This window comes from Ptychodera flava, chromosome 11, assembly GCF_041260155.1.
Source record: "Ptychodera flava strain L36383 chromosome 11, AS_Pfla_20210202, whole genome shotgun sequence".
Taxonomy (NCBI): Eukaryota; Metazoa; Hemichordata; class Enteropneusta; family Ptychoderidae; genus Ptychodera; species Ptychodera flava.
Window position 1 is genome coordinate 7,768,355 of NC_091938.1, and position 60,948 is coordinate 7,829,302.

The following is a 60,948-nucleotide window of genomic DNA, read 5'->3' on the forward strand; positions in this document are numbered from 1 at the left end:
TGATGAGAATATGAAAATTTAGAAAATCAAGCATGGTGACCCCATCTTTTTTTTCTTTAATATGTGATTATTCTCATATGCCAGAATTCAAAAAGCCCTGATAGATTTCAAGTTTCCTGGTCTTCCATATCATGTGTTGCTCTCTGGTCTGATCTTATGTATAAGTATATTTCACTGTCATCAGCGTCATTTGACCCAAACTCTTCTTCAACTACATCAGAGTCAGAGCTATCTCTGTCACTGCCAGTATGCAGTGACAGTGACACAGCAGTCAGGGCAGTAGCAAGACAGTAGCTGTATTCAGTTTGATTATTTTGAGAATACTTTTGTTCAGTTTATACAACTGTGTTCTTGTTCTACTCCCTACAGCATGTTGAGCTGTCTAGTATTCAGCTTACCAACACAGCCTGTGTATGTGTACTGTGCATTGTATCATTGACAAATGACTTTCAGTCTGGACTGTAGTTCAATTACCATCCAATACATATTTATATATACAGGCTTTATCGACAAACTGAATATTGTGTCATGATCTTCCAAATTGACGCAAAGAAAATTAACATTTCACGTCGCGCTCTCGATACATTAGCGTCCATGGACGCGATAAATCCCGCGCAATTCCTCTCGATTTGGACTCTAACAATGCTGGCGCCACGAAATACCAGCATGGTATCGACAACATGGTCTTGTTCGTTTACATATTCAAAAATTCACCCAGTAACTTATTTTTCTCGTGGAGGTATCTGCGTACTACCGCCATGTTCTATTGTATTTCAACCAATCGTAATATTAAGCTGTTATTGCCGTTTTAATGTCTTCATAGCGTGGGTTTGAAACAAAAATATTGCAATATGCCATCCGAGGGGAAGTAATAGGTTGTACTTTTGTATCTTTTCTAATGTCGGTAAATCAAAGTATTGTCTTATTATATTCTTTATGGCGTCGGTATCAGACATAGCCAAGATATAATATAAATGGACACACTAACTCACAGGAAAAACTAACTAGGACTGACTCAGGCACGGGCAGATTCACAGACTCATGTATCAGCGGCTGGGCCGTGAGGCCTAGCCATGGTTCCGTATTAAATAAATAACTTCCAGTTCTACATCAACACTCGTGGTCAATTCCCGCTCCTTTCTACCTTATATATGACAATAGTGTGGAGACAGCAAGAAACTGTATTTGATATATTGCATAGAAATATTGAAAACATTATCAACAGTTGCAGCTTCTGCCCCGATACTAGGCCCACTTGTTTGTTTGTTGCGTAAAATCTTTAGATTTTTTTGAGATAAAAGTCATGAAATGTGACAAAATGGTTCTAGATTTTGTTTACTCATGACTAACATTAAAACAATAGGATGATATTAATATGTATTTCATTTTTCATTGAATTACCTGACAAAGCTTGAATTGGAAAATGTAAAGGTAAAAGGGAACTAAAAAATTTTCAGGTTCCCCTTATAAGTGCTGCAAAACTTTTAAGCCTTCCCCTCGATTTGTAAACAGTGATCAGAAATACGAAGTTTTGTGACCAGTTTTCTACAGCGTAAGTTCTTGATATCCAGGAAGTAATTCTCTAAACCAAACTTAGTTTTAAATTCTCTGTACGTTCTGAGCTTATTAGTAGTGGACAAATAGGTGGACAGAGTATTTGAAACAGTCGTATAGAAGAATACATATTATTAGGACAGGTGCCTCATTCCTCTGCCAGCTATTTTCTCGCATTGCGTTCTATCGTGTGCATAATTATAACGGGATCGTGCATGGGAATATATGCCGAAGGCATTTGTCTGGTTACCTGCCCCATTTCTACCGCCGGCTGTGCTATTTCGTTAGGATAGCCATGTAGGTAGTAGGAGCTCCTACTACCTCCATGGGATAGCGCAGCGAGCGGTAGAAATGGGCATAGGACAGGGAACCGCCTGGCCTTGGGTTAGTCTCGGTTACCCAGACTCCTCTGCGCTACCGGCGAAACGCCGGTAGCGCAGAGGAGTCTGGGTAACCGAGACTAGCCTTGGGTATATCATGTACATGATGCATGTTATGTATATGTACGATGTTCGCAGTGCAGTGCGGACGCAGATACCCGAGACGCGCAAAATCGATTTTCCTTCGTGGGTGGTATGGAACGCGAAAATTTCAAAAAAAAATCACTAAATCTAGCGCTACACATTGTCACAGAGAAACATATAGACAGAGTGGCAACACTTGCATGCCTTTTGTTCCATGGTCGTCTCGGTAGACTATTGGCTTTTCATATTAAAATGAGCTTCAAAGGTGTTAAACTTTTGGAGGCTTTGTTTGTGGTTGATAATTACACGAGATTATGCGAAAAATACGACGAGATGGCATCGTACTGCCAGTCGCGTAGCAACCATAGTTACTTTGTGAGCTCTCAGGCCAGAAACACTGCTTCAAGCCAATCAAAACATAACACGCCAGCAGTTTCATAAACATGTCCTTCCTTGAAGCACGTGTAAAAGACGGTATGACTGACCGTAAACCATTGAGTAAAACCAGACAGTATCGATAAAAGACTTTCAAATTTGGTTCAAACACACTCATTATATATTCATAAAATATGAGAGGAATTTTTAAAACGGTAAAACTCGTTTTCCTGAAGCTCAAAACACTCCCGTTTTCGCCAGCACGTCAATTCTGCTCAGCACCACACGACAACAACAACACAAACTTTGCCGAACATACTTTTGCTTAACAATTGGCGAAAATCCGAAAATTACCGAAGGATTCATGGTCGGCACTCTTCGGAAAAGCGAGGCGAGAGCAACCTGAGGCGAGGCGAACATGGATGGGTTACGTAACCGCTTCACGCCTTAAACAATACCCGTTGCCACTCTATCTATCTTTCTCTATGACATTGTAAAGAAATATCGCCTGTAGTTCATCGAGAATTCAACTTATGTTAATTATAACGAGACGAATTGAAAGATAAGTAGTTAGATTTACCAAATCGTACATTATTTAGTGTCTTATTAGTTTATATCACTGAAAAATCGCGAAGTCAAAATGTTGTCTCGTGCGTTTTGACAGAAAATACAACTCATTCACTCCTAAATTTTCCGGTCATGCTCATTACATGTTTCGTCTCCAAGTTCGATTTTATCACTGTCCTTTTGCACAGACATCCAACTTAAACGCTATGCCCTCAGTTTTGCGATAAGGCCGTGAGACGGAAATGTCAACTTAAAATAGCACTGACAGGTACAGGTAGTCCTTGCAAATCCCTAAAATAACAGCTAAAGCGCATGCGTGAAGGTTGCCCTCTAGCGACGATACTCATTGTATCGTTTCTCAAATATAATTTTTACTATTACCCAAACGGGATTCGAACCCCTACACACTCACAGCAACATCGCCCAGCTGCTAGGCCTCAAACAAAACCAGTCGGCTATCGTTTACCGTTCTCATCCTGAACGTTTGCGCCGGAGAAAGTATCTCCCCTATAAAAGTGCAGAAAATTAAGCATAAAAAATGAGGCGATTTACTGAAGCCTTGTATCTCTAAAGTGGCCAATATAAATTTACTAAAAAAACATAAATGAACTATTACTGATTGTCACTGATTTTTCTGAAATGCACACTTGCATATTGAGCCAGAAAAGGAAAAAAATTACATGTATCACAGCTTCAAGGCTATACCTGAGTTCAGTTATTTTAACAATTATTGTTCTAAAAGTACAGGTTTAATTAATGATGAGGTTATGCGATTTACCTAAACTAAAATACGTATTTTTTATAAATCTTTTACAATTTGATGCAATAAGTATCTTATAACAATACAACAACAATAGGCCCTATAAACTTTATTTTAACTCTATAGGCATGATAAGTATACGCCTCTTTTCACAAGGGTCAAACACAAAGAAAACTTATACACAGAAGACAGAGTACAGGATAACAACAACATTACAACACAGACAGGTTTCATGTAAAAGTGTCGAAAAAGCTTTGTCGATAAAATTTGTAACAAGCCTGCTTAAAACCTCTAACACTTGTACAACTTCTTAATGCTGAAGGCAAATTGTTGTACAGGTAATTACTCAAAAAGACTGCTTAAATAATACGGTTCTAGCAAATGTAACTTGTAGAGCTTTATTACTAATAAATCTTATAATCTTTGTGGATCTTTGTACTTCGTTGTTATATCCCGGATGTATGGAGGAGACTGGCCACAACATACCCTTGTAAACAGACACTTTTAGGTTGTACTTATAGCGATGGGATAGCAGATACCATTGTAGAAGTGTAAACATTTCAATGGATGAGGTACCAATGTCACAATTCAAAATCAGTCACATTGCCCGCTTTAAAAGACAGTTCAAGTGATCCATATCCTTTTGACTACAACAACCCAAAATACCGAGACCATAATCAAAATATGGTAAAATGAAACTGTTATAAAATTGACGCCTTGCTGAAACACGGGCACTCTGTTGTTCTGAATTGATAGTCTGAATAAACTAAGCTGCTTGTATGTAAATACGAACTTTGATGATAACTGTGTAAGAAATTTATAACAGAATGCCGTTCAGATTGAAATGCCTATTAAGCTACAAAACCAGATCAAGGTCGGACGTGTCTACGGGAACGTCATAAGCGACCACATCGACCGTATTCTTTCGATGCTAAACGTCGCGGCGGAACGACGCATGCATATATACGCGTACTATAGGTACGCGCGCGACCTGCACTGTGTCGTTTCACATAATGATATATATACACAAGGGTGTGCAAATCATTTCTGGACGATATTATTTACTGATGAAATGAGTCGAATTCCGTCGCAAAAAACGACGTATGAAATTTGAAATGGCATCGTATCACACATCAAGTTATGAAAATGACAGATATGTAGTAGATATTCGAAATATGACCGAGAATAAATGCATCGCTAATCCTGACTATGTGCGTTACAAATTGCCGTTATCCGGTAGCGACTTTGGATGTTCGAACGTCGCAAAAATACGCTAATATAGCAAATACCGTTCTGTGGTTTCGTCATGCGCAGAAGAAAGGACATATTATTTATTTTTCTTCGTAGTAAAAACCTTCCAATATCATATTCCAAAGAAGAACATTTAATTTTTTTTTCCAGTTTTAGTGAAAGCCTTTCAATAGAACCCGAAAGATTATTTCAAATGTGCATTTCTTTTCACTCAGTCTGTTTCACTTATGGAGTTCGCGCGCACCCGGAGACTGTCATGTGGGAAAAATTCTGACAGGTCACGTATGTGCACTTCCGCATGCTACGCCCTTTGTAGGCCTATGCTCTCTGTATTTACGTATCGTTTATAATCAAATCGGCGAGTAGGGTTCTAGTCTGGTGCCGAAACCCCGATTTTTGGTGGACCCAAAAATTTCGGCCCACAATGGTTCTCGGTGGTTTCTGTATCTTCAAAGCCTACTGAATCAGGATCTGCATGATGCCACCCTGGCACCCTTGGGCATTTTAATATATTCAAGATGGCCGCCAAGATGGCCGCCAAATATGTAAATGGTAATATCTCAGCTCTGTGAAATGTTATCAAAATGATTTTAGTGTCGTATGCCTGGTAAACAGGGCCAAGAAATTCATTTATTTCATTGCCGAACATGTACAACCCTTAATTTGCATAAAAATCCAAGATGGCTGCCAAAATGACCTCAAAACAGGTAAAATGCCATATCTCAGCTCCATGAGAAGCTGTTGGAGTCATTGTGGTCACCTTTGCCAGGCAAATGGGGGTAAGGAACTCATATCTTCCATTGCCTAATATTTACAACCTTTAATTTGCATAAAAATCAAAGATGGCTGCCAAGACGACCTCAAAAAAGTTAAAATGTCATATCTGAGCTGAATGACTAGCTGTTGGAGTCATTTTGCTCTCCTTTGCAAGGTATATTGGATCAAGCAATTCATATGTTTCATTAGCAGGCATATGCACACCTTAATTTGCATAAAATTTGCATAAAAATCCAAATATCTGTTTAAGTGTGTAACAAGTCATATCTCAATACACTATGCCACTGATTTTGGTGTCTTTCGGCATGTTTTACTGGACAAAGAATAGGTGTATTTTGTTATATTTGCTGTAAAATCAACCATGATAATCTAAAATTGATATTTACAATCCAAGATGGCTGCAAAGCTGGTTTCCACAACAAATATCAATTTATATCTTAGCTGAAATTGCTTCCTAGAGACTAATACATTAAGGGTTCAAGGCAAAAGGGTTAGTTTCTTTTGATATATAAAATGTAAAAATACGTATTTCATTGAAGCAAAAATGACCACCCAATATCAACTATGGCCACACACATGGATGCCACAAAAACATTGAGTCGTATCTTAACCAACCAAGCAATCTTGAGACCTATTTTGTTGTGTTTGGTCAGGTTTTATTGGTCGCAGGTGTTTCATTACTTGTTTCTGAGCTGGAAAAATCTTACTTCTAATAGAAGGATTTTATCCCACATTGCCGCTATAATGGTTTCATAAAACATTACAACAACATTTATCCAGCATCTTTGAAACAAGGTTGTATGTGTTTGGATCCGTTTGAGAGGTCATTGAATTCACATTTCCATTCATATAAATTGTCAAATCATGCATTTAAATTCATTATATTGAACTGTACCTTTCCATACAACGTGAAGGGTCATATTATCATTTGTCAATCAACCACAAAAAATGAGCTTCAGTTATTCGAGGGGAATTTACTGAGCATGCTTTTGCACTTGCAGAAAGTGACTTGTTTGGTCATCTTTGAGCAATCCTGAGTCATCTGTCTTGTTTATCTTTGCACAAATTTAGTCATTCAGGTCAATTTCAGTAGGATCTTTAATTTTGCTGGCCTTCAAATATATGACCAAAAGTGGGTGTAGCAGAGTCCTTCTATGAATACTTTCATCATTGCGGGTATGGTTTTCTGATTTAACAACGAAAATACTTGTCTTTTGCCATTTTGACGACCAGGTTTCATGTCATCCGTCGGACGTTGTACCCTAAGCTTTGCAACCGTCATTCTGCAAACAAGTGTTTAGTTTATACTAAAGTGTCATTCATAGGCAGCAGGAATACCAACTCTTGCATTGGCATTACAAACACCAATGTTAGATTTAGTGAGGTGTGAGTTGCATCTTTGCCAATCAAGCATTCTTTAAGACCTATTTTGATGAGTATGGTCATGTTTTATTAGTCGCAGAATTTGAATCTCTTGTTATCTGACCTGAAAAAAAAACTTTCAAGAACATCGGGACACTCTTACATATATGTAAGAGTGTCGAGCTAGTAATCCTTTCACTCTATCTGAGGATTGCAAGATGCATGAAACTTAAGTAATAGATTTCATTACTTTGTACTTGAAGTAATGTGTTTATATATATATATATATATATATATATATATATATATATATATATATATATATATATATATATATATATATATATATATATATATATATATATATATATATATATAAGGAACGGTATTGTCAACAAAGATGGAAGGTCTCAATGGATTTCTGTGAGTTCGAGTTCGGTTGGCTGAAAGATGAATGAGTCAAATCACTTTGCATTAAACTTTTAGTCAAGGCTAACCAGCTCGCCAGAAGTGCATACATTCATTCCTAATGGATATGCTAAGCGACCCTCCATATTCCACAAGAAGTTACAGGCGCTCTTTAACTCAACTGGCTGTGACATCTGTATTTTCTGCGAGTATAGTATAGCAAGCAAATGTCAATATTAATGGCCCTGTTAATAACAAAAGCGATGAAGGATGATTTTGTGCTAGAATCTTACCGAATCTTACAGTTTTGGTCGAAAACTCGAAAATGAGTATTTTGGTACATTGTTACAGATAAGTATTATAAACGTGCCACCAAATGCCACCAAAATCAACGTCATCAAATACTCAGTCAGCTGAAGTATTACATATTATATGATATGGCAGCTATTCCAGAGGTCATATTTTCATTTAATTGATGAATGGTAGGTAAACAGTTCATGTAATTGGAAAAGTGAGTTCCACGATACTAGCATGCCGGCAAATATTAAGAATCAATCTCAAAGATGATCAATGATAATATAAGTTAAGGCAACATGCCTGTTTTGCAACTCTTTTTAGGGCATCGATGATGTTTTGACTTCACTTTTGATATATGTTTTGCATTGAACAGTATTATATACAATTGACACTTCAAATGTATCCAAAGACGCAAAAATCGGCCTCGCAAAAAAGCAAGCTACTTAGTAAATAGAGACATGATGTAATATTTTTGACACCATTATAAGCATTAAAAGATAACTCCCTCAGTTTGCAATGTTCTTGAAAGTTTTTTTTTCAGGTCAACTAACAAGAGATTCAAATTCTGCGACTAATAAAAACATGACCATACTCATCAAAAGAGGTCTTTAAGAATGCTTGATTGGCAAAGATGCAACTCACACCTCACTAAATCTAACGTTGGTGTTTATAATGCAATTAAACTGCTCAAAGTGCTCTGAATTGGTGCCAAATGCAAGAGTTTGGTATTCCTGCTGCCCATGAATGACACTTTAGCATGAACTAGACACTTGTTTGCAGCATGACGGTTGCAAAGCTTAGGGTACAACGTCTGACGGATGACATGAAACCTGGTCGTCAAGATGGCAAAAGACAAGTATTTCATTGTCAAATCAGAAAACCATACCCGCAATGATAAAAGTATCCATAGAAGGACTTTGCCTTGTGGTCATATATTTGAAGGCCAGCAATATTAAAGATCCTACTGAAATTGACCTGAGTGACTAAATTTGTGCAAAGATAAACAAGACAGATGACTCAGGATTGCTCAAAGATGACCAAACAAGTCACTTTCTGCAAGGGCAAAAGAACGCTCAGTAAAATTGCCTCGAATAACTGAAGCTCATTTATTGTAGTTGATTGACAAATGATAATATGACCCTTCACGTTGTATGGAAAGGTACAGTTCAATATAATTGAATTTAAATGCATGGTTTGACAATTTATATGAATGGAAATGTGAATTCAATGACCTCTCAAACGGATCCAAACACATACAACCTTGTGTCAAAGATGCTGGATAAATGTTGTTGTAATGTTTTATGAAACCATTATAGCGGCAATGTGGGATAAAATCCTTCTATTAGAAGTAAGATTTTTCCAGCTCAGAAACAAGTGATGAAAAACCTGCGACCAATAAAACCAGAACAAACAAAACAAAATAGGTCTCAGGATTGCTTGGTTGGTTAAGATACGACTCAATGTTTTTGTGGCATCCATTTGTATGGCCATAGTTGATACTGGGTGGTCATTTTTGGTTTCAATGAAATATGTTACATTTTATATAACGAAAGAAACTTATCCTTCTGCCTTGAACCCTTAATGTATTAGTCTCTAGGAAGCAATTTCAGCTAAGATATAAATTGATATTTGTAGTGGAAACCAATTTTGCAGCCATCTTGGATTGTAAATATCAATTTTAGATTATCATGGTTGATTTTACAGCAAATATAACAAAATACACCTATTCTTTGTCCCGTAAAACATGCTGAAAGACACCAAAATCAGTGGCATAGCGTATTGAGATATGACTTGTTACACACTTAAACAGATATTTGGATTTTATGCAATAAAATTTTATGCAAATTAAGGGTTGCACATGCCAGCTAATGAAAGATATGAATTGCTTGACCCAATATACCTTGCAAAGGAGAGCAAAATGACTCCAACAGCTAGTCATTCAGCTCAGATATGACATTTTAACTTTTTTGAGGTCGTCTTGGCAGCCATCTTGGATTTTTATGCAAATTAAGGGTTGTAAATATTAGGCAATGGAAGATATGAGTTCCTTACCCCCATTTGCCTGGCAAAGGAGACCACAATGACTCCAACAGCTTCTCATGGAGCTGAGATATGGCATTTTACCTGTTTTTGAGGTCATTTTGGCAGCCATCTTGGATTTTTATGCAAATTAAGGGTTGTACATGTTCGGCAATGAAATAAATGAATTTCTTGGCCCTGTTTACCAGGCATACGACACTAAAATCATTTGATAACATTTCACAGAGCTGAGATATCACCATTTACATATTTGGCGGCCATCTTGGCGGCCATCTTGAATATATTAAAATGCCCAAGGGTGCCAGGGTGGCATCATGCAGGTCCTGATTCAGTAGGCTTCGAAGATACAGAAACCACCGAGAACAATTGTGGGGCCGAAATTTTTGGGTTTTGTGCTTCGGCACCAGACTATTCTGGTTTTTGCGAAGTCTCGCGATCTTGGCGATCGAATACGTAGAAAGAGTGTCGATGAGAGTTCACTTTTTCAAGAGAGGGCCGTAGTAGCACTAGTCTAGTCGACCCTATTCGTCTGTGCTTCCGACCCAGCTGGGAGGCACGGAGGCCGTAAGCGACAAATCGGGTATACGCTATGGTAGCGCCACAGGTTATCGGGGGTAAACGTTACTTGGATAGTCGTTCGAGGCGGGCGGTCGCAGGTCGCCGTTATCTTTTTTCCAAGTAAACGGCGACCTGCGGCCGCCCGCCTCGAACGACTATCCAAGCAACGTTACGATAACCTGCGGGTAGCGCCGGTTTGCCAGATCATTATTGACAAAACAGTGATGCAAAAATCTTTTATGAAGTGTTGTCCGAGCCCTCTTTTACCGCAAAGTGATACCGTAGAAATGCCTGTGTTTCATACTTTTACATATTATTCCGATCTGATTAAACTTTAATACTTTACTTTATTGCTCAACAACACACTCAAGGAGTGCGGTAAGGCAAAAATTACAAAACTCAGCAAACACTGGATGAAGCTGCTGCTAGGGGAGAAACTAACGTACAAGAAATAAATTTGGCAAGAGGTAGTTTGTTTTCGTGAGTAAAGATATACATGAACTTTTCTCTATCATTCAAATCAAGAAAGCCAGGATTATACAAACTAGTGGATGTAAATAGACTATTTCGATAAGCTCTGTATTTTGGACATTCTATTACAAAGTGAAATTCATCCTCAACTAAAGACTTACAATGCTTGCAGAATCTTTCATTTGCAGGAACTTTTGGAATTGACCTTCTATATACCCAGTTCTATTTGTAGGTTGTGATCCGAAATTCTTAGTTTTGTCAGCCACCTCCTATAGGTACAAGATCTTATATCTAGCAAGTAACTTTCAAATTCAATTTTTGTCTTAATAGCCTGTAAGTTCGGAGCTTATTCCTCTGCATTCCACACTTCCTCGTATCATTATGAATGTTTCTCAGCCATGTTTGTTCATACATTTCACATAAACTATCATATACATTATTAACTGTGGAATTGATATTGCAAACACAAGACCATATATCACTCCCACTGTAAGAGTTCAAATGCTTTGTATATAATTAGACCAATCTGAATTCAACCTTGATGTATAAGCAGATCTCATTAAGATGTCATCTGATAAAACCAATCGATGCCAGTATTTGAGCATGTGTTTTATCACCATAAAGTGAATTGGATATCTACCCAGCTCTCCAACAACACCATCAGACGGTGCATGTTTAGAGACTCCTAGGATAAATCTATAATAAGATATACCAACATCATTGAGAAAGTTACATTTGTCATTAATTTCATGTCCCCATATTTCACAGCCATATGTCATAATAGAACAATTAAACTATCAAAGAGTGGTAATGCAACTTTTACAGAAAGTGAACCATTCTGAAGGCCCTTACGAAGGCTGAAAAGAGCTTTCATTGCCTTCAATTTAAGATTATGAAAATTACCTTTGAATCTACCATTTGGGGTAATGACAAAACCAAGGTAACAGTACGTTTTCACTAAGTCAAGAGTCACTCCATTGTAAGTGAGTGTAACTCCTTTTAAAAGATGATTACTTTTGTTAAACACAATAAGTTTCGTTTTCTTTATGTTAATAGATAATTTCCATTCACGACAAAAACTATGAAGTTTATCTAAGCAGCTTTGTAAGCCTGTTTCAGATTCTGAAATCAATAAAAGATCATCAGCATACATAGACAACTGATAAGGAGTTTACTAAGTTTGATAGGACAGTCCTGACTGGAACCAAATGTACTGGGAAGATCATTTATAAAAATATTAAACAAAGTTGGACTTAAGTTACGCCCTTGCCTAACTCCTAAATTGGAGTCAAATTCTTCAGTAAAGCATTGTTACTTTTCACACAATACTTAATGTTGTGGTACATGGACTTAATTAAGCTATAAAAATTACCATTAATGCCATATTTCTGTAATTTCCAAAGTAAATTTGTACGCCAAACCCTGTCAAATGCTTTCTGAAAATCTACAAAACAACAATAAAGGTACCTACGACTGGGACTACAGCTTGACTGAGAAAATTTCGCATAGACATGTTGATCGATAGCAGAACGCAAAACAACAAGATTATTTGCAGTTCTCCTCTTTGCTCTGAAATCAGACTGAAATGGCGAAAGAATACCATTGCTATTAAGAAAGTTTAGAAGCCTATCATTCAACACAGAGGTAAACAATTTTGCAAGGCAACTATTTCTAGAAATACCTCTGTAATTTGACGGATCACATGTATCACCTGATCTGAACACAGGGACCAAATATGCTTTTTTCCAAGCATTTGGAAATGTTCCTGATCTGAGGATGACATTGAATAATGAACACAATGGAGTAAGTATGGAAGAACCACCATATTTTAGCATTTCATTCAAAATACCATCGACACCTGGGGATTTCCCTGATTTTAATTTACGCAAAGCCTTAAATATTTCTAATTCTCTAAATGTGGAATTAAGAATAACGTTCACATCATATTCATTGGCAGCTTCCATTTTTGTTAATTCAGATATGATACGTTTAGAAACATTATCAGTTTCTTCACAAGAAAATCACCTAACTGCTTAAAATGATAAAACCATTCAGCAGGAGAGATAGACGAGTCAATTTTCTTACAGACATGACTCCCTGAAATATCCTTCCACAATTTCCAGTAATCATTATGGTCTTCGGAATAAACCCTTTCTAATTTCCTTAATTGACTCTCTCTGAAAGTTGACCGTTTATATTTTAACAATTTTTTGTATTCTCTTTTTAGAGTGAAACATTTTCCTCTAATATGTGGATCATTTGGGTAGCGATTCAACAATTTACAGCAATCTTAAGATCTTTACGAAGTGAAAAACAAGACTTATCAAACCAAGGCTGAAAACCACGTTTTGATTTCTTCTTTTTCAATTTCGGCGTAACCTTACGTAAACAGCGATCTGAGACTTTGTGAATAATACCTTCAAATACTTTTACAATATTATCACAAGAATGGGAACTATGACACTCAATATTAAAATTTCTAAAGTCTTCTTGAATAGATGAACTTTGCAGAGTATTTAAGAAATCTTGTTTAGCATTATCATTCCAAAAATATTTACTTGAACATGGTTTACACTCTACATCAACTGACTGCTTCACAATATTATTTATATTTATAGAAAATAGCGTCAATGATGACACTGTGCTCCTCAGTGCATTTAGCGGTAGGGATGCAAGGAGAGAGGTTTGGGGAATGTTGCTGAGAAAGATGCAAAGAAAGGGTTGAAATGTGAAACTGTAATAAAACCTATTGTTTTTTTAGCAGTGAGCGTCCAGCTTGGTAAACATGCCATCTTGTACATGAAGGCAAAAACATAATTTTCACATGTTCACAAAACTTGGAATTTGCATAGATGTACATAGATCATCCAAATTGATTTATCTGCAAGATTTTGTATGTTCCTTGCTACAAAATTCTGACCCAATTGAATTATAACAGGAAAACATGCACGCATGATCGGACAGTGTGGACTGTGTATTGGATGCACTACATCTGCCGTGATGATGGATTGCCAGACGACCACACTGCATCAAAGAACTGTAGTTTAAAACGAAAATATAGTTCTAAACAAGTCATTGACAATGACATAGTAATAGGAGTATTAGTCTTGATGGGGCAGGGAAATGTGGTCATTAAGAAGTATCACTGGAGTGTATATGTTGAGATCTATGGGCACATAGGTCTATGTCGTTGTTCCCAATTTGAAACACATGAGGCATGTCTAAGTTATGGTTCTAAATTGGGAAAAAGATCAGACCTGTAGCTGTATTGGCCAGCCAAGAAATACATATGCGCATAATAAATGAGGTACAAGATGTGACATCTTAAGGTCTAATATCCTATCAAAATTGAAGGGTATAGAACTTGTGGTTACTGAGATATGCATATATATGTATAATCAAGGTCAAAGGTCATTGAGGTCACGTGACATTTTGGGAAAAAAAATGTATAGCTAATAAATTCCTATATGCCAAAAATCAGACCTCTACCTCTGCAACAGTTGTTGCATCTCATTCCTTCTGTTACAAGTCTATCACAAATGACTGATAAAAAATGATACTCACTTTGTGGCTCATGCACTTTCTCTACTATTAACATATACGGTGGTTTCAATCGGTTTGATCTCACAGCATACGGTACCCAGTCACCTACCGGAGAAGACTGTACAGTTGTATGCAGCATTAGATGTACGAACAGCAATAGTTATTTGAGGGAAGCGCTTGCGCAAAAGCCTGGCTTATGACCTTTGATCTCATATTCCGTGACTAAACGTGAGCATTCCCACATGACACATTCCATTTCCCAGGTGACAGGCTCCCTGTCGCGCGCACTACCCCTATCGTCTGTTTTGGTCGAACGGAACGTGAACAAGCCTTGCAGATCAAGGTCAAGGGTTAGGTTACATTTCACATTTTTTTCTTTGTTTTCATTCTATATTTTACTTTCTATCATCAGTGAGTTACATTTTAAAAATAAAAAAAGTTGTTTACCTTTTGCGGACGTTTTAGAGGGTAATAGTATATGTCCCCCCTGTCCCCCCTTTTTTGTAATGCACATCGTCAGGTTCTATGTTCATGTTCCTTGTATATATAGTCCACTTGGACAAGTACTTTTCAAACTACTTGTCCCAGGCCAAATTTCACTTGTCCGGGACAGGCAGACAGGTATTATTTCGAGCCCTGCATTTGTAAACTTTGCTGTACATTGTTGCCCAAAAAGTCCAGGGACAGTGGGTTTGTACAGTCGGCTTGGATACCAGAAATACACATATTAATTTTTGGCCCTAGGTCAGGACAAGTTAATTTTTAAAGAGCATGACTTTCCCTGACAAATCCAGGACACAAATCGACCTTTCCTAGAATTAGAGGAAAATCAGATTTATGCAGTTTTGTGGAAACTTAAAGGGGCACATTTTTGACAGGGCATGCTTATTAATGTAAAGAATAGTGTTTTGTGTGAACACATTTAATATCGTGTGACAAAAGGGAAAAAGATCAGCTGTGCATGATGTATCTCCTTCAAGAGGAATTCAAACATTTCTAGGTTTTTTTCTACTTTGTATTTATGGAATTAAGTCATTGTAAATCACATTCACTACACTGGCTGATGCAAATTTAAAAAAAATAATGCACAACAAACAATGGACAATCAGACTTAATCAGATCAGATAAGCTCAGCAAAGCTTCAATAAATAGGTAAACATACAGCAAAGGTAAATGTACTTCACAAACAGATGCATCAGTTAGTCGACATGTACAGCAAACATTAAATTACAAGACACACACAATGCAGTGTATATAAATTCCCTTAAATCAACATAAATTTCAAATTTTTCTTAAATTGTAGCTAATTGTTATAAATTTCTTGTGAACTTCAAAAATCTGGATAACGATGAAAAGCTGCATTACCTGAACATAATGTTTTGATCTGTTCTGATGTTCAGCAGTCATATTCCGTACTTTGATTTCATAGTCCAGATTGTCAATATTGAAGCGATAACCTGGTTCAAGCATACAATTTCTCATCACTTCTTTCTCTGAACTTATGGCATATGTATGATCGTCTTGACTCTGTTCCTGCTGCACAGTATATGCATGATCCCTCATCACCAAGCTGAGCCCTGTGTCATTTCTTTTCACCTTTAAAATAAAATTAAAAGAAAACCTTGTCAGCATTGATCACTCTAAGCAAACATGATGCAAAATTTTAGCTTTAGAAACAAGACAATGTTTCCTGATACAATTAAAGGATTAATGCATGAATTTTAAATACTATATTTGAAAGAGAGCACACTACAAATCTTGACCTCATTATGCCTTGGGGTTTCATAAAACCGACATTATAGGATGTGCTGTCCCATGATTCACTCAGAGTGTGTGTACCACTGACACAGTTAACATCTGTTGTGAAATTATTAAATACCTGATTATTTTTTTTATGATTCCTTCCACAATAATACTTTCTCATCCACCTTTGAGTCAGCCTTACTGAGTTTGTTCAGTACTGTGCGATATGTCATGCTGACTCCCAACTGGTGCAGAATTTCATAGCCTTCTTTTTGTAGCTGACTCTGATACAAACTTAGGCTAATTGACTCCTGAAGTCCACTTATGTTTCTGTTTCTTGCTCTCAGCAATATTGATACTGCCATCATCATATGATTCTCAGCCAAAGTAGTGTTTTTGTCGCAAACAGAAGTTAGAACCGTCCATAATATGGGTAGTTTGGATTTTATTTCCTTATGGCAGCCTTCTTGTTGAAAGGACTGTCATTTCATCTTAAATGTTTCAATGTTTTTGTCTCTTTTCTAGCTTCTGCTCTCACAGCAGCAGCAAGTCCTTTCAGTGAACCTTGATGCAATAAATCAGCTGACATGAGCTGTCTGATTGATTTTTGAATGGACCCATTGGACAATGAGTTGATGACTGGTCGTAGTTTTGGTGCAGCAGAACATGATCGGAAATGAATCATTGTGGATTTAGCTGAACTGGTTGAGGTGTTTCCAAAGTGCAGCTTAACATTTGTTCTTGGGGTTGACAGTTCATTTCCCACCATCTGCAACTGATTAAATTGAAGGCAAACTTAACTTACATGCATGCTTGCATACATTCAGTAATGAAAGTAGGTGGAGTCTATAAACCTCATAGGCCATGACAGAAGCTATGTTTAGGTCTGAAACATAATTAATGTCCACATTAGTTCAAAAGTACTTCTTTTCAGAGTAGTGTTGCATGAGGATAAAAGACATGAAGTAGAACTAATACTGAATTCAATGTTCACATTCATGGTCTGCTCTTGGTGAAACTATCCAGTGAATGTATACAATTGTCAAACTTGGTTCTTTGTGAATGTCAGGTGAGACATAGATTACCTCCATGGGCCAGCTAAGTACAACAGTTACCTGATTTATTATGTATTTCTGGTTAGATTTGTTTACACATAATTACCTCCTGTGACAGGATTCTTAAACTCCTCATTTTTCTTGGTGTTCCATGGGGAGTCTCAGGCATGGGAATGTGACAAGGTGTTCTTTTCAACTTCATCCATGAAAAATAAAAATTAACAAAAGATTAGACCCTAGGAAGTAGGACAAAGAATTATAATTAATGCACAGAACAAGTAATACTGGCACAATAGTAAAACGGTAATTTAAAAAAAGAAATGGTATGGACAACTGTCATGTTACACATCAGATTATCACACTGAAGTAATTATTATCATGACAAGTACTATAAATGAGAGTTTTGATTTTAAATGTCGGAAAATATTTTTAAAATGTAACGAAAAAAAGGAAGTTTTAATATCCAAGCAGAAATGCTTTAATCCACCAATCAAATCAATTGATCAGTTTTTACCTCGCGTGCGCATGCGCGCAGCGAGGTTATGGTTTAGGCGTTTCTGTGTGTGTGTCTGTCTGTTAGCACGATATCTCAAAAACGGCTTGGCAGATTCCGATCACATTTCGCACACAATTTGTTCTTCAAATTTGCAAGAACTGATTAGTTTTTGGTGGTTGTGCTTTGCGAATTTATCAAGTTATGAGTAAAAGAAAATTTGTGGCCTGTATAAGTCTATGGCAGGCTAAATAAGTATGTTTGAGGGCGCTATACTAAAACATTTTACACAAAGTGATTTCTGAATTCAGTCACTCGGCCGCGCTGCTGATCGCTAATCTTGAGTTTTGACTGTTGATGTCGTCGTGTCGACGTTTGACTTTAAGAATCGTGTGGGTTACTCTGGACATAGCGAACCAAAAGCTAGATTATCGAAGGTAAGCGTCATAATATTTGATCAATGCATTTTTCTCTGAGAATGAGATGTAGCTACATCTCATTCTCAGAGAAAAATGCATTGATCAAATATTATGACGCTTACCGTAGAGTGACACTTTTCAATCTTGTGTGTGTGTCAGCGAATTTATATTCCGGCATGGTTCCCCTGAGATCAGCATAATATTATGGCGACGTATTGACAGTCTGTGTCTTTTAAGTTGCTTTTCAAGATTGTATTAGCTACAGAACCAACAATAACAAATTTTTCATGAGATTTCCTGTTGCCATTGATGTTAAATCAGCAGCAGTAGGCTAGCTCCTGCGTACAATAGGTCTGCGTTTCCCGGCGGTACGGTGGTAGGCCGACGGCTTGTACCACACTGTCCACAGGACACCACGTGGTAGAGGCCGTGTGCACAACCTGTACGCAGAGCTTCGAATACACTAGACAGAGTTCGTGTTTCCGTAAATTAGGCATTGAACTTGACAATATAGGCAATAACCAGAATCATCGACCATCGCCTGACAAGTGCACCATAGTCAGCTGTACATGAGTTGCGTGGCGTGGTGAGCAGGTTCCCATGGGTATTTATTTTTTGAAACGCGTGCTTCAAAGGTCACGAACTCATTTTGCTGCTACACGGCGCGGCACAGATGATTGTATCGTTTTTGGGCGCATTGAGATACTGTGAAGTAGGTCAACTCGTTCTACATGGCAATTTTATGTGAAATATGCAGAATTTATACGCAAACGCGACCTCTGCCAGTCAAGAGCCTGCTCAGTCATTTGCACTTGCATCGACAGATATTGTTGGATCATAATTTTTCAAATGGTTTCTTTTCTTTTTTTTCATTGCGTAATACAGTGGGGATAATGTCAAATTTAGATAGATTGGATTAATTTCGGGAATAAAAACAATGTAATGTAATGATTTGTAAAAGTTTTAATTCTGTAAATTTTCCAATCTTTATAAGCTGATTTTGCCTTTTATTTATTTTTTTTGGCATACATTTGGTATACCAATGTGTGCTTATAGTATGACACGGCGTCCGTCATCTGTATGTATGTATGTCTCTATGTATGTTTTATTTACGCCATCATTATTTTATCTTTGTCATAGGCACAGTTCACAGCAACCTTACAACCATCTAAAGACTGTGCAAGTGATTTTATCGTCCAACTATTCTAATTTTGAGAAATTCGGGAACAAATTTTGTCATCTATTGACACATTTTCCTTCTTCATAAAAGCCAATACCCCAAGAAGTACTTTACAAAATGTGCACGCGAGGCCATTCAGTTCATATCTGGTTCATATTAAATCATTTACTGTTTTGCTGTTGATTTGGAATTCGACATACATTTCAACCAACATGACAGTGGTTAGATTGGTTGTCAGCAAAACTCTATAACATATAATAAGGGGTTAACTTCTCTGTGATAAACAACTTACCTTTGACAGTGGTGTCAAAATACGTTTTCTTTTAGACTGTGGTGTTATTTTTGTCGACTCGGGGCTATCGCCGTCCTGCAAAAATAGTAGAAAACACCTGTTTAGGTTTCCTTTGTAAGATATATGATGATAACACGATACGACACTGTACCTGTAAGTTCAAAATATTTCTGTTCAGTTTTTTTAATTGCTCCGAGAAGATATATGCATCATGGATCAGGCAATGCCTGGGAACGTTTTTACAGAGACTAGACTGCGATCACATTGCATGTAACAACATCGGCAAATTACTAGCAAAGGGCCGGTCATTTAAACAAGACTGGAAATACCTGCAGTAAAGTAGCTCGAGGTTTTGCCTGAGTATTTGGGTCGGACGGTTTTGCCGTCCGACTCAAATACCACTATCAGGTAACACCTCGAGTGGCCGACTACTGTACTGCAGCTAGACTGAAAAGTGATCATGTGGATGTTGAGCTAGCTGGTTAAAAGAAGTTATAAGCACTAAATATGAGTACAGTTTACACTCACCGCCTGTAGTCTGCTTTGAGGACCTCTTTTTGCCTTTGGGGTTTTCAGTGGTTGGCTTCCTTCCATGAGGCGATGACGAACTGCAGCGGCATGGCCAAATCGTGGTGGTGGATGTACTTTTCAATATGTCGTTTGCACTGACGACAAATAAATGCACCGTGGTTTTTTTCATCATTCGTTAATTTTACCCCGTAAAAGGTCTCAACTTTTTCAACGTGGGGAGTTCGTTCCCCTTGGGGTTTAATCAAGAAGTATCTGTCCTTCCAGCGGTAACAACTACACGCGATGCATGTAGTTGTATCAACTAACACACCTTTCGTTGACATAAGCCGTGTGTTTGCTGCCATTTTGGAAGTGTTAGGGTCACGATTGAGATCAGAGTGGGTTCTAGCCCATCAGAGGCTGACGATTTTCCGTCAGTCGCCATTTGAAAAATAGCGTCAAAGTCCCTGAAGCTACTATAGACATGGATACAAAATTAAGTATTTCCTGACTGTATGAAATTATCTCACTAAGGTCATCCTAGGGACCTGTAAACCAAATATTAAAGCTGTCTGACCAGCGGTTTTGAAAAAACAAGCGACTCAACAGTTGACAGAGCTCTGCTGTGTTATGTAGAGAATAACCTTTTGTGACACATGTATTGATGAAGAAGGTGGATATCTTTGATAGCTCATTTCAGGATGGCCTGACCAAAAATGGAAAAAAAATTCCGTAAAAATACAGATTTGCATATTTCATCACAATTTTAACAAATCTAAGTTGGGTTATCCCTAGGGACCTGTATACCAAATAACAAAGCTGTCTGACCAGTGGTTATGAAGAAGATTTTTTTTAACAAAACACCTTTTTGGGGGCTAATTTGCATATTTTCAACAATATCAAAAATCAATAAAAAGAGTTTCTCAAAATCATATATTTTATCCACACAACAAATATCAAATCAGTAAGTACTGCAGTTCTCAAGATATTTGAGTGGACAGACGCCTCACAAACGGACATACATACATACATACATACATACATACATACATACATACATATATACTGACAGTGCACGCCGGACAGATACCCATCCCAATAGCTTCTATAGACTATATTAGTCTATAGTAGCTAATAAACGAGAGTTAATTACATTCTAATTAAAGTAAACAAGACTTGCTCAAATCAAGATTTTCATCATAAAAAAATAGCATATCTGTCAGGTTATAGTCTTAAGCTGGTTATCTTTTTATCAGTATATTAATCCTATTAACCAAGCACATTTTAACTTTCAAATTAACATTGTAAGGAAGTTCTGTTGAATAAGTTGAGACTGTTCGTACTCAGAGAAAGTACACTGAAGAGACACATGTTTGAAACTTAAGAAGTTCAAGGTCATCAAAAGCATCATGTAACACTTTCATTGCACTGTTTACACAGATTGCATAATTGCTATAAATAGCACATGAGGAATCTTACAGCCCAGCTTTACCATAAAAACCCTATCACTTTGACCACTCTTTTAATTGACCACTCTCATTTTTTCCTCAAAAAGTAATTTTATTTCATCCTTACCAAGTCAACCATAAACGGAAATGAGAACTTTCTCTATCTCTATTTATTTGACCACCCTATCATGACAAACTATTTTGAGCAATTTCTTTTAGATAACATACAGGGCACAATAAATGATGGTTCAGAATATGTCAAAGTTGGGATTCAGGAAAGTTGCCTTTACATGTTTTAATCCTCCAAGACGGTAAGCATTTCACTATGAACTGTCAAAAAAACGTCGAACTTTCTAATAATTCTACATTAAAATTATTTTGGCTTTGATGATTTCCTAATTAATTCAATTATTTAAAATCATATCAATTATTTTTTTCTGGGTGAATTGATAGGGTTTATACAGTACAAGAATTACATACAATGTAAGTCAATTTTGATCAAAAATGACAAAAAAAATTCCTTAAAAATACAGATTTGCATATTTCATCACAATTTTAACAAATCTAAGTGGGTTGTCCCTAGGGACCTGTATACCAATAACAAAGCTGGCTGACCAGCGGTTATGAAGAAGAAGATTTTTTACCAAAAACGCCTTTTAGGGCATTAATTTGCCTATTTTCAACAATATCAAAATATTAAAAAAAAAGTTTCTCAAAATCATATTTTTCATCTACACAACAAATATCAAATCAGTAGGTACTGCGGTTCTCAAGATATTTGAGTGGACGGACGCCTCACACACGGACATACATACATACATACATACATACATACATACATACATACATACATACATACATACATACATACATACATACATACATACATACATACATACATACATACATACATACATACATACATACATACATACATACATACATACATACATACATACAGACTGACGACGGACGCCGGACGGATACCCATCCCAATAGCTTCTATAGACTATAGTCTATAGTAGCTAAAAAACGATAGTGCAATGGGTATTTCCCCAGACTCTCTTCTCCGGGCGGAAGCGACAGCGCCCCCGGCAGAGAGTCTGGGTCACCGAGACTAGCAAGTTCATCGAAAATCAAATCATAGTTCAACAACAGGTGAGTGACCTGACATGAGACACAGGCACTCGACCCGTTATCTCCCAAGAGATGAATAAAACATAACTTGATACAACCCTCCCGAGTCTCTGTCATTCAGTCATAGCACACACTAGACCGACCTGACCCTACCCTCGGTACGTCCCATGTATGAATAAAGAAGGTATGAAACCTAACACACATCTCAGACCGACAGATTTTTTTCGGCGAGGAAATTTTTAACTGAAAATGATCGAATTCCATGAAAAAATTAACATGAAGTAATAGAGTAATAAATTTATTGCTAGAAACTTACCGGCAATTTCAAAACTACTCAACGGAAGAGTTAAAAATCTAGCTACTTTGCTACGACAGGCAGCTCTGATATCGTCCAAAACACGAATTTAACAATTTACCTTTGACCTCTGAGCTCCCATACCGGGCGGCGCCTCTGGTTGGACTATTTCAGTCACGTGATCGCCGCAACGTCATCAGCCGTCAGGGGGTGTTACACATGCAAAATCATTTTTTCAATAGTTTTGCTGGTTTTTCACTTTCGAACGGTGTTGCGTATTTGCATCCGAAATATTACAACGAAGCTAGCTACAACAGACAGCATGGTTCGGTCTGCGGTGGAGCTGCCTGCCGTGAAAAAGATTGCTCAACCGAGGTTCATTTCTCAGAGTGTATACACGAGAGATTTGGGAGCTATGTAAACGAAATCATGTGTGTGTTTTACAAAAAATATACGCCCCTCCTCTTGTCCGCTATGTTCAATCTAATTTATTTATCTGGAAGATACGGCCATCAATATGCGTTCGCAAAGAGTTCAAACTCCGACCTTTCGTTGTTCCCATCGATGGGTAAAATGAAATTAATCGTAAAGTTAAGCAAACACAAAGAGAGCACAGTTGATACAACATCAAAATATAGTACATCCGCCGAAAGTGAGCAAGTCATCTTGCGCACGGAGTGTAAGAAATCATGAAAAGTAGGGAAGTACGCCCGCTCGTTCGTAAGCTGGTTGGTGCTGGTAAGCCATCGTGTGCTTCGCCAAAACGCACACTATTCGAAGGTTCGACAAGTCAATCAACGTGTCAGAGCTGTGCTCCTAATCCTACATTTTATCACCGAATTTAATAGGGGTAGAACGTCTCGGGACCAGTTGTAAATAAAGAGCTGATCATCTTTTAGCCTACCACTAGTGGAACTCATTTTGAAGATTATGGAGTATGAAGTTTTCACCGGAGGATTTATTTTCTGAAATTCGAATATTTAATTTCCCCCATAAATTAATACAGGAATGAGGGCCATTTGAATTCAGTGTTGGTACATGTTGGGTAATTATATTTGTTTCTCTCCTACCAAATTATTATCATTACTATTGATCTTTAATTATTAATCTCGATAACTCCATAAATTTTGAAAACCTCTTTTCATGGAGGTCGGGACACATAAAATGTATCAAGGACATTTACATGCTGTACATTACAATAAACAAGTCATCTTTATGACATAGTATAGTCCTAAGAAAGTATTACTGTGTTGATTGTGAGACAAGGTGTTGATCTAGTTGTGAAAAGGAGATAGATTTTGTGAATTATACTAACTTCTGTGGGAGTTAGGCAAGAAAGAATCTGCTGAACGTAAAGTCAACAGAGGGCATCTTTGGAGCATCTGAGTACGTCTGTAACCAAATTGATTTTGGATCAAGTGATCTGTACAGGCCACATTGGTGTTGATCGAAAATGCCATTATCCAACACTTTGGAAGGAGCTGGTGAAGCGATCGAGAGTTGACATGTCTGACTCCAGGTCATTGCAGCCACTGATCACGGTACGAAAGTAGTCGAAATGAAAGTTGTGAAAGTTTGTGAAAAATAACTACTTGTGATCGATCAACAATCTTTCACTGTCGTCCATCCTCACTGGAACAGTAGTGTGGATTGTTCGATTAATTTGAGCATAGACCCTCGAGAAAAACTCAAGGGTCTATGATTTGAGCCGTGATTTCATATAATTCTTTGTCAGCATAAAATAGGATTCGCACGTGATTTTACTATTATCAACGAAAGATACAGATAAATGAAATGACTGCCAGGCGACCACATACAATCTAATCGAAAAAACAAAAGTATGCTAACATGAGCCTCGACTCAGTATATTTGGCTTAAGCCAGAAATGAAAGAATACGGCGGCAATATTCGTTTAGGCCTATCAACAACTTTATGCAGTGACACCGCTAACAAATTGACGTGCACAGCTTCAAATTCCCGCATTCACCTACCATATCACCGAATGATATCGATAATGAAATGGCTGCCAAGGGACCTTATAAAATCAGATAAAAACAAATCGACGTGAACATGTACCTTATTATGTAATTTCCCTGGCCCAAGTTTGAAAAAAAATACCCAAGGTATATCTGTGTGAACGGCCAGAAATACATAACCAAAAGGGTGCCTGATGGCTGTATTTGATCAAAAAACAAATTGACATGCATATGTAATCCATAATGTATTATCCTTGTAGCAAGTATTACAACTGTTACAATTGGCCATTACCAGTCAGAAATATCTGCGTGAACGTACACACGAATATATATGCCCAAATCTGTAAGTCACTACGGACGAACAATCGGTAACTGAAGACAAAAATTCTTTAAGTCGACAGTAAAGACTCGAAAAAAATACACCAAAGGAAATAAAAATCACACCAGATAACATGAAGACGGTTCTTCCTTGTAGTGAGTAAAGTCTATCAACATTTTCTTTTTTCTGAAATACAAAGGTAAACTTTTCAAATCATTAGCTCCCGTTACCTGAAATGACCTTTTAAAAAACCTCGGTTTTAGCTCTTGGAATTTCCAAAAAGTGCTGATTAGCTGTTTTGCTCGGTGACACCTGATCTTTATTCTTACGGAAAGTTTGAGCAAAATTTGAAGTCTTTCAACATTCAGGGGCGTATTACCTTCATTTATTTACTAACAACAAATGTGTAATACATGTGTTTGGGTCAGATTTACATGTAAAACCTTGTCATCGAGTTTGTAACGTTGAGATGTATTCTGGTATAAAGGTTCTGCCGTAGACCCTTTTCGGCCAACTGTGCGCGTTTGCGATCAACGTGCGCCAAGTCAGGGATGCGCATGCCCTGTGGGATGATGTAAACCGAACTAAACTTGAAAATACTAGTTTTCAACTGGAAAGGACACCGACACTCGGTCACGTTTCTCCGCGAACAAACATTTCACCGGTGTAATGCTTCTACGACCACGAGCTACAAGATCCTGATACCCTACATCTGCTACAAGGCTATACGGACTCTGTCAAATTTCCCCCTACAGCAAACATTCTATATTTCGCCATCAACACACGAACCGCCCTTTGCATGTGAACGATATCAGACTGGTGTCGGTATTACGATCAAGGTCCTTCGGCGGTTGCAATGGCGGCGTGATGGAATAACGCCAGACGAATTCTTTCCGAAAAAATAATACCTCACCGTACAGATACTCTTGTAGACGTCAGTAGAGTGGAAAAATTTACAAAACGAGCAGCAGAAATGACTCACTGCAATGGATATACCACTGCTATAGGCAAATCAACATTTTGATACAAAGGCTACGTATTAGATCGAAGCTGCAATCCATGGTAAATTTTAATTTTCAATTCACCTTGAGGCCAGGGATCATGAAGAAACTTTAGGCCTAAAGTCAAGTGTAACAATATGAAGCCAAATATCGTCCATTTAGTAAACAAATTTCGTTTCTTAATTCTGTAATCCACTGAAAAAATAGGCTCATTGTATAAAAAAATAGTGATTAAAAAACTCGAGTACAATAAATCCGTTTTCGATGTACTGTGTAAACGCCGCTTGAGCGTGAATACTAGTTCGTGTGCGACTCCCCCGGTGCGCATACAAAATACACTTTTCCTCCATCGTTTATGGAATGAATATTCTCAAAATCGCGTTATTTTTGCACGAAATGATATTTAAACACTTACCAATAAATGTACTCTGCCATTGTTAACTTTTTCTACATACGAAATGTAAAATCTGAAAGTCGTCGTCTGCCAAATATGACGGCTGATGACGTGTGCGGCGATCACGTGACTGAAATAGACCAACCAGAGGCGCCGCCCGGTATGGGGAGCTCAGAGGTCAAAGGTAAATTGTTAAATTCGTGTTTTGGACGATATCGGAGCTGCCTGTCGTAGCAAAGTAGCTAGATTTTGTTCCGTTGAGTAGTTTTGAAATTGCCGGTAAGTTTCTAGCAATAAATTTATTACTCTATTACTTCATGTTAATTTTTTCATGGAATTCGATCATTTTCAGTTAAAATTTCCTCGCCGAAAAAAATCTGTCGGTCTGAGATGTGTGCGACTCGGTGGGTTAGGTACACAACTTAGCGAGGGTAGGGTCAGGTCGGTGTAGTGTGTGCTATGACTGAATGACAGGAGACTCGGGAGGGTTGTATCAAGTTATATTTTATTCATCTCTTGGCAGATAACGGGTCTAGTGCCTGTGACATGAGACAACCAAGGCCAGGTGATGAAAATGAGACAGGTCCCACTCACAGTCTGTTGCAAAACCACATTTATTCTCAACTTACGGTTTTGAATTCAGAAGTTGATGTTGTGTGAACAACTACGGCGCAAAACGACAGTTTTCAGAGGAAGTTGCCGCAGACATGAAGAGTTCCTGTTTCAAATTGTTGTGATCCGACGTGCCAATGTTAAAATATGAAAAAAAACCCAAACTTACCGGACATTTTTTTCGCCTTTGCATTTCAGCCAAACCACCTGTTTAAACGTATTCTATTTTGTACGAAATGGACGTACACGACGTCTGAAAGTGAAACTGTGTGGGAAAAGCTTGACTAACAGCACGCAATCTTGAAATTACGCGGTTTTCTGTGCATGCGCCGTAAGAAACATGACCAAGGTTAAAGAACGATGCTGAAGTTATTTTCGTATTCGTTTTCGTATTCGTATTCGTATTCGTATTGGAGTCACTGACAGAAATGTTATTTTTAGTCCAGGTTTCAGGTATGAAACGTGCAATATACGATATTTACTGAGGTTTAAATATTGTGATAATTTGATTCGTAATTTCATCTGCCAAATTTGGTTAAATTTACATAAATTTGCATTTGTAGATTTTAAAGAATTTTGTTCACCTCATTTTATTTGAAAAAAAATACTTAAAATCGGTTAGGATCTGGTATTAAAGGCAGCTTCTTCGTTTGCCATGTCTCTTGACCGGGCAGCTGGATGCACCCCGAGCTGCCCTGGACTGTACCATTGTTTTGCGGGGAGGGCAGATTTTTGTGAGGCGCTGCAAAACGGGTGACTGTTGAAAGCTATGATGAACGGGGGACTTGTCCAGGACAACCATCTAAATAAAAAAATGTGAAAACTGTTATATCCGGTCATCCTTTTGGACTCACTTTAGAATAATCATATCCATTTACAATTTGTATTTCAAGTATTCTACTTGATTTTGATATGGCTCTACGTAGACCTGAAATAAATTATAATAACAATACAATACTTTACAAAACTCAGTGAGTGCGGTAAGGCAAAAATTACAAAATTGCAAGTTACGACAAAGTTGTACGTGCTGCTACAGGGGAGAAAGTAACAGAAATCAATCACAATAGGTAGTTTATCTTTCAGAGTAAAGATGTGAGCAATAATAACATAAAACCGGACCGACCGATAATTCATGTATTACATTCAATCAGGGCTCAAAGTAGCGACCATTTTCAGTCGCATAGGCGACCAAATTTTATGAGATTGCGACTGAATTTTTTTCAAGACATTTCTCCATACGTAACCGTATACGTGATCAAATTGTATTCGCTCAGTGTTCACGGAGCATTGTCCCGAAAGGCCGCAACCCCAAAATACGCATTGAATAAGCATAGCCGTTGAGCGGAGTTAGTCAAAGGTTTGAGCGCGTTCTCTCCACTGCACAGCGCTGCCAATGTGTCTGCTGATGTTATCTTGAATGATCTGTCAAAATATCCCATGAATTTAATGATAAATTTTACTGCAATCCAATCAAGTATCAGAAGCAGTTTTAGTGCTGTCACATCATTTAATTGAACCAATCATAATCCCAGCATAAAATGTCATCAAAATATAGCTGACAAGGGAAAACAAGCAACCAGTAACTGCAACATGTTTCATGCGTTCACGTGCGTAATGAATATTTGCGTTAGTGGCACGTGACCGGCGAGACCATTTCCGGAAATCGTCCTTTGGAAAGCAGATCAAAGCATCGATTTCATCAAGCTTGGACTGGATTAGCCTGTTTTATAAAGGTTTTTGTTTTCAGCTAGATCTAAATAGCAAGCAAATTGTTGAAATATCATGGCAAATCTGCCGGGTAGCGACTGCAATCATGTAGAACAGACCATGGATGTAAAAACTTCAATGAACAGACCATGGATGGGACTGTGGCGATGACCTCAATGACCCGGGTGAGTTCGATACACGCCACAAGTACCGCTGCGATATCACAGCTAGGATTCAATGCGCATATACGTTTGAGTTTTGTTCTCTTGCCTACAAAATATCTATCGAAAGTTGATAGTTGCTGCATTTCTATTCAGAGTTTTTGTTGAAAAAAAGTAGCTATCTACGGCTAGCGGCTTAATTGGTCCCCCAAAATAGTACTGCTGAAAGTTTTTCAGTGACCTGCAGAACGGAGTTGTAGTATAGAGCGGGCAAACTGCGTAACACTAAAACTGGATCGCACAGTAACAAATGACGGAAACCGATCGAGCCAGTTGCGACAGCTACTAGACTAGCTGAAGCCTATTTATCATAGAATAAGCTTACAGGTATTTCTCGATATTTCGCGATACAAATTAATTTCCATGCATTCTGGTGTCTCTATCATAACGCAAGTTGATTAACATGTTCTGGCAATGACAGTTGACGCAAACGCAAGGAAAGAAAAAGAGATGGGCCGTACTCAAGTAAAGACTCTGACAACAGCATCTTTATTAGGGAAACAAATGTACCGATCGGGACATAGGCCTATGATACCATTTTATTCATCTCGCTTTCCTTTGCGACAGCAGTCTAAATATAGCATGTCATATATATATATATATATATATATATATATATATATATATATATATATATATATATATATATATATATATATATATATATATATAATTTTTAAGGTTTTCGTGACACTACAAAAGCCTCTAAAATTTTCAAGGTCCAAGGTTTGCTCCTAAAATTTCGACTTACGGGCATGCGATAACGTAGCTGTGGAAACGCAGCTATCTGTTGGCGGGTTGCGTGCGTCTTTATGTGGGTCAAAGGTCAACCCGCCACGGATAGCTGCGGGCCATCTGCGAGCGAAAGTGGGTCTATTACGACGACACAACATGTATCGGAACTTTGAACGGCATAATAAACCAAAGTGAGCGTAATTCAATAAAATGACCTATACCTGCCTGAACTCTGATTATTGCTCATTCCCTAAGGGACTGGTCAGTTTCTTCGGCCTGGGGGTGGATTATTTTTTGCCGACGTCAAAAAGTGGCTGACCCCCCCTATTCCACATTTTGAAAACAGGGTGACCCCCCTATTCCAAATTTTGAAAAACAGGGTGACCCCCCCGCACGCGACAACTGTAATATGTAATAATATATATGTAATATATATATATATATATATATATATATATATATATATATATATATATATATATATATATATTAATTTTATTATATATTTTACATACATTTATATTTTAACTGTCATTCTGTGTTTTAATGAAATTGTTGGCATGTCAGTTGTAAGATAGGAATTTCAAAGTGTCAATCTTAAAGTTTGAATACAGTACATTTGAATGAGCTGTGAATGTATTTCACACTTTCTATGCTTAACCAGATGTCCTGAACTGTTGTACAGAAATGGATGTCAATCATTAATATCAAACAGGAAAAAGCAGTAAAAACTTTGATGGGTGTTAAGACTTGCCAGCCATCCAATTAAATCTCCTGAGGAACCATAGAGAGGCATTTTAGCCAAATCTGATGTGTGCAGAGTCTGAGATGACCTTTTCTTGTAACATTGATATTTGTGCATGTTGCTTTCTCATACTGAATTCTAAAAGAGAGAACAGAAAAGTATCAGGAATTTGTCATGCTTTTCATATGAAATGCAGATTTCATAATAGTACACTTTCACTTAGCAAACATCAAGATATCTCTGGCATATATCTCTGATTTATTAAAGTATGGCGCCCGAAGGGCGCGGAGAAAAATATGAAACATCCTGCAGGGTTTACATGACGCGCATTTCTGCGTCCTTTACGCATAAAACCGGACCCAGGACCCCTCAAAAACTAAACTACGCGTCCCTTCGGACGCACAAATATCTGTTGCTGGTGTATATCTCGCGAAGCTGCTGAACACGTGAAACACATCCCAGTAAACCTTACCGACCCCATACTTTAATAGAATGCTCCGTAGTGCATTGGCCTCCACTGTTTGATGACCAATGGTACCCGCGGAAACAAATTTTACTACCGTAAAATGTGACTTTCAAAATGTAAACTGATTCTTAATTGGTCGATTTCTTGTTTGCGGCGATCATACATATTTATGCATTATGGCGGGTCGTGTCAAATACCCAAAACAAGCCGATCTGCGAAAGTTTTTCGACGGCCGCAGCAACCAGCACGATGTAGGTTCGGTCGAGGCCGAAACAGCAGCTACGCCATGCGATACTGATACATCAGATCCCCCGGCCAAGTCAGCAAAATTACGAACATTCAACAGAAGTTGGCTCGATAGATTTAAATGGCTTCGATATTCTGAAGAGCGAAACGTCATGGAATGCGATGTATGTTTGAAATCGAATGTTACATGCCCGTTCACGGAAGGTTGTTCTAATTTCAACATTCAACTCTCACTCGTCATCAGGACTCGAAAAGTCATCTCACAAGTGCTAAAATCCTAAGCTTGAGGTCACAATTTACTACTGCTCGCAAATCTGCAGAGGACCGGCAGGTACCTAGGTGCAGGGTATGAGTAACGAACTCGAGGCGTACGCTGCACAATTACGTACTGTTTACCTGATTGCTAAACGTGACCTTCCGTGCGATGTATTCACTGACATCATGCATCTACAGAATCTGAACGGCTTAGACATTGAATATTACAAACGTCCTCAGATAGTTATGGAGTTTGAAGAGTGTATTCAACGTGTGATCGAGAAGTCCCTGATTGATAGCATACATGCAACTTGCAAGTGATTTCATCGGTATAATGTTGGATGAGACTTGTGACATAACCGTTCATAAGAAACTTGCCATATATGTTCGATATATTCAGAATGGCGAGGCGAATGTTTCTTTCCTCGGTAACCAGCAAATTGCCACTGCTACAGGGATCGAAAACGCCTTGATTGAATTTTGACTAGGAAAGAAATCTGTGACGCGGCCGTAGACAAAATATATGGACTGGGAACAGACGGGGCGGCCGTAATGACCGGTCGTTTGAACGGGTTGGGTGCAAAATTAAAAGCCAGAAATCCCAACCTTGTTCAAGTGCATTGTGTTGCACATCGATTGAATCTTGCTGCTTCTCAAGCAGGCAGAGAATGAGATATTGAATATTGCAAAGAATATCATAATATAATCCATTCATTGTATAAATACTTAATGACTCTAGTGTGAGATATGACAAACTTAGAAAAATTCAAACTCTGTTGAATGGGAAGGCAAAACAAATAACTGAGCCTACATCTGTTCGCTGGTTGTCGGTTGAATCAGCTGTCAAGATGATTTTCATCAGTTTTGAGCCAATTGCCTTGGCACTTGCAAGTGACAAAAAAGGGGGAAAGGCTGATGGGCTGTTGAAATTTGTCTCCAATTCATTGTTTCTGCTATTCACTGCCTTATTGATTGATGTCCTTACTGTGATTGGAATTTTGAGCCTTACATTTCAGAAAGATTCTGTCAACCTATCCCATATCAAAAAAAGTGTTCAGTCTACTAGGGACACATTGAATACAATGACTAATGATTCACACACTGTCAGAGAAGTCTTTAATGCTTTGGGTGATGTTCCTGGCAATGGTCAGAAAAACACATACAAAAACATTCAAATCACTTACAATCAGCCACTCAGACAGAGCTTCTGTAGTGTACGAGAAAATTATATCAACAAAGTACTGCAGAATTTAGATTGCAGATTTCCAGATGATGAGATGAATATTCTGGAATGTTTTGATGTAATTCTAAACCCACACAGATATCCTGAAAATTTGGCCAACCTACCTGACTATGGGGTCAACCAGCTTGATCAACTGTTGAATCATCATAACAATACACCAGGTATTGATGCTGATAGAGCTAGGGCACACTTTCTTGTTACAAACACTTCACAAGATCTCACAGGACGCACTGAATTTTGATATGTATATCAAGCTGTTGCTAACTGATTTTACAGAGGAGTATCCTGATCTTGCCATTCTTGCTAAAATTGCTCTTGTCATACCAGTGTCCTCTGCCCCATGTGAAAGGGGCTTTTCAGTACAAAATGCCATCAAACAGTGGGCACGAAATAGACTCAATCCTCAAAGGCTTAATAGACTAATGTTCATCAAACTGGTTGGCCCCATCACAGATGATTTTGACTTCATAAACAATGCTAGGTTATTTGCTGAAGGAGCTGCTGGCAGAGTGTGAACTCAACCTACTGGACTTGCTAGGTGAATGCCATTTCAGAGTATGAAATTACCTTCTTGTCAATTTGACAAATTTGAATACTTGTTCAAATTTCACAACTTTGTGAACTTGTCATTAAAGTTATGTGATCATTTCAATTATGAATAGTGTTCTTTGAATTGATCAATGAGGGAACTCAGTATGAACTAGAATTTTCATGTAAGAATAATTTTAAGAAATGCGCAACCATTTGCCGTGTGTTATAACACTAATTGAACACAGTGAAGACCATGGCATGGATAAACAATAAAATATTCTTTTGAAATAAATTGGGACCCCCATATTTTGATGTAGGACTCCCATTTTCTAACACCAGGGGTCCCAGGGACTCTCAAAAGTAAAAAGTGATGTAAAACCCTGGTGTACATAGTTGTTGTGAAGATTAGCTGCAAAATTGTAGCGCTACGGTGAGGGGTCGGTGAGTTTTGGTTTTGCGACCTCGCTCACAGTAGAGCTACAATGCCGAAGGCCCTGAAGCATACAAAATAAGCACGCTGCACATTTTTTGCAAAATTTATTTTTTGTACAATTTGCTCTTCATTTTGTTTGTTCCAAAACATTTTTAATTGTGCATGCCCGGAGTGCAAACATTGCTCGTGATTATGAATATGACGGTGGATACATTTACACGTTCATTTACAATTACAATGTACACTTTACTATGTAAGTTTACATTGCATTACACTATATTATTATTACCTTACCAACTTGACGGGTAAACATTTGAGAAGCATATGTAGTTTGAGGTGACTGAATATAATCAGGTGTCCCAGAAACGCTCCAGTGTGAAGGACTCACAACAAACAATTTTACAGAAAAATTCAAACAGACAGTACTTAACACATCAAACAGGAAATTAACACAAGCTGAATCTAAACTTTAGCAATTGAATATAATACAGCACAATCAAAAGTTGAAACACAACTGTAGTCTAGTAAAGCATGGCAAAACGTAATGTTATAATAAATGTCAGCAGTAGAAAGGATGGCAAAGGGGGACCTTGCAGAAATAGTGGCACAAAATCAGATCTGTCTTTGTAAAAAGTTAGTTCCTCAGCAAAATCCAAGAACAGTCTAGCTGCAGTACATGTAGTAGCTCGAGGTTTTGCCTGAGTATGCCGTCCGACCCAAATACCCAGGCAAAACCTTGAGCTACTGTACTGCAGCTGAGAACAGTCATGTGTGGTAGACTGTGGTATGACAGGGCTCGAAATTAACTTTTCCCCTGGTAATCCCATTTGGCTACCATTTTCTGAAGTTGGTAGCCAAGTGACAAGGTCTGGTAGCCCATGCATGAATGAAGAGTTTTTTTGTAAAGGATATGATATTTTTATTTATAATCTAGACAATGAGAGATTTATTTTGCATGATTTTATCCAGGAAGTGAATTTCTAGCCGTTTGACATCAATGCCTGCAGATCATAGCCTTCGGAAAACGGTAGCATGTGTAGTGGACAACGGTGACGCCTCAAAGTTTGACGACCTATTCACACATACATAGAACTTATATACAAATTTTGATGTTCACCTGGACAACTTTTCACTCAGCACGTGTAAACATAACATGGCTAAAATTTCAGGATGACAACTTCGTACAGTCATGTTCCTAATACTTTCGTGGCAATTGGCTATATTTCTCCATCATAGTACACTATCATGGGATGATCTGGTACACTTCGGAAAGCGTAATTTGTGGATGGCCCGGCAGTTTTTTCTTTCCAGTTTGAATAATTTTGTGTATAATAATTGTGATTGATACATTGTGATTAAATAACTATGAAAATGAATTTTCATTGGCCATCATTTCCCAAGCCTGTCATCCAAGTACATTAAAGTTCAGATAATGATATTTTGTTGAAAGTTTGTCGCAACAAATTCGACTGCACTGTCGCATTTTAATTTGCATAACAAAGTCATAGTCTGGCCTTTCTGTGTCAAGCTGGGTTGACTGTCGGACCGAGCGTAGGTCATCTCAGAGCGATCAATATCATGTCGCCCACTAAGTAAATTTCATGGCCCAGGCTTTGTAGTCCGTGTGGGCTACCATTTCATGGACTTTGGTAGCCCCAGGGAAAAGTTGGTAGTCTGTATGAGAAATCATTCAATGATTGAAGCACAATTTATTTAGTAACTGTTGTGCAAATGAATAATCGTCTCATTTTGTCTCTGTAAAATCAGACTATGCCATGATTTTATAATTTTTTTGGTGAAATTCAGTGCAGTGACGTTGTTATTCTGTATGAGCCCTCCATTAAGTTGTCTTATACAGGGACAGCAGATGCAACAAACTGCCCGTAGTTGCCAGCTATATAACAGTGTTTTGTTAAGGACGGTACCCCGGTAAATGTTACCGGGGTTCCCCAGTCATTTTACCGGGGTTGCCCTAGGTATATCAATGCAATCAGATCAGGGGACAGTAGAAATGTTACCGAGGTTCCCACATCATTTACCAATGTTCCCCAACCTTAGCAAAAACACTGATATAAGTACCAACCATTGGTCACAGATAGTAGAAAAAGATGAGTGTACCTCATAGGGACTGTACTGGTATACTCTAGCACGCACAATTAAGTAAATTCTTGTTAGGGAGTAATAGGTGTGGCAAAGTCACTCCCTCTAGAGTATATTGTCGCTTGTCATGAAACGTATGCATTTACATTGGTTTGTGGCGTTGTCAAAAGTTTATTAATGCGACTATGGCCCCATTGCCTTTTCCCGAAAATATCAGCTTGCAATTTAATATACAGGATAGAGTGAGAGAAGGTATAACAGTTTAATGTTATCAACTGCTAATTGACTTGCTTGACCACAAATTTGCGGCTGACTCGCAGCGTGTTTGCAAGGTTATATCTGATTGGTCGATTGTCACTATTCACAGCCACTTAGGGAGTCTATTTGTATTGTTTTCATTATTGGTAAGATTCAGCCACCCAATTGGATAACAGCTTCGAAATCACTGCGAAGTCGGCCCCAAATTTGACATTCTCAGGTATAAAGGTTAGAGTGCCCTCTCGGGTCAGTCACAATCAGGGTGCGCTAGAGTGTGTCACTTAGGTCAAAATTTCAAGTTCATGATAACTGTCCAGTTAAATAATATGTTGAAAGGTTATGGTATGGGGCATATCTTCCTAAAATTTGGTGAAGCAAACGTCATTAGTATTACCACAGTGCACATTGTTTTATATGGTCGACGCAGTGTCACGGACGCTACAGAAATGTTCATAAAAACACAAATGTCACAATAAAATTTTAAACAATGATTTGTTAATGCTTTCTTCTGTTATTACAATATAAAGATGCATATTGGCATTAAAATAAGCTATACTTTGGTATGATTTACTTAATTTTTCCATGAATAAACACAACCTCAAGTTTAGTGAGAAATACAACAATATTGATCATAATTTTTAATAGGACTTTCAACTTCTCTATGTCCTTCCACTGTTATGCTGTACTTAAAAGTTTTATTGTCATGAATTGACCATGCTATAGCAACAATATTAATACCATTCAGTGGAATCAAAATGAACTTCATTCTAAAATATTTTCTGTTTAGCATGACATGTAATTTGTCACGGACGCTACCAAAATCAAACTTGAAAGTTAGGTCAATTTGAAATATAAAAAGCAATCAACAATCTGGTTTTTCTTTCTCTTTTCTCCAAAACCTTTCTCTATCAAACATTTAAATTGCGAAAATTGTGTCAAAACATTGACGATTTCTTTAAATTGAACAAGAAAGCTATAGCAACTACTGCCAAAATCAGTTGGAGTATGTGAAAAATGTCTATACCAGTAATAAACTTTCAATACATCAAAAAACACAGAAGTTAACATTGCTTGTGCCTTACTTAAAGTGTAAAACCAAGATAAAACTAGACACCTAGATCAGGCTAGAGAGAACAGGTTGTTAAACTTTGACCTGTGGTCCCACAATAAAATTTGCTGCAATGTATCTGACACACCACCCAAGAAATCCAAATGGCTTGCAGCTGTTCTAACACCTGTCAGGATGGGGCGCACACACACTAGGTGAGGCTGGAGATCAGAGACGTAGTCTGCCAACCTTTGACCTCTGTTCTATAATATATCTGTACTCTCTGACGAGCGTAAAGTTGGCTCATACTCATCCTCATCCTAGCCTCAGAGGTCACGCGAAAATGAGGATGAGGATGACGCTACAGCGTCAGCTCCACCTGCGTCAGATCTGATTATTCCCGAATGCATCTGATGGAATGATATGTGTAAAAACGACTTTAAAAATGTGCTCCAAGTTTCATATCACTGTAAATGTTAATTAAAACACAGTGGAATTTGCATTTCATAATATTTAGTTACCTCTCCTCTCAATATCCGTTTCTCACATTGTAGTTATAACGCAACATTCTTAGCCCTCAGGCCTCAAGTCATAGTTATACAAGTTAATTGTTTTATATGTCCTTTGAATAATTAGGGCTTTCATATCACCTCTCATGGTGGCGATTTTTACACATTTCGGACCATGTTACCTTTTTTGCACCAATTTTTGGAAAATCTTAACGCTAGAGTTAAGAGGATACCAACAAACACATCCGCGGATCAATGGACTGAAAATTACGAACATTTCCAAAAAACTAGTCCATATGAGATATTCAAACGATAAAATATTACCTGCGAACCAGTTTTAAGATTCAAAAGAAAGTTGAGAAAGAATGGAGTTGTTATTTTCTTAAGTTATGGGCGAATTTTATCATTTCCATCATCGGGTAGCGTAACTTCAGCAATCTTTGGATACGACGCTGAAGCTGATGCTGAGTAGCGTCATTTTAGCGTCAGCTAGAAAGGTCACCTGAGGATGAGGATGAGGATGACGCCAACTTTACGTTTGTACTCTCTGCCTTCATAATATGTGAAAGTGGAAAGTGGTGGAGACAGAGTTAACACAAATATCATTTCTTACCCCCTTGATTTTTTAAAATTCAAAATGTGATAACAAAACAATAAAATGTGGTGGTTATTTCACATTTAGATTGGCTTATAATCTGAAAAACAATGTTTGCATTTTATTGTAGCATCTGTGACATAATGAATTGAAATGGAATACACAATAATAAATGCATATACAGCACAGAATTCATTATTCTTTTCATTATAGAATTCTAATGACATATTAAATATAATTACTGAATTCTTAAAAAACACCAATCTAAGTGTTACAGTTGAGGCTCAACATAATTTTTGAGTGTTTTATTACTTTTTAAAAAATCAATTTTGTGCAAATTTACAATTTTATGCCTTGAAGACATTTTGTAACCCAACTCCATGTATGTACACACAATACACACTAGTATTTATGTTTCAGTGGATTAACTGTGTAGTAAACACCGTCACGGACGCTACACCGTCACGGATGCTACATTTCCATATTTTAGGAATATTAATAGTGAATGCAAGGGACAGTAATTATATAATTTGTTTATTTAAGGTAGGCACCTATTGACACTTAGGCCTGTGACATCAGATCTTTTATAACTCCTGTTGTCCTTAAGATATGAGTGTGTCACGGACGCTACAAGAAATTCCGACCACAACAATCTCCATTTTCATTTATTCACAAAACAATACAATATGCAATTTTATTTTAATTTTGGTGTATAAAATGCTTGCCATGGATGTTGAGGTTGGAATTAAATTCAATATTACAATATTTTACCCATTTCTACATAAAAAGTAAAGGCATATGTACTTATGGTCATAAAACACAAAAAACATAACGATGTTACAGTTTTGGTAAAAATACCGCATTTTCTGTTCCGATGCACATAATCACATGGAATAACTTGTGAAAGAAAGATTAGGTATTCTGCAATAACATATGTAAGCTAAAAATTCTACAATTTTAACACTGTGTTCCAAAAACATTTTGAAATTAAGTACATTTTGAAGTGAAACAGCATAACGCTACTTTTTACAGTTTTTAAAGGCATTTTTGTGGATGTACAACCAAACCTGCACAATATATGCAATATTTCTTTATGTGACCAAGTTAGATACAACTATACTATTTATTAGAAACAAATAAGCAATATAATATCAGTCTGAATAGCAGATATATGCCATAACAAATGAAAATCATCTAGCGCACCCTGATTGTGACTGACCCGTCTAGAAACAAACAACAAACAAGACTCAGTCAACCATACCACAGTTAACTAGCTACACATGTATGCACTGACTAAGGAATAACTCTCGAAAAAAAATTCACATTCTTTTCTGAAAAGAGAGATTGCTCCTCATACCCTTTGTAGATGTAGCAGGATTTTGTAAAAAATCCGTAATGCCCATTTAAATGTTAAAATTAAATGTATCGTTGCAGGTCCATTTGGTAATATGCACCTCCAAATTAAAAGACATAAATTTTGCTCAAACTATCTGGAATGGAACTTTAAACAACTCACTTTCAAAATCAAGAAATAAAAAACAGGGTCACCGTGCAAAATTGGTACTTACATGAAAGAAATAAATAAACCGATATTTCCTCACACAATTCCACCATCCTGTGTTAACTCAGTGGGGAAAATTCAGTTTATTTATACCATGAGCACAAAACAAACTACCACAAAACAGTATTGCAATAGTTTTTTGAGTCCAAATATCTATCTTTGATGTGCATTCTACCATAAAGTATGGTCAAATGCTTGAAAGAAAGATATTATGCTAAATTTTACTGGTATGCTTCCAGTAACTGACAAGTATATCTTTCAAAGAAGTTGCGCTTATTTGTGAAATAGCACAGGGCCATAAGGCATTGTCAGTCATAGCAAGAGTGTGAAAAAAACTAATAAATTTATGATTATGAATATTTTTGTTAAAAAAATTAAATATTTCTGTCATTATTGTATACTTACAGTCTTACGCAAGTACCCTACGGCACTCGAATCTTGAATGATATTCAGTATCCTTGCCAATTCGTGCAGTTGTATTACACAGAGCATTAATAAATTTATGATTCTGAATATTCTCGATAAAGAGTAATATTTCTATCATTATTGTATACTTACAAAAGTACCCTATCACTCGAATCCTAAATGATGATCAGTATTTATACCAAATTCACGTAGTAACGTACATGTAGTACAGACCCTCAGAAATATGGTCAATATAGTTACACTGTAGCAGCATTGAACAGTAACTTGATGTGCAGTCACAAATACTGCCTTGGCATACTCTCTAAACAGTAATGATAGGGAGGGAGCTGACTCTGACTGTCCAAGCAGTGTATGTGACCTTCAAATAGCCCACTATTCCTTCCTTGTTGATTTCCAAAATTTCTACCACCTTAGAGCAAGTCGTTAGGTCAGGCATTGAGATGTCCAGGTGGGCTGTGCGACATGTAAAGCAGGGGCCATCGAGAAATGATGTGTCATTGAGAATTCAGGCCATTTTCAGAGCATTCCCAATCAACAGACAATCTGATTTGCATGGCTCATCACAATTGCATGTTGTTGGTGAGGGGTGGATTGATCATTAGTATATTAGGTATGCTGACATCATTGACAGAAAGGCCAATAATCTTGGAAAACCCAAGTTTAGAGTTCTTGGAGATTCACTGTACAGTGTCTATTGTCACATACAAGTTTTATGTGACATTCAAAGACATTAGCTACTCAGGTAGTCACATGTATGAATTGAAAAAAAGGATATTAACATTACTTTTAAGATTAATATTATAAATATTATATATACACAGGAACCCCCAGTTTGCAAGATGAATCCTGCCGTCCCCTCTCCCCAGCACTGGCGGCTGTTGTCAATGGTCAGATACGGAGTGTCAGCATTGGCAGTTTGTACAGCATAGCTGAAGGCAGTGAACCAATCAGTGAAAATGATGAAATACAAAGTGTAAGTTATTTTATATTAATGATTTCTTTTTGAAAAAATATTAACAATCGTACAGTCTCTGTATTAGGCCCACATGTCATAATACAAGTATCTTTACAAGGAAAAAATATTCATGTATCAATAAGATGATCTTAAAGGCACTGTTTGCGATCCCTGGGATCGCCTTTGTTCTAGTCTGTAAGAGGATTATGGAGGTGTGATAGCCTTTTGTTTTCCATTGAAATTGTAATCTGGTGGGTAAATTTTCTGATGAGACAATCTGATGCCAACACAGGCCTTTAAAGGCCTGCATTGGCACCAGATTGTCTCATCAGAAAATGTACTTACTAGATTACAATTTCAATGGAAAACAAAAGGCTACCACACCTCCATAATCCTCTTACATACTAGAACAAAGCCATCCCAGGGATTGCTAGAAGTGCCTTTAACCAGTACCAGTGTTTTATCACACTGCTACACATATCATGAACATTATTCAAAGAGAATGAAGGACCATGCAGCATACAGTGATGGACACTGATAAAAGTCTGAACACCAGATGTAAAAACCATTCCCATCGTTTTCTTCATTTCTTCATTTTGATATTTTCAGGTTCTAGATCTTCAAAGCAAAGGAGACTCGGCTTTCCAAGCCAAGGATTACATCGAAGCCATCAAGTACTACAGTGAAGCACTGGAGATTGACGAACAGAAGCCAGAGGTGCTGAGTGCAAGGGCTGCAGTCTACCTGGAAGTTAGAAAGTATGACCTGGCACAGAAAGATGCTGAACATCTGGTGAAGATCAACCCCCTCATACCTCAGGTAATTAGTCATACTCTGTTCACTGTATACAGTTGTTACTGTGTGGCCAGTGTTGCAGCCAGGAATTTTAAACCAGGGGACCCCGTGTCCCACTACCATTTATTTTTGGAACATTTTGCACATTGTGCGTCAGTTGTTAATCAAATTTTATATTGTTTTATTATAAATTAGTTTCACAAAACAAAATTCAAGCTACCGGCTTTAGTAACAGCAATTGTAACAGCCTCGTATCTGCCTCCAATCAGAGCTCGGTCGAACTACAACCAAGTGCAGTATTTTAGTTACTTTTAACCACAGCTTTGAAAGTACGTAAATATAAACCTCAAAATAATCATGGAAAACACAGGCATCATCAGTAACAGATACTTTGCAGATTTCATCCATTAAACACAGTTGACTCAAGAGAGTGTGTCCAAGGAGACCTGCAGTGCGTGAGAATGCGGGACAACAGGTTCCGTTTTGGGGACATTGTCGCAAGGGCGCGTCCTGGCTGCAACACTGTATGCCTGATAATACTATTATGTTTGAGCACAGGCGACCAATAAGGGATTTTACGGGTTGGTCAACATCGCGAAAGATAGGAATGGTTACCTTTTTCATTAACATCACTATCTTTCCGATGTTGACCAACCTCTGATAAGTCCACGGATTAGCATAATTAGTTGTGTTGACTAATTAATTACAGCATGTGTGTATGAGAGATACACGTCCTGGTAATGGGGTGTAAAATAAATAAAGAGTCACAGAGGCTAGGTTAGGTTATAAAACCATTTATTTTATTTATTCCGATCATTCAGAGAAGAAAGAAGAGAAAATGGTAGAGAAAACAGTGTGAAAAACTCAGTAATACTTATTGGGTCGCCTGTGGTTGGAGTCGGTCCTTTGTAATCTAAGGTTAAAAAAATCCATTTCTGAAACCAACCTCTGATAAGTCCACGGATTAGCATAATTAGTTGTGTTGACTAATTAATTACAGCATGTGTGTATGAGAGATACACGTCCTGGTAATGGGGTGTAAAATAAATAAAGAGTCACAGAGGCTAGGTTAGGTTATATAAACCATTTATTTTATTTATTCCGATCATTCAGAGAAGAAAGAAGAGAAAATGGTAGAGAAAAACAGTGTGAAAAACTCAGTAATACTTATTGGGTCCGCCTGTGGTTTGAGTCGGTCCTTTGTAATCTAAGGTTAAAACAAGTCATTGTCAATGACATAGTCCCCACTTGTAATAGGAGTATTAGTCTTGATGGGGCAGGGAAATGAGGTCATTAAGAAGTATCACTGGAGTGTATATGTTCAGATCTATGGACACATAGGTCTATGTCATTGTTCCCAATTTGAAACAAGAGGCATGTATAAGTTATGGTTCTAAATCAGGAAAAAAGATCAGACCTCTAGTTGTATTGGCCAGCCAAGAAATACATATGTGCATAATAAATGAGGTACAAGATGTGACATCTTAAGGTCTATTATCCTATCAAATCAAAGCGTAAAGAACTTGTGGTTACTGAGATATGCATATATATGCATATTGAAGGTCAAAGGTCATCAAGGTCACGTGACATTTTGAAAAAAAAACAAACATTGTATTGCTAATTAATCCATATATGCCAAAATTCAGACCTCCAGCTCTATTGGCTTGGCCACAATTATATATGGGCATAATTAACGAGGTTAAGCATGTGTTGTCATAAGTTCTTCCAACCTACTCAATATAAAGGACATAGCACTTGTGGTTACTTATTTATTGACATTATCGTGTATTGTAGGTATAAGGTTATAGAGGTCACATGACATTTTGTCAAAAAATTTCTATCCTATAGTCTATCCCTATATACTAAAAATCGTACATTTACCTCTATTGGCTTGCTCAAAATAAGATATGCACATAATTAATGAGGTACAATATGTGGCGTCATAGGTGTCCCATCATACCAAATATGAAGGGTGTAGCATTAATGGTTCCTGAGTTATGGACAAATATGTATATTTGAGGTCAAAGGTCACTGAGGTCACATGACATTTTGTCAAAAAAATTGTATTGCTAAGTTATCCCTTCATACCAAAAATCATACCTCTAGCTCTATTGGCTCGCTCAAAGTTAGATATGCGCATAATTAATGAGGAACAATATGTGGCGTCATAAGCTGTCCCATCATACCAAATATGAAGGGTCTAGCACTTGTGGTTACTGAGTTATGGACAAATATGTATATTTGAGGTCAAAGGTCACCAAGGTCACGTGACATTTTGTCAAAAAAATTGTATTGCTAAGTTATCCATATATACCAAAAATCAGACCTCTAGCTCTATCGGCTCGCTCAAAATTAGATATGCACATAATTAATGAGGAACAATATGTGGCGTCATAAGCTGTCCCATCATACCAAATATGAAGGGTGTAGCATTAGTGATTACTGAGTTATGGACAAATATGTATATTTGAGGTCAAAGGTCACCAAGGTCACGTGACATTTGTCAAAGTGTCTGAGATATCTGCGTGAACGGATGGACTCACATGGATGGACTCACGGACTGACATGACCCAATCTATGAGCCCCTGGACTTTATCTGTGGGGACTAAAAACTGTGTCACTGCATCCTTTTTGCAATATGAATACTATGAGAAACTAAATTTTATTTTTCTTGGCCTATACATGGGAGTCTATGGACTGCCTTATACATGGGAGTCTATGGACTGCCTTATACATGGGAGTCTATGGACTGCCTTATACATGGGAGTTATAGACCGCCTTATACATGGGAGTCTATGGACTGCCTTATACATGGGAGTCTATGGACTGCCTTATACATGGGAGTCTATGGACTGCCTTATACATGGGAGTCTATGGACTTCCTTATACATGGGAGTCTATGGACTGCCTTATACATGGGAGTCTATGGACCGCCTTATACATGGGAGTCTATGGACTGCCTTATCATGGGAGTCTATGGACTTCCTTATACATGGGAGTCTATGGACTGCCTTATACATGGGAGTCTATAGACCTGGGAGTCTATGGACTGCCTTATACATGGGAGTCTATGGACTTCCTTATACATGGGAGTCTATGGACTTCCTTATACATGGGAGTCTATGGACCGCCTTATACATGGGAGTCTATGGACGGCCTTATACATGGGAGTCTATGGACTGACTGCCTTATACATGGGAGTCTATGGAGGTGAAAACTAAAAAGTCCTCTAACACCGCCAAATTTGATCGCATTGTGAAACAAATCGACGTGCATCTGTATGAGGTAGGGTACTATCCTTGTACCAAGTTTGAACGAAATCGCTCCAGGCGTCTCTGAGATATCTGCGTGAACGGACGGACGCACGGACGGACGCACGGACGCACGCACGCACGGACGCACGGACGGACGCACGGACATGACCAAACCTATAAGTCCCCCCGGACGGTGTCCGTGGGGACTAAAAATCCATTTCTGAAACCAAAAATGCAATATTTATAAAATGATAAAATAAAATGATAAAGAATGCTTTTCATTCAAAATTTAATAACTAAGCTACAAATAATTCAATATTATTACTGTCTCATTTCTGTAACATGTAATATTTACTGTATTTGTATAATGTCATCTTACTTTGTTTAAATTTTCAGGGTCATTACCTACTAACAGTTAGCCTCGACCACCAGAGTCACTATGACAAAGCAATTACCTCATTCCTGAATGCCCTAGACCATGATGCCGAGCATGAGGAACAGTTGGTGGACAACATAACAGTGGTAGCATCCAACCTCTGCAGCTTTCCTGAAGATATCATCAAAGGATTTGAAGGTAAGAGCAGCGTTACGATAATACATGTATGACATCAGGGGGTCACTTTTTTGCCAATGAAAGTAGAATGTGCCTCTGGGACACATTCTTACTCTGAGCTCACACTTTTTCAATTTTAGTCTGATCTACACTTATAGGGGCTCATTTTAGAGCTCTTGGAGTAAGAAACGTTTTCACTGGGTTTTTTTTGTTTGAAAATTGCAAATTTCGTTTTTCCTGGTAGAATTACCCTAGGGATTGAGGCCATTTTGAATTTCAAATATTGGTAACTCTTGGGTTATTTGTTTCTCTGTTAACAAATTCGTATTTTATTCTTGATTTTGAAAGAGTATTGTTGAAATATTCTCTGAGTAAAGTTTGGGCGAAAGTTTAAGTCTTTCACTTTCGAGGCGCACACTACCTTAAATACAATATTGCTATACGCAGGACCCTAACTTAGTTTTGAACCATGGTTTTTGGTACTGTCACTTGTACATGTGTGTAGCCACAAACTGTACTACCACAACTGTTAGTATACCCGGTATTTTCTGAATCCTTTTATCCTAGTTTTAATGAAACAGAGTCACAAATGTTCACAATCGGGAAATTTTTGAAACAGGTTGAAATGAAAGAGAGACATTTTTGTGCTCAAAATGTTTTTTGCAGTTATTAGAGGCAGTGTGTGAAGAAGTAATTTTGAAACAGGTTGAAATGAAAGAGAGACATTTTTGTGCTCAAAATGTTTTTTGCAGTTATTAGAGGCAGTGTGTGAAGAATTAAAACCAGATATTAATGTATTTATGAAGTAACACATGATAAAAATTGCTTTGCATTCAAACTTAAATAACTAGCCAACTACATAATACATGTTTTGGATGGAACTAATTCAATGCTATTATTTCTAAATTACAGATATGAACCCATTGCAGAAATTAGTTGAGGTTGGTATGCAGCTACAGCAGGAAAACCACCACGACCTGTGCATAGAAGTCATGACAAGGGCCCTCAAGATCAGATCTGACAAAATCAAGTACATGATCAAAGCATTATTCACCTTGGGGAGTTCATACCTCACCTTGAAAGACCTTGCCAAGGCCAAGAACTACTTTGAGCAGTGCTTGAGCCTGGCCATGAGTCAAGAAGACTTGGAGTTCGAGTCGCAGTGCTATGTGAACCTGGCTAACGTGTACCTATACTTGAAAACGAGATTCCACAGGCAATTGCTTACTACGAGAAGTTGCTTGCCATCGGCGATGACCTGAAGGAGAACAGCAAAGACGGAGACTACCCGGAATACTGGTCCATGGAACTGAGATGTGCCTTGCATCAGAATCTCAGCATCGCCTACAAGGAAATACGGAACTATCCCAGAGCCCTCCATCACACCTTAGCTCACCTTGACCTTGTACAGAGCAGCGAGGATGTGGAGACGTTGTTACCTTTGGCACACCACAATGCTGGCAAGTATTATGAAATGGTCAAAGACTATACATCGGCTTTGAAACATCACGAGGTCTACCTCATGCTCGCGAAAGAGAAAAGAGACAAGGTTGCTATGGCTACAGCTTATGCATCGCTCGGGTACGTGTACCAAATTCTGTGCAATTTCAAGTTGGCTGAAATGTACCTTGAACAGCATCTGCATATGGTCAACAAACTGAAAGACAATGACAAACAGGCCAAAGCCCTCTGTAGTTTAGGTGACCTTAACCTTGCCAAAGAAGACTTTGATAAAGCTTTGTCCTACTTTGAACGCTACTTGCGTGTCAGTCGCAGACTTGACGAGTATGAGACTGAGTGCCGAGCTTTCCTAAAGATAGGAGATGTCTTCAAGAGCCAAGGGAGGCACCAGCATGCGCAGTATTATTACGAAATGGCTGCTGCTGTCGGTGAGAAACTGAATGACAATGTGGACCTTGTCAATCTGTGCCGTTGTGAAGGTCGCATTGCTTTGACGCTTTCGATCTCAAAAGACGACATGGAAAAGGCAAGGCTGGTATTTGATGAACTGATTCCTTTTTACACCAAGAAGATTCACAAGTGTGACAGCGAAAGCATCGAGTGTGTAGATGAACTGAAGACAGCCTTGCAAAACTGCTATGACGGTGTGCAGATCACTCTATGCAAATTAGATCAAGCAGATATGGCCCTGAGCTATGCTGAAGCATATCGTCAACAGAAATTTGAACAAATCTTGAAACAGAAGCTGAGCACTGATGAGGAAGAGCCGCGCAACGAGAATGAGACTTCCAAGATGCTGTCCCTGGAGGAATTGATCAAGATCGTCAACAGACAGTAAGCAACCGTGCTGTACTACTCCATAACTGAGGCTTACCTCTTGGTTTGGGTCTTGCAGCCCGGCAAAGGCGTCGTCAAAGTGCAGGTTGAGAAAGCCATCAGAGAGAGCTGTCGTAAGAAGATCAGAAGCGCCCTTGAGCAACTTCAGCAGCTGCATGAAAGACAGAGCGACATAGATTGTGAAAATCGTGCTTTGCCGTCCAGCGACAGAACCGTCCAGTACCTGCAGAGGAAGAACCTTGCCAAGTCAAAAGAGTGGAAGTCGAAAGAAATGAAAAAAGACGCTGAAAGAGAAGAACGGCTGAAGACTGCAAAACTTTCTCCTCAACGACAACTCTATGATATCATCATTGCTCCTATCGAGAAATCTCTGGCTGGTGTGGAGCAAGTCTTGATTATCCCCGACAAGGAGATAAGTCAAGTGCCAGTGGACTTGCTCGAGAATGAAAAAAATGTGAAACTGAATGCTACATTTAAGATAAGCTGCGTGCCAAGCATAGCGGTTCTTGATGTCCTGACCAAGCAAACTCAACACGAAGAGAGGGAACAGAAAGCGAAAAAGTCATACCATGAATTCTTTCCCGTGTACCTCGATGATCACTTGCGCGTGGTCGTACCACCAGACCAAAGACCTCTCAGTCCAATCCGCAAGCAGCTGAGGGCAGCGCCGCTGATGGCCCGGGAAAAGAACATTAATCCCAGCATGATCACATTCGGAACAAACCACTACGACTACGAACCGACTCCCCGGCACAGGCAGGACAAGGCCCAGGTGATCCTAGCCAGGGAACGCGCCAAAGTGGGCACTCTCATTACGCACTCATCTACGGATACTGAAGTCAGCAAAGGTGAAGGCGCTGTGGCAGAGTTCAAACAAGACAGTCTACAACACAAGTCTCTTGTCATTGGAAATCCGATTCTACCAAAGAAATTGAAATTACATGGACAGGTAAAGGAATGACCTTAATGACATTATGCTTACTTAAAATGGTACTCACTAATGTTTGTGTACCAGTCACGTTACATGCCTCATGATTACATGTACAGGTATTTTGTGATGAATATATGACAAAATATTGCTTCAGGTTGTGAAGAATAGCGGTAGAGAAAGTTCATGAATCAATTTTGTAGTCTTAAAAGACTTGACAACTGAATACCAAGAAAAATGTGCATGGATGCTTTGATCATTTGATCTGACAAAACATTATCTCCAAATAATTTCAGTCTAGTCCCTTATTCAATTTTTACCAACAAAAGGTTGTCTGTAAATAATTCAAGTCATGTTGTTTATATGTGAATTAGTAGACATACCATTAACTCATTCATTCATCTGCCATAATGGTCAAACCTACAAATACAGTATGTAGCTCTGAAATAATTGAGGACTGGACTGAATATTTTTGCCAAGCTTTATGTGTCAACTACAGTGGAAGAAATGTTCCCCCGTCAACATTGCATAGCCAGGATGCTCAAAAATGTTTCAACTTGTCATTGATGAGAAAGCTGCTTTCGGAAAATTAGTTTGCCTAACCCTTTTCACCACCATGGTTTGTCCCAAATCCATTGTTTTCTATGGTAAAGTTGGACCTGTATACAGGGAACTGGGGTGAAAGGCTTAAATTAGCGGATGACTGGTTAATTTGTCTGATATGTGGCTAACAATTGAGTCATAATTCTTTAACAGTTTACTTGTACACTGCAATATGTATTGTTTCGCAAATCACAGTCTGTCTATGCTCAAAGAATACTATGCCATTTCATTGGTATCATGCTGCTGTACGGTATATCTTATTATCAGCATTCCATTCAAATATAACGGTTGGAAAACACAACCTTCACTACAGTATAGCAACATGCGCGTGTTGTAGTTAAACCAATATTCCCTCCCAAAGTTTATCGTTCGATGGCCGAGGCACAAATGCTCACAATACACATAAATGGAACGGATGGAATATTAAATTTAATATTGTCTTGTCTTTCAATTTAAGATATGGCAGCCAGCTGGAGAACTGATAGTGTCTCAGTGTGAGGCTTTCAATGTCGCTGATTACCTAGACACCAAGGCTTTGATAGGATCTGATGCAACTAAAGGAAATGTCTTGTCAAAATTCTCTGAGACAACTCTTATTCATATTGGTAAGTTTACAATGAGTGTGCCATAAATGAGTAAAGGATTAGTGTATGTCCCTTATAGGATGTAAACTAGTTGCAGGCTTGTCTCTCCTGAAATTAAGTCAGTTTCATGCCAGGCATGCAAGTCACATGACCACTTTATGGTCAAATGTGAACAAGAAAACACATGGCTTGAAGAAATCTATTTAAAGTCAACACCAGCATTAAATCTTTGTGAAGTGCCAGGCTTTGCTGCTGTGTATGAACAATTTTACATGATAAACAAATAACTTGCACCTTGGATTAGTTACATGCTTGGGAATGTACAGGTATGATATCGTGCATAAAGTGTGCTTTATGACCAGCGTTATTCTGTCACCTCACTAAATTACCTTTTTAAATTCAATTGATATTAACCAAACAAATTAATGATTGCTACAAATTTGACAATATCAATGCATTTTCTTCACAGCGACCTATGGTTCCTGGGAGGACAGTGTACTGGTGTTTCGCCCCAGTCCCACCAGTCAACCAAATCCAGACGGCAGCTACAACGAAGGCCATTACCAGATTGGCATCAAAGACATCATGAATGTTGAAATGAAGGCAGACCTGGTTGTATTGAGTTGTTGCTATGGTGAAATACACAGGGACATTGATTTCACTCTGCCGTCAGCCCTGTTGGCAGCAGGTGAGGATAAAACTTTGGTATTTCAGAGGAAAATATGGTATAGGGAGACTCTCTGTGTTCCGTTGCAACTAAATGAAATTTCAGTCAAGTCTATTTACTGACCAATTACATGTAGACCTTGACTTGATTATCTGCTATAAACCAGACCTTGACTCTATTTACTCTGCCAAAATTATGTATTGGGATTAAAAATAATGAAGTAGTTCTGAGAGTTAGTTTTCACAGTTTTCATTTGATGGCTTCTAAAGTATGGGTTGAACTTTATCTTGCAAAACAATAGGATCAGCAAAATGTACAGAGTGGACAAGTTTGTGTGATTCATGTAGTCAATCATAGAGCTTTACAAGTACAGCGCTACTACTTTGCTGTGCATGTATAGTATACATAAAAGTATTACGGAACAAGTACAATAACACAAATCACAGGCTTTGTTTCAATAATGGTGAACCGCTTTGTCACTGACAGATATGTTACAAATCTTTGCAACTCACAGGTTCACTGATCCTATGTACTGGGCTCCCTTCATGCTGATTGGCCAAGACATCTTCATCAGTATCCGTCACATCAAATCAGCAATGCTGGACCAGTTGGTGGACAGTGTTGAAAGCGATGCCCTGAAAGCCATGCCGGTCAACGCACTTAACATTCCCCCGGAGCCAGCAGAAGTCTCCTCGACAGAGATCACCCTGCCCAAGCTGAGACAGGCACTTTCTGAACTGGCTCTGCACCATCTTGATCATCCGACAGCAATTCCACAGTTACTACAGCTGGTGAGTTGAAAGGTCACGTCTTTTTCACCAAAACAAACGAAACTCATTCTATTCGTGCAAAACATTACACAGTGTGAACGGATGTGTCAGTATTAGCTCATCAATCACATCATAGATGCAGTGCAAATCCTGTAGTCTTTATCAATTCTGTAAATGTTCCAGGGCGACAACATCAGAATCCATGGATATTCATTTAAATGGAGACTGTGCAGCAACATACTGTCATTTGTATCAGACAATGCTTGAATTTTACATAAGAACTGTAGGTGCTTAGTTTGAAGGTTGTGTCATCAGGGACAGCCACTGCACAGTGTCTAATTCATGCCCAACATCATGATATCATGCATCATAGCTTTACATGTCTTTCTGTGTTTTCTTGTACCGGGTATTTTTTAATACTTTTTCTTTTCATTTTCAAGGTCAATGAGAGTGTAGCCCTGCTTGACAACCCGCAGAAGGATCTGCTGACCAGGCAGCTGTCCCACGATGCAATGCTGTCGCCAGGAGCAATGTCCCTGTTGAATCTGTTGGGTTTTCACTTCCAGGCCAGGGGAGCTCACAAGACCGATCCGTACGTGGTGTTCCCACACTGGGACCACGATGGCCTGGTACAGCCCACACAGATGGCTTTGCATGCCCTCGTAGGTAAGTCATTGAAACATAGTTGTCTGGTCATTTCTTCAATGTTTTCATAAAAGGCTAATCAGAGATTGATAGTATGACCATGATAAGTTAAACTCACATTGGGTGTACTGTATAGCATGAAATTTGATGTATCACTATCAGTAAAGAAAGTTTTCAGAGGTACATGTAGTATAGACATACTAGCCTGGTACACTAAATGACATATATATTGTCTCATTGTAGAAAATCATAACTAACATTAAAAAAATTAATCGAGAATGCAGAAAGTGTAGGGAAACCGCAAAACAAAAGTTCTGAAAACAGCTTATGGAGCTTGAAGTTGCAGATATGACTGTAATGCGCTGACAAGATGATATGTCCTTTGGTGTTTTGTAAAGGGTAGAACCCAAGTAAATTTTGTCACAGTTCTTATATCATTTTACTAGCATTTCTCTTGTACAGTGCAATTATCATACTTGGTAGTGCCAGGGGACACAGAAGTTTTTGAGGTTCTAAAACTGAGTACCTACCTGTATGTACTGTGACCTAGCACAAAAATTGGATATAGATGTACATGATTGCATGTGATAAGTGTTCATACATTTTTGTGTATTTTTACATAGGCTAAAATTCAATCAAAGTGAAATCTTTGTGTAAAACCATTATTCAACATCTGCAGGTATAAGAACATTCTTCACACACTATGGCTACAATTATTATAAAATTGAGTTTTTTTTCTTGTGGACCGTCATTTAACTGAAAGAGATGTAAGCTGTAACTTGTGGCAAGTTTTTCAGTATTCTGTTTCTGTATATCAACTACCGTGTCTGACCCTAATCTGTTTGTCATGCTGAAATTTTGAGTATTCTTTTTGTCAACACAGCTTGTATGTGTGTACTGATCATTGTTTATTGTTATACATATACATATACATGTATAGGTTGTGTTGATATGCTAAATACTTGGCATTAAATTAGAGTTTAGGGATTCAATGCAGAAAGTGTAGGGAAACCGCAAAACAAAAGTTCTGAAAACAGCTTATGGAGCTTGAAGTTTGCAGATATGACTGTAATGCGCTGACAAGATGATATGTCCTTTGGTGTTTTGTAAAGGGTAGAACCCAAGTAAATTTTGTCACAGTTCTTATATCATTTTACTAGCATTTCTCTTGTACAGTGCAATTATCATACTTGGTAGTGCCAGGGACACAGAAGTTTTTGAGGTTCTAAAACTGAGTACCTACCTGTATGTACTCTAACACTAGCACAAACATTGCATATAAATGTACCCGTACATGATTGCATGTGATAAGTGTACATACATTTTTGTGTATTTGTAACCATGCTTGAAGCATGCTAAAGTTGTATGGAGCTAATCAACAGATTATCACCCTTTCCCTCAAACACTCAGAGATAGTATAAACACCAAATTACAGACAGCCTGTAAATCACATTTTTCAAGTCTTCACATAGTAAATGACAATTCGAGTAATATGGCTTGAATAATGAGAAAAACATGAACTAAATTGAATAATTTGTCATTTCTCTTTGTGACAGATTTATCAAGCAATCCACCGTGCTGCAATTCATTGGCTAAGTTACTTGTTGGTCCGGAAGATGCTCTCTCTGGCTTGATTGATATTGTAAGTACAAAAGTCATGAAAGATGAGTGAACTTCATCAGTGATAAAAATTCTGTCGTTAAATTTACTGCTTATTTTTTTATAGTTAACGTTGTGCCAGTAGAAAAAGTTTGTGAATTCCATTCTTTAAATTATTGTATACTGCAAAATGATGTGAAATGTTTAGAGGCTAACTTGGTACTGTTGGTGAAAACAATTCAAACATATCTCATCTTTAATCAAATATAAATGGCTCATACAAATCAATTAGTATGCAAAAAAGTGGAATAGCAAACTTGAAAAATAAAACTTTTTGTAGTCAAATATAGCAAACAGATTTGTATACAAAATAATTCAGATCTCTGCTGTTTCATTTTGCCATCAGGGGTAAGATCAGGCCAGTGTACAAGAAAAATACATGTTAATGTAAATTTTAGATCACTATCTTATTCTCAAAGGCTTCGCTCTAAAAGTTACTCATCTTACTTTCTATTGTCTCTTTGCCCATCAAGGTGAGCATCACCAAGCATACCTGGGAAGTTCAACTCAAGGTCACCGACATCGGGGTCAAGACACTCTGGGGTCATCACACCAGCAGGGACTTCTTGCTCTCCATTGGTTTCAAACAAGTCGGCATACTGCTGCTCTTCACCAACACAAGTGTAAACAGGTAACGGTTCTGATAGTTTCCTTCCACAAATATATCTCAATATTATCACTTTTTCAGATAAAGTACTGCTCTAAAGATTGACCTCTGAGAAATCATATTTTGACTTTAGAAGAGCCAAATTGTATCACCAGCTCAATGTTTAATAGTTTGGCATGGGAAATGCATCTAAAAACTGAAAGATCCATCGTTTGAGGGCTCTCTCTACCGTACTCTCCCCATCTTGGGGGAGCGTGGAGAGCGCCCTCAAACGACAGATCTTTCAGCCTTACTGGGTGAATTTGATTGAGGCGCTCCAGTTGACCTGACCGGAGCGTGACTGGTTTTTTCCGTCACGTTGTCAGAGTCATCCGGCGGATTCCCCAATCAAGTGGCCACCATTTGTATTTGTCTGCTCCTGACCATCGGGCTAGTCGTTGATCCCCAAATGAATGCTCGCACACAATCCCCAAACCAATCGAGTACAAACTTAGTTGGCCTGCGTGCACCGGTGTACACTGGTCGTCCAAATCAAGTCCACCCACTGTTTCTATAATATTAATGAAATATTTTCACTTTTACAGAAAACTGCTCAATGGTAGTCTGCATGTGTTGGCTGCAGTGCTAGGTGAGAAGGGAGAGGCCATGTTGAAGAAGGTGGACATCAACTACCTAGGTGTAACCAGTGCCAAGATCAGATCTGCCAGTGCCCGCAAGAGGGTGTCTTCCCAATTCAAGCTGCCCTCACTCAATCCAGTTTTGTTGGCCAGAAATAGGGTCAGTGTCACACCATTGGTCATTTGTATTTCAGTTTTTCACAGTTTTTAGAACTGCATTACAACAGCCATTTATGTTACTTTTGTTGGTCCTTTTGAAATTTTCAACTGGAGTTTGATCTTTCCCCACTGTGTTCTATGGTGCAGTTGGCCCTATGATATACCGGTACATATTTAAAGGATGCAATACATGTACGTGCAGTTGACATACAAACTGTAGCTCATAGTTTCACTTTCTGATGTGGATATAAACACTAATATCCAATCTACATGTGAATGTTGCCAAATGTTGATGACAGCCATAACTCCCTAAGCTGATAAAGTCAGAATTTAAAATGACATTGGATATATGTCCGAAAATCATTGTGATGTACAGCCCTGGTGTAGGAAATTGGTGTCTAATCATTCTCAGATTTTTCCATGTCCCTTGAAATTGCACTGGATTTAGAATTGTCTTCATGATATCATAAAGTTGTTTTGTCGCATTCTCTTACTGATGTGTATCGTAGGCTCTGATTGTCCGATCACTGTGTTCTCTCTGTACAGATCCACATGTCTACTCCGTGGTTGTCCATGGAAAGTGATGCGGAGGAAACTAAGGAGAAGATGAAGATGGCAAGAAGGTGAGAAAAATGATCAAATCTGATTTGCATCAAATGAACTGGTTGCCAGTGCACATTAATGTCATTTCAACAGCAGAGCACTCTTTATAATGGTGAAATTCTTCTCCATTATGATGTTTGTGCAGAAGAAAAATAAATTTATCAATTTATCGAGTAATTCAATATTTATGAAAGTTTATAAGTTTCTTGATATTTCAGGAAGAAATCTGCTTTTGCGTAATATGTGCAGTTGTTACATATGATTGTCTAAAGCATTGCTATACAGAATGATAAGACTGTCACAAGACCACTTATTATAGTCAAATCATGTACGGTACAACAAGCAATTAGTAAGCACAAACACCTTAGAAACCCTTAACCCTCTAATCAACAAATGTTAGGTGCATCTTCTTTCATATTTATTGCAAAGTTTGAAGTCTATCTAGAAAGTTGCGGTTTTTAAAAAAGATTAATTCTTTTGAGTGTCAAAGTCATTTTTTGTTGCCTTTAATTAATTAAAAATAATGCAGATAATTTGTTTCAGTTCAGTTCTTTTTCAGATTTCCCCAAAAATTTTGGCCGAAAACTACAGCCTGCCAATGAAAAGTTATGACTATGTGGTCAAAATTATCAAATAATTGCTGAAAAATTAATAAAACTTGATAAACTGCAGCACAAAAAATTTTGGTGGGAAAATTACAGCACTGAATGGGTTCAAAGCTGAACTCAAAATGTACATGTATCATATTCGAATAGATCAATGCTGTTATCAAAATCACCCTGTCGAATTTGATGTGAAGTTATCAATAAAGCCCATCTCTTGTATATTTGCAATGACACCTGTCTCTTGACAAGCATATTCATCAATATTTTGTCCCACATCTCTCTTCCATCCAGTTTGAATGATCTCCAGGCCGAGTATCGTTACTACATGATGAAGGCACACGACTGGCACGATTACTCGCTGAAACCGCAAGCCCTGCAATCCATAGACGCCGTCGGCCAGCCCAAACAGAAACCCAAAGTGGTCAAGGTCAAAGCCGGGCACACGGCATCCATGGATCGCGTACCCGTCCAGCAGGAGCCGACGCTGTCGCTTGCCGGCACTGAACAGAGGAGGGATTATAGCCACTTCCTGTTGCACAGCAGATCAGAGAATATCATGGCAAGACACAAGGAGGCTGTCAGGAAAGTCTACATGCCGTATGTGAGAAAACTGACTTCCGCAGAGTGAGTGTATTCCATTTGAGAAAAAGCAGGGAATCCAGCTGCTCCTCAGTGGCATTGGTTACTCAGTTATGAGTCTTTCATTCAGGCATTTGCGAATCCATCCATCCATTGATTAAACCCTCAGCGATGCAAGCAGAACTTCTCCTTGAACAAATTTAAAAACATATCAAATGTTGCTTTAGTGATTAAACCACAGTTTACGGATCAGTGGGCACTCTGTTACCAAGATTGAGCTAGGATAATGTACGACATGATGTTCTTGTACACGCATTGCCCAACCACCCTTTCTCAGTCTTGACCATGGTGGTGCCAAGTATGAAAAGGACATCATTAGTGCTGTTGTACATTATATTGATTGTATATGTACATAAATTATGTATGCATCATTATGGCTTCATCATAGTTGGATGGTGACTTACGTATGTAATTTGGCATTTCTGATTGAAAAGGTTTGATGACTGAACAGCAAACTCTGAAAAGACATGTGATAACCATGGCAGGGATGACCAAATTTCTTTGGAATGCACAACAATGTTAACATTGCTAAGATTGACCCTGTGTACTGGTATGTCCCTAGGGAGATCATGGTCAGTGAATTGTGCCTTTCCAATCATTTGTGTCAGATTATTCTGCTAACGGGGAGGTGAATATTGTACAGTTGAGATGCAGATCTCACCTATTTTTTGTTTTCCTCTGTGACTTTAATGTGTTGTATGAATGTTTGAAAGTCGTTCTTTGTGCTGCTTTGTTTCAAGTACTGGGGCAAAGCAAATGCATGTATTTGTAAATACTTTAATTCAAGCTGTCGGCCAAAATTCCATCCAAGAATTTAAAAACAAAAATGCAACTGTGCCAAAGTATATGCAGAAATGTTACATGTAATAACATCAGGTTTCATACTGAACATTGGACTTTGTATTCAAAAATGCAATGTACATGTATGTGTTATCTTCACTTTGTCATGTTTCAACATTTTGCAACACTGTCAGTATCACTTTGTTGTAAACATAACGCTTATTACCATATGCAGTAAAATTTGTTGACAGGCTGATTTCAGATTTGAACATTTCTGTTCAGAAATTTGTAAAGAAATTATTGACCACCTTGCTGCAACACATACATCATATCAGATCACCAGAACGGTGACAAAGCAAATGTCTGCCAGATTGTTCAGTGACATTTACATTATGAGATTACAGTGAGTTAATTCTTTCTGAAACCTAATAGAGCCAAGCTGCTCCCAGTCCTTTGTGTTTGTCATGAAATCAATGCATATTTCTTCCTGTCTTGCTGAATGGCGATTCTTTGAGGCTCAGCTTCTCATATTGAGAGTATCACTTGTGAAGATTTTCACTGAAATTGGAACAGTCTTTCCCTCAAGTTTTTCAGCAGTCAGGCCAACAGTGAGCTATTTATGTGCTAAAGCATAAATTATTAAACTGTAAAATCATAGGTGTTTACATGTAATGCCATGATTATAGAAACAATGATGAAGCAGAGAAACTATCTTAATCTAGTGCCAACATTTTACAAGTTTGCCAAATTATAGAAATTTTCCTTGGGCATCAAATCATTGAGGCAAAGATTATATTTTGCACTTCTGAGAAAAACGATTCGCAATCAAAGACCAGATCTATGACCTCTGACTTTATAAAGCTTATATCCCTGTTTACTCCGATATACTCCATAATGACTCTGTCAGAGAAATTCAATGACTGTGCAAAGTTTGGTGCTAGTGAAGTGATCAAACGTGTTACATGTATATAGCAGTAGGCTAGTACTCCAATAATTTCCCGTCCATCTTCTTTACTTTCAAAGTCAAAATTGCTATGCAGTTGACTGCTCTGAGGCTTTCTTTGCGCATAAGTTGTTTTCTTGTTTTATGATGGTTGGTCTGGGCAGAGGGACAAGTTGTAAATATTTGTAAGTTTGGTAGAGTAAATGAGTGTAATATATAAGTTTGTATGGATCAAAAGGTTTACATTAGTTGAAGTTGTTGATTTAAATGTACAGATGTGTAAATATTGTACATATCATTGCACACATGTGAAATATACATCCCAGTGCCAAAGGTCACATAGCGTGTGGAGAAATAGACATTATGAAAGTAAGTATAACGAATAAGATTAATTTATTCTCACTCCATTGCCAATAATAATTAAATTTTGCCAATACTCAAATTGTTTACAAAACTTACAAAATGATATAAAGTTAATACATACTCTGGATGTTCTCCTGGCCAAATATTCAATATATAACCAATTGAAACATAGTGTCCCAGTTTATAGCTTATGACAACATATTTACAAAATATTCCAAATAATATCCATCAATTATGGGCAAATGTGATATGTGTGCTTGGACAAAACCCTCGAAAAGTAAGAAAGTGTTGTATTTTTTTACAGCAGTGCACTTACTCTTTATATACAACAGACAAAATCACTTAAATTCATTATACTCTATATAATTTGACAATGTGTGTTTGTCATCCTGCACTTAAGAAGACAGATTGTTTTGGAAATTTTTGCACATACATCAAAGTCCGTCCATGCAGGGGCAAAGTTTGTTGTTTACATTTCTGTATTTTTCATTACAAGGAATTGAATATGTGAGAGTACATAGATTTTGGATATATCAGGTGGTGTTCCAGTCTCATGCTTACTTGTCACATGGATTGATATTTTCACTTGTGAACTGCAGCAAGTTTTAGTTTAGATTTGAGGTTTTTTTATGTGAATTTGAAATCCACTGTTGCTGTGAATACTTAAAATAATGTTGAACTTGAAATGAAATGTCCAAATGTTCACACACCCATTCTTGCTCATTTAATGCTGCTAAACATTGCATTCACCTTGACATTTTCTGAATAAAAATTATTTTCAAATTAAGTTCGCGTGTGGCATTTCCTTTAAAATTATTCAGCATATGTATGTTAAAAACCAACTTGTGCTTAGTCACTCAGCCTTGAGTCTAAACGGAGTGTTTTGGCCGCGGAGTCTTTTTTGTCATCACCATGGCAAAGGCCAAAAAATGCCGTTTTGAGACTAAACTACTACTGAATATGATTGGTCACAAAGTCAAGGTTCTCAAGGCAGAATATATATCTTCCTCTTGATCACATGGCTGAGTGAAATGATGCTACTGATTATGTCTCATGTCTTTTCAAAAAGAAATCTACATCTATCAAAGAATATACTAGTATGCTCAGGGACTTTTTGGTCGAGTTGGATAATTGCTTGTTAGTGCACAATCACAGAGTTTTCACATATTGCACTACAAATGCAGACAGCAATAAAAATATGCATCAGATGTAATAAACTACAAAAGGTCACTTAAGAATGGGGAATACAACTCAAGTACAAGCAATTGTTATGAAACACATTTATTGAACTGACAAAGTACTGGTATGTACACAATATTAAAATGTAAGATTCTTAATCTCTTGCACGTTCTGTGAATTATCTTGTAATATCTGCCACTGTGTACAAATGATTCTACACTGAAAGTAGATTACTGATTTATCAATTTGGACAGAAAACTTCATCAATGCTTTGGTCATTTGGAATAACACCTGATTTTCACAGATATAATATTACAGCACACATCAAAAAGACAAGAATGCTCATCTCACTGATGACAAGG

At 37.9% G+C, this 60,948-nt stretch overlaps 3 protein-coding genes and 2 long non-coding RNA genes across 5 annotated transcripts; 4 read left to right on the plus strand and 1 right to left on the minus strand.

Moving 5' to 3' along the window:
* Positions 1-15,104: 15,104 nt before the first annotated feature.
* Positions 15,105-17,432, minus strand: LOC139143427 (uncharacterized). The gene is made up of 3 exons (XR_011554588.1): positions 17,332-17,432; positions 16,307-16,945; positions 15,105-16,023 (listed from the first exon to the last, which is right to left on the minus strand). It is a non-coding gene; the product is annotated as an uncharacterized lncRNA (long non-coding RNA).
* An 11,587-nt stretch (positions 17,433-29,019) lies between these two features.
* LOC139144609 (uncharacterized) lies at positions 29,020-42,149 on the plus strand. The gene is made up of 3 exons (XR_011554825.1): positions 29,020-29,193; positions 41,202-41,353; positions 41,945-42,149. It is a non-coding gene; the product is annotated as an uncharacterized lncRNA (long non-coding RNA).
* A 3,613-nt stretch (positions 42,150-45,762) lies between these two features.
* LOC139144167 (G-protein-signaling modulator 2-like) lies at positions 45,763-48,236 on the plus strand. The gene is made up of 2 exons (XM_070714824.1): positions 45,763-45,958; positions 46,850-48,236. The coding sequence occupies exon 2, from the start codon at positions 47,241-47,243 to the stop codon at positions 48,234-48,236; it is 996 nt and encodes a 331-aa protein (XP_070570925.1). The 5' UTR covers positions 45,763-45,958; positions 46,850-47,240.
* LOC139143428 (uncharacterized) lies at positions 47,872-52,447 on the plus strand. The gene is made up of 5 exons (XM_070713731.1): positions 47,872-49,184; positions 50,224-50,371; positions 50,820-51,038; positions 51,532-51,808; positions 52,228-52,447. Exons 1-4 carry the CDS (start codon positions 48,507-48,509, stop codon positions 51,567-51,569), a joined length of 1,083 nt encoding a protein of 360 aa, XP_070569832.1. The 5' UTR covers positions 47,872-48,506; the 3' UTR covers positions 51,570-51,808; positions 52,228-52,447.
* LOC139144176 (uncharacterized) lies at positions 51,614-60,192 on the plus strand. Its single transcript, XM_070714827.1, has 7 exons — positions 51,614-51,808; positions 52,228-52,453; positions 53,989-54,074; positions 54,565-54,722; positions 55,283-55,475; positions 56,021-56,097; positions 56,974-60,192. Exons 1-7 carry the CDS (start codon positions 51,614-51,616, stop codon positions 57,308-57,310), a joined length of 1,272 nt encoding a protein of 423 aa, XP_070570928.1. The 3' UTR covers positions 57,311-60,192.
* The last annotated feature ends 756 nt before the right edge of the window (positions 60,193-60,948 follow it).

What these genes read in the sequence shown, in the direction of transcription:
- LOC139144167 (XM_070714824.1), top strand. Translation starts at nt 47,241, where the DNA reads ATGGAACTGAGATGTGCCTTGCATCAGAATCTCAGCATCGCCTACAAG.
- LOC139143428 (XM_070713731.1), top strand. Translation starts at nt 48,507, where the DNA reads ATGAAAAAAGACGCTGAAAGAGAAGAACGGCTGAAGACTGCAAAACTT. An exon ending in AATTGAAATTACATGGACAG is followed by an intron (nt 49,185 to 50,223) that starts GTAAAGGAATGA and finishes TTTCAATTTAAG; the next exon opens with ATATGGCAGCCAGCTGGAGA. An exon ending in GTCAGCCCTGTTGGCAGCAG is followed by an intron (nt 51,039 to 51,531) that starts GTGAGGATAAAA and finishes TGCAACTCACAG; the next exon opens with GTTCACTGATCCTATGTACT.
- LOC139144176 (XM_070714827.1), top strand. Translation starts at nt 51,614, where the DNA reads ATGCTGGACCAGTTGGTGGACAGTGTTGAAAGCGATGCCCTGAAAGCC. An exon ending in TTCCACAGTTACTACAGCTG is followed by an intron (nt 51,809 to 52,227) that starts GTGAGTTGAAAG and finishes TTCATTTTCAAG; the next exon opens with GTCAATGAGAGTGTAGCCCT. An exon ending in GGCTTTGCATGCCCTCGTAG is followed by an intron (nt 52,454 to 53,988) that starts GTAAGTCATTGA and finishes TCTTTGTGACAG; the next exon opens with ATTTATCAAGCAATCCACCG.